The following is a 60176-nucleotide window of genomic DNA, read 5'->3' on the forward strand; positions in this document are numbered from 1 at the left end:
CCATTGAAAATTAGTTGAGTAAACATAGTGAAGGAAAGATGAATATATGTATATATATGCATACCAAATTGATAGCATTAGGGTCCATCTATGAGAGTTTTGACTAAGAATATGAATGGCTTTTCTTGATGTTTTCGAAGTTCCAAAAAGAGACAGGCCGGTGGTATTTATAAATGATCAGTGGGATTGATCCATGAATTAAATTTAGAAATGAATATCGGGTTACTTTAATTATCAAAAATATATTACACATTCCATATTGATAATCCACAAAAAAGGAAGAAGAAATCAAATTTAAGAAAGTGATCTAACATATTTGGGGAGGTTTAAACGGTTATGAGAAAAAATTAGAGCATGGTGATAAGTTATAGTAGACCTCAGGAAATGATAAAAGATCAAAGCCTTATCACCTATTTTGAGGGATTACGGTTCCTTATCATTATTGGCTTGAACACATGGAATCTAAATACATTCCATGATTTTAGGATGAAAAATATAGAAGTTAACTAATTATTCATTTTTGACTCCTAAACTGTCTTAAATGATGAGTAAACTACTCTAATTAATATTGCTTTAAAGGGTATCATGAGAATCCTTAGTACTTAAAACGGTCAAATATAACGTATATCGGTCCATATATACACACAATACACCATTTTTTTTTTTATTCAGTTGGGTAGCAGGGGAGAATAAATATAATGTTTTAAATTGTTTTTACCAATAGCTATAATATTATAATTTATAGAAGTTAATACTCTAATTTAAAAGTTATGTAACTTGGGATAATATTAATTTTAAATTTCTATAATGGTCCACTTTTCTTTCCTTCGAAATTTTCTTCCTTCCTTCCTATTTTCTTTCCGTACGTCTTTCTTCCTTCCTACCAAAGAAAGCACTAGTCCAATATGAATTTGGTGATTTCTGTAACTCTGTTTAGGCAACCAATAGATGCTGATTTCTGCAGGTTCATGTCTTCGTTGAGAAGGTCCATGCCTCCATGCAGTTGCATACTGATACTGTCACTGATGATAATAGTTAGCCCACACTGTAGTGAAACAGAGACAACTCAGAATGTTTTTCACTTTCCATAGTAATTGCACTATAGTTCAGTGCTTACATACACACAATATTTATCCAAATGCAATCAAGACTAACCCATCTGCTTCATCTGTATGTGAATTTCAACCTAATAATCTAAGGTTTCATTCAAAGCCTTTGGGCAGTAGTAGCACAGACCTGGACAAATCAAATTCTGCCTTTCATTCGTTGACAGCAGTGTTAACGATACCGAATTCTATGTTTGTTTGATTAATTGGTCTAGCCCTAGGTTACACCGAGCACGTCAAAGTCTAGATTTTTTTATTTAGAAGTGGGAATATATTAAGTTTAAATAAAATTATATTAACTCATGACATATATATTTTATATTTTTTTATTTATTTAAATCCATATACAAATATATTCATTATTATTTATTCCATTAATGATATATGTAATAAATAAGCTAACTTTTCTCAATAATAGATGCATGATTCATTTGTAATATTCTCCAATTAGAAAGTTTTTTAGTGGTATATTTTCAAACATGTATAATTAATATATGTGTGTGTGTGTGTTGGTGGGGAATTAGGAAAACAAACTCACAAATTGCAAAAATTGAATTTGCAAATTTTGTACGGATTCGCTCTCAAATCGCAAATTCGCGTGCGGAGCTTGAACGAATTGTGTGACTAAGGTCTAGCCATTAAAATCAATGTATCGAAATGACGCAAATATTCTTTTCTAAAACATGGTCTCTCTACCAAAAGTCCATCGAAACAGAGAAACTCAAGTTTTTCCATTACCCAGAAAAACTAGATGAAATATTCCATAATAAAAAGCTATTCCGAGGATACGAGTACATGGTAGAAATTTTGTCATTGGAATACCAAAAGTAGGCTATTTCAAAACAGGAAAACTACTACATCCAAATGTATCCAGTCATAATATTAAAAAAAAATATTACAGTGAATTATGAGTAGGGAATTTTAGCCACCCCGAGCTTCTCTTCTTGTGGCGTCATGAAGTAGTTCAATGTCAACTCCCTCTGGCGGCAATTGAACGTATCTCACCACAGATCCTCTGATGAAGCAGTTCCTCACTGAAAGCTGCCATATAGCAAAAATAACTATCAATACTCTGAGTATCTTACTAATATTACAGAAAACAAGTATATGGCAGAAACAAAACAAAACAAAAAATGAGAGAAAAAAATCTAACACCAACAAACACCAGGCTCAAAAGATCATAATCAATGCTAGTTGAGTCAACAAGCAACCAAGACTATGTATGTAAACCAACTTAATTGGTCAGGCATTTTGATAGTGTAAACAATATGCGTAGTTCAATTCTCACGAGAAGCTTGAATGACAGCCTTTTAGTCCCCATAGATCATATCCACTTGCCACAAAATATAAAAACAAAAATAAAATAGAAAAGGTGCAAATAATCAACATCTCGATCAGTGAACCACAACAGAAGGCCTGCACAACTGCTAGCAGCTCACCCAATGATAACCAAGAGACCACATTTATAAGCTAGCAGAGCCAAAGCCAAAGAATCACACAACCATGCTTGTGCATACTACGTGTGTATTTTGGAGTGGGAGAGGAGGTTTCGTTTTTATGTTGTTTTCAGAGCTATTAAGCTTGCAGGGTTGCAAGGTTATTGGAAACAGAAGTTCAAGAACATTTTTTTTGTCAAAGTTGTTTCATTTGATCTCTTATGCACATGTTTAAAAATCAACATGGAATCACGGATAAGAATAGGTACACCAATCAAATGACAATACAAATCCTTAACCCATCAGCCCATCCGTACGCACCTATAGTAAGTAGCAAGCACTAGATTCAAAAATATTAAGTATCAGCAAAACAAAAAAATTCATATTCACATTTTTTTATTAGCCTTGGTTTCCAAGGCTTCGTTAATAAAAAGGCAGCTAATTTTTTTGGTTTAAACTTCACCAACATCTAAGAATTTACATGGAAGTTCTTTAGACATTGATTGAATGCAGTAAATCCTGTTTGATGGAGAGACAGTCAAGCACTGGTTAAATAGCCAATATGGCTGAACCTTGACATTGAGCTTGTGAGGAAAAGAGAGGAGTAGGAGGAGGGGTTGAAGGAGGTGAGAACAACATTATTATGCGTAAAAGTTAGAGGTATATCAGATTATACTACAATTAATCAAAATCATAATCCTTATTCAATACGAATTCAATCAGAACAAAAGAAAGACTACCAGAACATACTTCAAGATATCTATGCTTGCATGCACGTGCAGACACAAAAACTTAAAAGGCCTTTACAAATCCCAATAAAAAAATTCTCAAACTCCAATCCCAATTAACCATGTCTTCAGACTCTTCATCAAAACCACGAATTAGAAAAACTAAATCAAACCCATCAATATTTATCCTAACATTGGACAAATTTCAAAGCCAAAATTTTGATTTTTTTACTTCAATCCTTTAACCCCTAAACCCTACACTTCAACATCAAATAATTAAATACCCATATAACTCTATAATGTCTCTAATTAACCGGTAAGCCCTAGGTTTTCACACTACATCTGTACTCCAGATGTTAGAATTTAACATTGCAATGTCACAAACAAATACAATAGTATCAGAACCTACTACCAATTAACCAAAACCATAAACTACTAATTCCTTATTCAATATGAAAATCACCCAGAACAAAAGAAATACCACAATATACAAAAAAATTCTCAATAAGTTAAAAGGCCTTTGCAGATCCCAATAAAAAATTCTCAAACTACTGTCCCAATTAAGCTTGTCTTCCCATCTGTGTGTCTATCACAAAACCATGGAATAAAAAACAAAAACAAAAATCAAATTTCCATATATATGTATATTAAAATTGGCATGGAGACAAAAATTCAAAGCTAGAATTTTTTTTTCTTGAACTCCTTAACCCCCCTAAACCCTACACTTCCACATCAAATAATTAAAAACCCATTTAACCCTATAATGTCCTCCAAAAGTTAGAATTCAGCATTGCAATATCGCATTCAATAATATCCGATTACAAATTCATGCCAGTAATAGAAAACAATGAAACAAACCATAAACCCATCAATTTCAAGGACCAATTGTTCAAACTAAACAAACATTGAAAATAATTTAATAGAACAAAAAGGAAACCCTAAAAATTGTATAAAAGAGAGAGAGAGAGAGTACCATGTGAGGATACTTGTCTTGATCGACAACCCTAGTGTTCTCGAGCTTGATGTTGAGGTACTGATCGACCGAGTGAAGAGTGCCTCGAATAGCCAGATCGTTCTTCAGCTCCACAGTCACTTCTCTGCCTACCAAGTCCTTGAAGTATGAGAAGAACAACTGCATTCAAATAAATCAAGAAGAATGAGAAACAAAAAAGATGGATTTTGGAAAACCCATGAAAAATTGGAATCAATCAAAGAGATTTTAAACAAAAACAAAAGGAATTTCAATAAAATTTGTTAAAAGATACCAAAAAAATTAGGGAAAAGAGGGTAAGATGGAAAACCCAAGAAGTCTTACGAGATAAATATCAATAAAAATTTAGCGGGAGGACGAAACGAGAAAAGGAAGAAGAAAGGGAAAGAAAATTACCATTCTTTTTCTGGGAAAATCTCTCCTTTTCCACTATGTTCTAAGCTTCGAAGTCGAAGATCGAGCTAAACTGATGCCGAAGACTTTATGTAGTAGAATGGGGACCGTTTAATAGCAATTGGTGTGAATGTCTGATATTACTGAAGTGACCCTAGGAGGTTTTTTTTCTTTTTTTGTCCTCTAGGAGGGTTTGTTTTTGGTTACATATGAAAGATCACGGTTGTTTGTTTGTCCTTAAATTATATGGAAAATGTTTTTTAGCCCCAGAATTTTAACCCAAATGCTGGGCTGAATAGGTCTCACAGTTCCCATTTTAAATGAATGCTTTTTAGCCCTAAATTAACTTTTTTTCATTCTTTTTTATTAGTATAATTCGTAATAAAAATAAATTTTGCTTGGTCTGAAATAAGGCTTTAGTTGGCAAAAGAGTGAAGTCCAGCGCAATGGTCCTTTCGTCTGAGGATGCCCTCTCTCGGAATTCTCTTCTCAGTGTTTAAATGCACCTTCTTTCCCATACACTTTCACAATCCTATTCTAGTAATTTTGAACAGGGAAATCTAATGCTATGTTTGGCGAATCGAATTGGAGCCTTGAATTTGAGATTAGAACAAATTTAGTGCAAATTCAACTTCAAATCAGCCGCCCAATTGGAGCCTTGAATTTGAGATTAAAACAAATTTAGTGCAAATTCAACCTCAAATCCAAAACCACCACCGATTCGGTGCTCCCAAAGAACTATTAGTGCTAAATGTTTGTGTTCGTGTGTGTGTGTGAGAGAGAGAGAGAGAGAGACGCTAACTTTCCTCACTGAGTACAAGATAATAAAGTAGTGAGCATCGTCATCAGAAAGAGAGAGAGAGATGCAAGGACTGTTGACATTAGTTGCAGATAAAAAATGCATCTTATGCCTCAAATTAGAGCAGCCATACACACAAATCAGTTTACAAAGAAGAGAACAACAAAAAGGAAAAAGAATGGAGTGCGCGTACTAGAAGAGGGTTTCACATTACAACACAACGAAGGAGACAGAAAACCACTAAATTTACATCTCTGACAAATTAGAAAATTCCTAGACAGGCTTTCTACTGCTACATTTTTCTTTTTTTTGAGTGTTACAAAGAGAATACAAAGAAAGCAGTTTCACAACAGCCTTTGCTTCACCCGCCTTCCATTAACATCACTGCCATCAAGAAGAGCTTCATTCCCATGCCTGCTGATGATGACAGAGTGCTCGCTGATCCTAGCCACGTACTCCAAGAGTTCAGTCAAGACAGAAGGGCAACTTACCTTCAAGTACTCGAAACCATCCGTCTGCATCACAGCTGAAAAACAAAAACACAACACGTTCGTTCAGCTCATCATAACAAAACTTCGGGCAATGGCATCAGTTTAATATTACCCATTGAGTAAGCATTGAATAGTGTAAAACAAATTTCCACAAACCCACATTCGCTTATTATAAGCCCATTGTAATTACAACTAGACAACTACTACATATTTATTCATGCGACAATATTGACATAAATTTATGTAGGAAACCATTTAAACCATGAGGTACTTTCCTTTCAGTAAGTATAAAAGGTAGGGTTTCAGAGACACCAGTTAATAATTTGAAAAGCTGAGTCCCGCTATGACATGCAATGTCAAAAGGCAGTTTGTGGGCTTTCATCAAGTGACTAACTATACCAAGTAGTCTTTTAGTCTACTCATTTTCAATGCCTTCTTAGGACATTTTCAACAGCTGGTGTCCACCATTAAATCACCCACCAAAGGAAGTTGCAAAAATATTTATACAAAACCTCTAAATCAGTCATCAGCTAAAAAATGGTTTTCTTTTAACGTTGCGCATTTTTAAATGTGACACAATCTTCAACAGATTGTTTACCAGCCATTACTGATGTACTAACTTCACTGGAAATTTTAATGTAGATAAGCAATTTATTGCTTCTCAAACTCCAGTCGTTACATAATAACTTATTAAAGATAAGGTCAAAAAGAATATGAAGAGATGAAATTATTCTTCTTTTTTGGTATTTGATAAGCCGAAATTCACCTCTGAGATTTTCAGGCATTGCAACAAATTTAAGACACACAGATTTCAACTGGAGACAGTGGTGCTGCTCTGCAAGGGCTAATGTAGTTGCCACAGTGTTTATGGCAACATCGTCACAGAGAATAGCCTCACAGAGCAGCCTGAGCCTCTCTAAACCATACCGATCTGCAGCTGCCAGCAGATGCTGAGACATCCATGTAGAAGCCCATTTCGAGTTCAAACCAGTAAGCTCTTCCATGTCAGGCAGCGTATCCCAATATATAACATGAAGTAAAGCCTGCAAAAATCAAAAACAGGGTAAAGAAGCAACACAACACACAAGTCGCCTTCAAACAAAAATTCCATGCGAACTTGTTCTTTACAAATTAACATGAACTTTGCCACATAAACAATAAATGAACTTGAAAGAGAGGTCATTTATGTTCTGAATAAGCACTTGAATAGAGTCAAACAAAAGCAAAAACAAAAACAAAAACAAAAACAAAACAAAACAAAAAAAAATGTAAAATCCTAATGCTATCCCTCTGTACAATCATCGTGTAACACCAACAAACATGACCACAGACAATAAAATCATAGCATAATTACACTTAGATTCATATGTATTCTCTGACAGGTTATACCTTTTATCCTTGCTTCATATATTCTATAAGTAGTACACAATTTAATAGCTTTGAAAATATAATTTGGGCATGCATTCATACCAATTAGAATCTGCAAATTGGATTGGTATGTCAACTGATAAGTGGACTAAATTGACATGACATGATGAAACATAAGCATAATTGGAACGCCAAACCTGCAAGTCCTAACAATTCGCCTTGACGAAAAAAAAAAAAGGGTTTACATTCAGTTAGCTGCTCGGGTAAAAAAGAAAAAAAGTGTGCCCCTTCAACAATAGTCAAAGTGTACAATAGGCATCGTTTTCTAATTGCTCCATTTGATGGCTTTCAATTACATTTTTTTTTTTCCCTAAATGATGACCATCAATGCTCTTATATACTGTAATGATTGTTTATTGTGAGAGTGCTTTTGCAGTAAATGTTCTCTTACTTCCCTAGTTAATCAAGATTATCTTCTTAACAGAGATTTAACTCAATATCCTCATTATTGGAACCTTTGAATGATTGTTTAAATCAGAATACGCAATGCAATAAATTAATATTAGAGAATTTTACAATAGCTGCACACCAATGGGTATTTAATATAGTCAACTGTCAAGAAGAAGGGGACCTGAGTAACAAAACTGATATATGTATTTTTTTAATTTGGAAGTGATTTGTCCATTGATCAAGTTGGTAAGACTGCTTAATTTAAATCGACAATATTAGCAATACCAATCCAAGTAAACTCTGAATACTAAATATGACCTCAAAATAAATAACAGGGGTCAAGGTCAGCCAACAGCCAATCTTTTATTGCCGAGAGGGAAACAGCCCTGATAGTAAGGCCCCTAAATGACCGCTCGGTGATACCTTAATATAGATTTGTTCAGAAATTAAAGATGTTCTGATCTTCACACAATTGCAATCTTGCATACCAATAACTGCGTCAAATTTTCTTATAAAAGCCTGCAAACTCCATGCTAGACACTGTAGGCACTAGTTGCGAATATTGACTATACTGTTCCATAATAAATTTGTTCGTGCTCCATTTTCTTAAATCACATTTGACACATATTTATTTAAAAATGTTACTCATTTATGCGCACAACGAATCAGGGAATTTTGTTCCAAAACAAACGGAAACCTTAGAGCCCAAGTATATTTGAATCCTTCCCTCCCTCCCTTCCCCTCCCCTCCCCAGTGTCAAGAATAGCATGATGGGACATGAAAAGGTAATAATGTGGGAGATCTGGGAAGAACATCCCATCCACATGAAACAAATAACAAAACAGTACGCTTTAAAAAATAAAAAGAGGGTTGTGGCATAATTAAATCACCACAATTCCACATTAATCACTGGTAAAAAAAGCAGGACCCGGATCTCTTTCTTTCTTATCCAGGATTACAACTCACATCCTCTACTCTTCTAGTTCCCTCAAAAACTTACAGAACAGTCATTAGCAATATTTGCAGGGGCCTGTACATCTCTATCGAATAACAACTCCAGAACCCAGTCTAGCAGTTACTAGAATCTAGATTGTTACACTTGAGGTGCCAGGTAAATGGCTCCCCAACCACCACAAAAGGTTTGCCACATTGACCTACAAACGAGTGAATTCAGACTGCATCAGCAGTGATTCTTATCTGTTTGCTAAAAGATCAGAAGTACAACTTACCGTTCAAAGATATAAGTTAAAAGAAGCACACCAAATAATATACACAAAAGAACTGATTGATATGTAAATGGGGTCTATATAATCCAATCATGATAGGGTTATGGAAGAAATCTACAGAAAATAATGATAGCATCTATACATGACATAGAGTAACACACAACTTGGATAATAGATAAAATTGTATAAACAAGAATAATTGAAAAAGTAGTTAACCTTAAAAACTGGTGCCTCCATGTCTTCAATTTTTATACACTGGGTGTTCTGATCCTTCATTGGACCAAAAAGTTGAGCCTTGAACACAGGTGAACGAGCTGCAAGCACTAACTTGTGAGCAGCAAAGGTTTCTCCATTCACTTCAAATTTTACATCAATGCCCTTTCCATTTTCCAGTAGCTGCCCAAAATGTTGACCAATGTCAGATGGTGGTACTGGTATATGGTATACCTTAGGACCCTCTGTGCGTGACCTAACAACACCGACACTGCAATGAACTGAAAGGCAGTCATCTTTCAGGTAGTCTGAGGTCTCTAAAGAAGTTCTTCTGAAAAACCGCTTATAACCCCTGCAGCATCCAATAATCAAACTCATTATGCTGTACCAAACTGAAGGTCATGGTTAAATACACCCCCAAAGGGTATAAAGAAATAATATCTAGCAGAAATTGCTAACAGGCCTGGGATTCCCATGAATTCAATCAATGCTGTCTAAATCATGTTTCTACCAACTTACACAATCACATTATTTATTTTCAATAGTGCAGAGGAACCACAGATTAAACATATACACATTAAGCACAAGGGTCTTTTGCCTCACGAGAATCATGTCTAGCCATTAGAACAAATAAAAACTAAAACAAGTAAACATACATGCATATCATGCTGCAAGAGACATTGATCAATGAACGTAGAAAAACAATATCTTCCACTTCAACCGCCTACACCATAACCATTTCGCTAAACAAAGAAAAATCAAACTAATCACATAAACAAGCAAATCACATTCTAGAAAATCTTGGGTCCACATTTAATGAAGTTCCTTTTTTTTTTCCGAAAGGTCAGTTTTGCATGAAGTTAGAAGTACCATATATGTATAAATTTTGTGTCAGTTTCATGCATAAGTGTATGACAGTTATTGGGAGGTGAGAAGTATTTTCTAGTATACTATAGATCATAACTACATAGATAAGCTCCTAACTAACACAAGAATGTGCCTGTGTGCGCACACTCATACAGAGGAAAAGTTTCTGATAAAAAAATTCATGCTTCAATTTCTTTAAAAAAATTCATACATAGTATATTTGTGAACACAGTGGTATATAATGTTAAAATGACACATCAAAAAAAAAAAGTACATAGTCTTGAAAGAAAAAAGGTGATGATGAAATGAGATCAAATGCATAAAGACAAACATAACCGAGAAGAACAAGTATGATAACTCGATGCATGTCCCTCTTGCCAGGTGTATAAAAACAATTTACTGGTAAATAACTGAGACTGCTTGGTTCAATTTTCTTAAAACAGTTTTCAATTTTCATAGAACTGAAAAATGAAAATCTTAAAAATCTGTTTGACTGACAGTTTCAGAAAACTGTTTACCGTTTTCTGAAATCTTAGTTAACAAAATGAATATTTTACTGTCTTTTTATAGTTTTTTGAAAACCGTTTTTAGAAAACTGAACCAAGCAGACCTAAGTACAATACTCCGAAAACAGTTTTTTGTTTTCCAAGTTCTGCAAAACTGTTTTTAGAAAACTGAAACAACCAGCTCATAGTACAATTCTCTGAAAACAGTTTTCTGAGTTCTGAACTGTTTTCAGAAAACTAAACCAAACCCGAATGGACCAAATAATTCTTTCCACACTTGAGAACAAACATATTTAAATAAAGTACCATATTTGATCTGAACATTTCGGAATAGCTTTAGAGTTACTGTTGAAAATTCAATCTATAATCAATTGTGCTTGACCAAATGGTCCATATATTAAATTATTCGTCAATTTTCATATTTTTTATTTAATAAAATCCTTGATGTAAATGAGCCATGAATTTATTGCTGTAAGCCACACTAAAAATGATATCTTGGAAAGCAAAATTAATACATCAAACGAACAGAGACCAACCAATATGCAATAACCAACCAAGCAGGAAAAGCAAAATACAACACAACCTCCCCTAATTTGAAAACCCCCAAAGCTCTGAAACTTACCACATGCTTCCACGGTATTTGAGAGTGTACGGGCCACTCTCCAACGCCCTTCCGAAATGGCTGTGCACCTTATGCCTCTCCTTCCCGCTCTGGTCCAAAAGCGTCAATTCAAAAAGCGCCCTCACATCCGTACCCTCACTTGCGAGGGCGATGAAGAGGGACACGTACGTCGAATTGTCCTCCAAGCTCTTCCCGTCCGGGTAGAAGTAAATAGCCCAACCGTAGCCACCGACGATGAACGTATCAGACGCTATGTACTTCCCAATCCCCATCCCCTTCGAAAGCGAGTACCCATTGATCTTGAAATCATGCGAACCATTCACAGTTTCGATGACTGACGTCGAAGTCGTCACCTGTGGTGCCGGAGGCGATGAAGACGACGAGGGCTTGGAGGTTTCTCTGTAAACCCTTCCCATGCCCATACACAATTAACGAATCTAACGCTCTAAATTTTCCAGAATTGTCCACACCAATTCGGTATTCGAATTGGATGGGGCTTGGAATTGAATGAATCGAATGAAAAAAATGTCAATTCCGATCAGATCTAGGATTCATAAGCGAAATTGAAACGAATTGGACTGGTTTGGACTTCGAATTAGGGCTTTGAGCGATGCTTTATCTGAGAAACGAAACGGTTGAAAATCAAGGGTTACTGTTAACGAAGCTTCTGCAGATTCTGGAAGATGAATTTCTAGGGTTTCGGTGTAGACAGAGAGAGACGACGACGAAGGGAGACAAAGAATTAAAAATATAAATAGAATGACTTTTTAGAGAGAGAGAGAGAGAGAGACGAGACATAAAATGATCGTTAGTGGGGGGTATAAATAACCGCTGTTCCGACAGTGAATTATTGGAGAGAGGTGTGAACCTGTGCATACTGACGCAATGTAAACACACGGACCTTGCGTAACTATGTGACAGCTGTCAAACAGAGGGGTCTTTAAGTAATTCCATTGATTTCCATGGTGTATGAGATGGACACTGTGAGTTTTGCGACACAAAATAAAAAATAAAAAGAAAGAAAAACATACAGTATATATATATATACCGCCAAGTTCTTCTTGTCTGACAAATAGGTGTTTTTTTAAAAAATAAAAAATAATAATTAAAATTAATAAGTGGTACTTCTGAGATTTTTTCTATTTAATTCTTAAATCACTAAATTCTTCTTTTATAGTCTTACTAAATTAAATATATTATGTTTAAATTAGTTATAAAATTTAGACCAAAACTTTCATGCTAACAAAATTAGAAATAAAATTTGAATAAAAATACAAAAAGTACGTTTTTTTTTCCATTATAGAATAATCAATTTTTTTTGGTACTAAAATGGTGTTTATATACAAAATGTTCTTAGTTGAATTTAAATTAGATTAATTATTATTTAAACTAATAATGCAATATTATTAAGTATCTAAAACTTAAATATATACATATATATATATATATATAATAGACTATATAACTATATATCAATTCTTGAACAAACTTATAACTACAAAATTTTAAAAGGATATAAATGAAAGATTTAGTGATTTAGGACTTAAAATAAAATAAAATTTAGGAGCTTAATTTATTTAAGACTTATTATTTGTCTTTCAATGAAAAAATTAAGACTTGGTAATAACTTTTTCTATAAAAAAAATAAAAATCTTGTGACATTTTATTGAAAATTCATAATAAAAATAGGGAGATAACAATAAAAATTATAAACCTATCTCGATAGGACCATACCCATAAAGGCATAAACCAAAGAATCTCTATGTCAAGCTCATATTTTTGTTTTTGTTGTTCAAGAAATTTTCGATCTGTCAGTTTTGAAGTTGTATTTTTATTGTTAATTAATGGGATAAGTTTTATTTTAATGATTAGATTAATAACACATAATAACATGTGTTATCTTCACTCGCTAGAAACAAATACAGTCCATTAAAACGGTCAAATTCTAAAATACTTGATTGTTGGATTTCAAATTCATTCACTTTTTCAATGTATTGTAAGTAATTTTTCATAAATGGGTTGATTGCATAGAATCACTCTAAATTATAAGATTAAAAATTGCATATATTTCTATATAAATATATCATTTTTTTGTGACATATTTATATATTAAAAATCAAGGGCATTGTAATATTTCTTCAACCTCCCAAGGTGGGATGGTGATGGTTCGAGTCTTCAGGAGAACAAAGTGGATGTGTGAGTTTTTTGCCAATGACAAAAAATAATAATAAATAAAAGTATATTAAAAATTTACCAAATAATCACCCTACCAAAAACTATAGGGATAAATTAATGAATTTGAAATAAAAAGAACTTTAGTCCAAATAAAATATGGTTCATTGAAGTTAAGTTTTTAGGTAAAGTACAATAACCTTTAAGGTTTGTCATATTGACAGTCATATATAAATTGGTTATTTTTTTTACAATGACGACCTCTTGAAATTTGAAAAAGCTAACGAAGACATCTCTTGTAGCCACTTGCCACATATAACATATAAAGAATCGACCAATTTGCTGTTTGACTGTTTAGTGGACTTTTTTAACTTTCCAACTTAATGAATTGGGGTAATTTACCCCTCTTAACATTTGATGCAAAATAGTTAAAGTGCTGAGTTAGAGGGAAAATATGTACAGTAGTGAATAACAAATTCATAGAAAATTGGTTTGAAATCGAAACGGAACAAACAAAAATGTTTTGGATAATATACTTAAGGAAGTATAAAACCAAAAAATATGGTGATGATCCAATGTCTAGAAGGCTATCAAATAAATAAATAAATAACCTGATTTTAAAAAAGTGAAAAATTACATAAAGCAACTATTGTCGAATTTTTATAAAAATATTTGTTTGGTAAAAAATTCCGAAATTTTTCAAAAAGTAACTAGGCATGCAGAGGAGCCTTTGGTACAAATTTCATAGCAATCGAAATATTAAAATACCTTAGAGAAATTAATGAATTTTAGCAAAATAAATTGGCGCCATTTTGGGACTTATATTAACTCAAGAGTAATTTTGATTTTTTAACATGTATGATATTTTATAATAAAATTAATTTTAATATTAAGGAGGCAGTTTGACCTTTTTAAACTATTTAAGGCCTTGTTTAGATGACAATTATGAAAGATATGTTAGCCACATATATATACATACATGACAATTCTGTAAGGATGAAAACAACTTGAAAGGTGGAAGATCCTAATATATATATATATATATATATATATATAATCCAAGATCCTAATAATAACATTTGACAAACATTGCACTGATAATAAAAAAACAAAAAACTGTGATATCACAGCATTACTTAAACCGTTAACAACAAACGTCTAAGCTCTCAATGATTGACTCAGAGAGTTACACATAGTTCTAGTACTTGGACGGTCAAGATTGTCCGACAAAAGCAGACGCAAAGTATTACGATAGAAGAAAACACACTGGAAATTTACTCAATTCCCAAAAGATGCAACAGGAACGAGTCACCCGATGGTTCTGATTCAGAATCCCAACTGGGATTCTCCTTTTTGCCACTGCAAACCCTAAAATATGTATAAATTTTGAGTTATGAGGTTGGATGAGTTCAAGGTATTGTGAATTTGTGACCCATATACAAATGAGAGATTTAACTGGTTTTCTCTGAGATATGGTGGAGCTCAGTCTGATGGCTTCACATGGGTACGCTTCTGTCCTTGTTTTTCACCAGAATCAAGGCATGTGCAAGGTCTCAAAGGTAAATTACCGATGCTTTTACACGTTTATTATTGATTTAATTTGGTATTTTTGAACTGGGTTGCTGAGATTTGTTATAGTTTTAATTGGGTTTTATTCGGTGAATGCGTTAGTTGTGATTTGGCATGTTCTTTTTGTGTTATAGTTCTGCTGGGCTTATTGAGCTTATGTTTGGTACATTTTTGTGATTTTCATGTCAATTTCTCCAATTTATTTAATTTGGTGTCGGGTGTTCAAATCCTGTTTATTTTAGTTATGCATTTTTTTTTCTTTATGTTGGTTCATTTCTTAGTGATTACAATGTTCTATCATGTTGCAGTTCTGCTGGATTTATTTTTCTGGTTTTGGTCATTCTGTGATTGATCCTGATTTTATTTATTGGTAATTGAAGTTCTCATTTAGTGGTAATTTAACTTCTCAGAAATGTAAGCTAAAGTATATGTTGGTCTGCATGTTTATTCTATACTGTTACAACTCTTTCTTTTTGGGTTTCGTTTGTTAGTATTATTTAATTTTTTTTTATATTTCTCCGCTTTGTTAAATGATGTTTGAAGAAATAGTGCTGTTAAAGGTCAAACATTTTGTACTTGTGCCAAATCTAATAAGTGTTAAACTGTCGATGCCTATAGGTTTTTGTACCAATTGATGGAAGTCTAAGCATTAGTTTTTGATGATAAATGTTTCTGCTTAAAATTGTAACTATGTCTGTCAATCAGTGTTACAAGGGTTACAGTTTTGAATCATTATTTTTCTTTTTATATCAATTATGTTGTCTTTCTTAATTTTGTAGCCATTTATTTTAAATTTTTTTTATACTTTCAGTTGTGTTATTAACTTTATATACTTCTAACTCAGTCACTGGATCATATAATGGTACAGATTATTAGTATTTGTATTAATTTATTTTTTTTCTTGGTTATAGTTAACAAGGTCAGGCTCCCTTAATGCAAGGCTGCACCAGAGTGAGGACCTAAGGAAACACTTAAGTTGTTTGTCAGACACTAACCATTTTTTTCAGAATTGACTCAAGTATGAGAAGACACAGTAGTCAATTTGCAAGGTTCACAGCTCACTAGATTCTGTTTTTATTTATTGAATTTTTTTTTTTTCCCGCACTTACTTCTTAAAGATCAGTAATTGTTTGAAAATATGTTGTTGTAAATAAAAGCTCCATTTGAAGACTTACACATAACAAAATTATGAAATTTGGTCAATCTAATTTTACTTGGTTGGTATTATTGATCCCATTTTACAACAAGCGCGATATCATTTTATGAAATTGAACTAATGTTCCATTGAGATTTTCATTTCCGTTTATGCATATGTTTTATTGAGATTTCCATTGCCGTTTAAGCACACTGTCTTAATCTTCATACACTCTCTTTAGTTGCACAAGCTCAAGTACTCTTATATACTTGCTAAACTAATGTTTCATTGAGATTTCCATTGCCGTTTATGCATACATTTCATTGAGATTTCCATTGCTGTTTATGCATACTGTCTTATTCTTCATACACTCTCTTTAGTTGCACTAGCTCAAGTAATCTTATAAACTTACTTATTTCGGCCACAGGTACTCACCTGAGCTCTATACTCTTCAGCGTCAGGATTGCTGAACATATAAGACATGAAAAGATCCTGCAGTTCTTTATGTCCAGATTAAGTGAAGCAGAATGAGGTGGACTAGATTTATTCACTCTCTAACTTGATGTTGCTACCAGCACTGAGAATTGATGTGCATCAACAGCCATGTACTCCTGTTTATAGCTTTTCGTTTCATGATGTCGTGGCCTATATTACTTGGACTCTTCAAAAGTGGATGAAATACCGATGTCAAACACACATGGGTTGGACATGCACCTAAAAAGCATACCCAATGATTCAATTTTATTATATTATTCATTCAAAATGAGTGAAATGCCTATGTTAACACTATGAAACATAAAGACATTATTTTACTCTATAAAATAAAATACAAATAATAGATAACATGAACTTTTAGTAGTGTCCGAGTGTCCTGTTTGGGAATTTGACATGTCTGGCGCTTGTATTGTTACATTGTCATTCCCTGTATCTTTCTTTAATTTAAATTCCATATATTATGTTTTGATTATACTAATTTTCACAGTTTTTGACTTTAATGATTTTCTCTATATTTCAATTTCTATTTCTAGACTTCCTTATAAGTATCTAAGAAATCCATGTCATCAGCAAACAATAGACACCTTGAGATGTCTCCATAGATATATTTTTTTATTTTATCAAAAACCGTTGTGGACATATATGAGCTTAAGAACTTATTGTTGTGCAAACCTAATTTTTACTGGAAAAGTATTAGTTTATTCACACAATAGTGAAAATATAGTCCTTGCATCCCTATAAATATCCAAGATAATTTCAGTTTTTTATAGGGCCCACCAAATTATCTCTCGAAATCCCGTCGTATGCCTTCTCTAAGCTATAAAAATCATGTGTAAATTTTATTTTTTACTTTTGTAGTCTACATAAATTGACTAAGTATATGGCCTTCATAGTGGATCTCCTAGCATAAATCCAAATTGGTTATCATAAGCTATTGATTTTTTCCCTGACCGTTGCTCTATTATACTTTCCGATAGTTTCATAGCGTAACTTGCTAATTTGATTCCTCTATACTTGTCACAATTTTAGATGTTTCCCTTATTTGATAAACCGGTGTTATATAATTATAATGCTTTTCCTACATTTATTTGGCATTGTGTTCTCTTTCAAATTTTTTATCAATAAGTTTATTTACCATCCAATTCTTACATATTTCAAAGTTTTCCTATATAGATATTTTATCATGTTGTACAAATATATTATTTCCCGTCTTTTCAAGTGTTCTATTTACCTTTTAGTTGTTGACTTGACTTATCATTTTTAAATTATGCTGATTACTCTCAATTTATTCTTTAAATATTCCCACTTTCTCTACCCCTGCTGAATTTTCTTTTTGACTACATATTTACATCTCATTCCAAAAACAAAATAGATAGAAGCTATATGGGATATTGAAGTGAAATTCCTTATCTATGAATAATTTGGTTTTTGTTTTATTTTTTCTAAATAAAAATAAAATTTAAGGTACAATTAATTTGGTGTGTATTATTCATTCTGTAACATTAGAATTCCTCAATGTAATCTCTTTCATGTTTCATTAATATTGACTGTGACAGCTGTCTTTTCTTGTTTTAATTAGATTTTAGATTTTTACTTTTTAAACTCATTATGCATAATATTTTTCTTAAAGCAACTTACCCTGCAATAATTTTAATGAACAGGCTGGATAGCAGTGAACCAAGAGCTAATATGGACACGACTTCTTTGAATCTTGAAACTGTGAGAATTGCTCCTCTAACAAGGTACCTACAGTCTTCTAGAAAAAAAAAAAATCAATCATTTTTAACTTCCCATTGTTGTGAGTCTGCTGTCATTGGCCAATACATCAATTAGGAACCATGGTAGATGATAAATTAGACATGGATGGTTGGTAAGCTTTGATAATTTTCTTAATTTTGACATGATGAAGATAATATGGTTGTCTGACTAACTCGGTTGGGTAGTGACGAGCTTAACATAAGTGATCTCAACTTGTATATCTTTTGTCTTTATAATTTAGGGTTAGATGTTAGTTATTTGCCTTATCTTACTCAGTGTTGAAAGCAAAATTTGCCAACAGCAGTAGTATATCACAAAAAGAATGTCTCCAAGAAAGTGGAAAAGCGGGAAAGATCTTTGGATATTATTTCAGAAAGCGTTAAATGTCTTGTAAATGTCATGTATGGTAAACAAGACGAGAATTGGAAAAAAGCATCCCTCCTTTATCATTCTAGGAGAGTAGCTTAATTTTCAGGCTCAGCACTGGTGATGTCTAAGCACGCGTGCCTAAAACTATTCATTTTTCATCCCATGCATGAGTTGTCTGGATTAGACATCAATAGGGGACTGAGGATGTGGGCTGTGTGACCTCTTATGGTTTGCCATTCAGAAATTTAAGTATTAAAGATTAGATCAACACTTGAGAATTAAGAGTGCACCAAGAAAAATGTGCCCAAAAATGACTATTCATGACATCTAATCCAAAATCTAATCTTAAGATAGTTTTTTAACTGAATTGAATATATAAGGCATGGCTACAAAATTTTATTTTATGGGGATAGAATTGGGGTTCTAAAGTGTTTTGTGTAATTGAAGTACTGTTTACCGGTAAAGAGATTTCAAAAACCACTCCGAGTTATTTCCTTGGAATAGGTTTCTAGCTTCCTCTAAATATCCCATTTAAAATTGACCCACCAAGCAGCTCCGGTTTCTGAAAAGGCATTTGTGTTGCAATTCCCATTTTGATCTTCCTAAACCTCCCCCTTATTATACCTTTTACGTAGGCCGTAGTTTGAGAAGTGATTACAAGAAAAACTTAAAAACAAATAAATGTCATTTAGGTGCTGCATAAATAATTGAAAATGTACCATATATTATTGAAAATGATACCGGATACTCTATTAGGCTAAGATTCAAAAGGTGAAGGTTGATAAGATACAAAGAGATGAGACAAATTTATTGCAACCACGGAGAATGATTATGCTTGCCTTTGTAATTTTCCAGTCATTCATCAGATATTTCAGGCAATGAACTAAAGAAGTTGTGATTCTCTTACCACCTCTGATTTTCTTCTTTTCCTTTTTTTGGCTACGCCTGTATACTGATTTTTTTGAGTGGCCATTGATTAAGTTCCCTCTTAAGTGCCACATTTCAGGCAAATTTATATGCTTCATGTATCTTACAATTAAAATAAATTTCTGTATTAAAAGGTTTCTTTGGTCTGTGCACTCATGGTTAGGCAATACCTTGTGCAGGGCACAAGGTATTAGTCTGATTATGCTTTTAGCCTGATGTGAGCACCTTTTTTGCAGTCCTGAGAAAATCAAACTCAAGCCATCATCACAAAAGAAGACCAATGAGAAAACAGGTACAAAGATCTCATTGCGATAGGCCCTTCTTGGACACATTTGAAAATCTTCTGACCATAATGATAGAAAGGAGGCGCAATGCGAAAAAAGCTGTCCTTTTGCTCAAGAAATCTGGTTCCGAACTTCCTCAGCTCCTGAATAAGTTGTCAGTCAGAATTGCCTGGACTGGTATCGGTGTTCTCTTGTCTGTCATTGTTAAATTAGCATGTGGGAGGGGTGTTGCTTTCTGGGCTTCCAAAACCGGCTTTGGGTTCGGATTGGTTTGGTTATCTTGGGCAGTAAGTGGGCTTAGAGACACAGTTATTTATATCCGCAAGAATTTTAGAAAAATAGGTTTGGAAGAAGAGGAAATGATGAGCAAACTGGATAGAAGTGTGAATGAAGTTTTTGTCATAGCTGCGCTTTTAATGACAGTGGCATTCATAGAGCTATGTAAAGCATTGCTTTCTGGATTTCCAAACTCCGCCTTGGGTTTGGATTGGGTTGGCTATCTAGGCATTAAGTGAGCTTAGAGAAACAGTTATTTATATTTGCAAGAATTCGAGCAAATTAAGATTCGGAAGAAGAGGAAATGATGAGCAATCCGGGAACCATCCCTCAAGGTCATGAGTTCAGACTCTACCTGATTACCAGTCAACTAAATTTTGTGTAGGTTAATCTTTTTTCCAATTGAAGTGTTATATTGAGAGGTGGATTTCTTAGCTGACTTCTGAAACAAAAAACTTGCAGCACATAATACATTTTCTTGCATGGAAATAAAACTTCCTTTTATTTCATTTTTCTTATGTTAGATATATTGGGTCTTATTTTTTATTGATATATATATATATATATATATATATATATATATATTCCCCCTTACGGTGGTGTATTTATGTAACGCAGAACATTTCAATCCCGAAGTATCCAAATATTTTTTAGGTAAAAAGATGTGTGACCTAGGGAGAGTTTGTACCTATTCTTCGAACTTGTGCTTAGCCATGAGTTATGTCAGACTAAGACTTCCATTCTAGAAGCCTAATGTGGATCTTTATGCGAACATATTGCAGTGTACATTAGTGTTGTAAGTTGCCGAGTACTTATAAGACTCGAAACTTCAATGAGACTCGATATTTCGCAGTCCTAGTCATGGACAATATCAACGCGGGACTAGGCCTTAACCCCAACCAACCATAATGAAAACATTTTAATTGTTGTGCAATTTTGCAGCATAAATTTAGTTCATATTTATAATTGTAACACTCCATGGTAAGGCTTCCTGTACTCGACCCTCTATAGTAAGGTAAGGTCGCGTACATTTGACTATCTTCATGCATAATTACAATTTGAAATAATAATAATAATAATGCATGCATGAGCCAGAAAACAACGGACAAAGAAACCAAAAAAATTAATCATTAAATTAAACAAAAATTATTAGCTTGGTGTTCAGAACCCTCCACTAGCAGTCTAGCAGCATCAGGTTTGGTACTGCTCAGCAAAAAAAATATTTATTTATGAATTACAAAGGAACACCGAAGGTGAGTTTTCTTTAAATTATGTTCAATTTCGGTGCCAGTAGTCTATTTAATAATGCCAAGAACAGATCTCGCACCAAATATCACCCGTGATTGCAATTACCAACGAAATGAATTTCCAACATACGGATCCAGAATTTTTTAAACGCTCTTCTTCCGAACCACCGGGCAGAAAAAGCCCAAGAGATCCGCTAGTGGTAGGTATATCTCAGCTAATCACTTTAGAAACTACCCCTGCACCAACTGTTCTACCTCCTTCCCTCAAGGCAAATCTTTGTCCTGCCAGATAACAAGCAACAAATTTAGATCCTGCTGTTTTCTGATTCTTACCCAACAAAATCTATTCTTGAAGAATAAATTACCAAATATGCTATAAATAAGACAGCTTCACAGCAAAATCCAAGAAACGAGACAAAGAAACACTAGAAAAAAACCTATTGAAGAACAAGAGCTGCATGATATTTTCTTTTCTTTTCTTGCTATTTTTCTTCTTTTTTCCTTTGGGGTGGGGTGGTGGGACGAGGTTATAAATTTCTCGAGTCGCCATGTTACATATATATTTCAATGCATGGCATATAAATATGGGGATACCAAAATCTATAAAAGATTAGCCCAAAAACTTCACCAGTACATAACAAAAGCAGTAACTTCCAAGGAAAATCAGACAACGTTAATATTTCTGTAAGCATGAAGATACCTATACTTGTTCTCGAGGAAGTAGTTTCCTAGTTATATTCATTCAAACAACAAAAGAAAATGTCACGATGATTTTTAAAAAAAAAAAACTTAAAACACTTCTAGAGTTAAGTATTTATTAACCAAAAACTCTTGGAAATTTGGAATGACTGAAAGATTATAAATACATGTAAAAGGTTCATGCAATTGCACTTCTCCGGGGAGGGGGGGAATGCTCATGCAATTGTAATATCTCTTAACACAGCTTAAAGATGGTCTCAATAAGTTAAACACACCTGCTTCAAGAGGAACTTGTGAAATCAGCTCAAAAACAGCAGTCACGTTGTCCCCAGGCATAACCATCTTAACATTTTCTGGCAACTCTACCTTACCAGTGATATCTGCAGTCCTCATGTAAAACTGAGGCATGTAGTTCGAGAAAAAAGCAGTATGACGTCCACCTTCTTCCTTTGTGAGGACATATATCTCCGCCTCAAACCTCTTGTATGTTTTCACGGTACCAGGTTTAGCAATTACCTACATGATACAAGAAAAGTAGTGAGGTATATTCTCGTATGATTCATCCTCACATTTGCTGCCAAAATTGGACCTCAGTTTCATCACATATTTCTAATAGAACTTTCCAACACCGAGAAGCTGACCATTTCATGGCTTTAATGCATCAGACATCACCAATCAAAAATATATAAAGAAATGGTTGGTTGTGTGTGTTTTATTTACGCAGATCAAAAGAAACTTGTCCATATTATTAACACTAAAAGATTGATCCCAAATATTGTAACTAAAAAATGAATGTTGGATGAATTGAAATGGTTTTTCTTCGGAAACACATAATAAGCCACTCAATTTCTTTCAAGTTATAGATAAAGTCTCTATATTGAGCTACAGGTTCCAGTAAATAACTTTGTGATCTGATGGACCACATACCTGTCCCCGCTGTATATCATCTCGTTTTAAACCACGTAAAAGAAGACCCACATTGTCACCAGCCTAGTAAAACACAAAAGCTTGCAATAGTTCAATACCAGCTGAGTGTGATACAACAGCCTTAGTAACTTATATTTTTACGGTATTTTGTTTAAATCAGTTACTCACTTGTCCACAATCCAAGATTTTCTTGAACATCTCAACACCAGTCACCGTAGATTTTAAAGGAGCCTGCAATGGAAAAATCAATGTTAGGTTCAACTATTTCATAACATAAAGTTTAACTATAAACACCATAGGAGGACCTTTAGGCAAACATTGTTATGAGATAAAATAAAAACAGCTCTTAGTGCTGATGACATTCTCATTACACGGGTTGCTAAACAAAATCATCAGGCTCAGAATTTATGATAGACGAGACTTATCAAAATAAGAATTTATGAGAAACAATAAAATATCCAAATTTTGGTTTATAGATTCACCTGCATCAGACCTAAAACCTCAACTTCATCACCGATTTTAATTATCCCTTGTTCAACACGACCAGTGGCAACAGTTCCACGTCCCTTTAAAAAACAAATAGAAAATTAATTGAAGCTGTATTGGACAGTAAGCTTTGAGGAAAAACTCTCTCTTGCAAATAAAAAGAATCTTACAAGAATGTCAAAAAGAACTGAAGACGACATCATGAAGTGCAGATCATTCCAACAAACTTGAACAAAATAACAAAATTTTCATGGTAAAACAAAATAACAGGCATAACATCTAGGAAGCACAGACACTCCAAAATGGGCAAAGAATCCGTGTCCGACACGTGTCGGACACAGACATGCGTCGGACACGCCCCGACACGTGTCGGACACGCCAAAAAACGTGTCTGGAATTTTTTTATTTTTTTTAATTTTCGGACACGGCTCGGACACAGCTTGGACATAGCACAGACACGGCTCGGACACACTTTTCTGGATTTTTTTTTTTTTTTTTTAAAATTTTTAATGCTGATATGTTAATTTTTTTTTTTTTTTTTTTTTTTTTTTAATTTTTAATGCTGATATGTTCTATTTTTTGTTTGTACTACCCTAAAGATGCTGATATATATATATATACTAACCTAAAGATGCCACAATTCGCCGTGTCCGTGTCCTAAAGATGCTGATATATATATATACTAACATATCAGTGATATATATATATATTCCAACCTAAACATATCAGTGTTTTTTTTTTTTAAATTATTAATGCTGATATATATATATATATATATATATATATATATATATATATATATATATATACACATACTATTCGCCGTGTCCGTGTCCTAGTCCTAATTTTTTTGGATTTGCCGTGTCGCCGTGTCCGTGTCGTGTCGTATCCGTGTCCCGTATCCGTGTCCGTGCTTCTTAGCATAACATACACTTTCTTACCCAAATTTTCATGGTAAAACTCAAAACAATTGATTTCATCAAATAATAAAAATAACATAACAGAAGCAACAGAATTATTGAAGCAAATAACTTATTCATCATATTGAGAAAACACTTAACAAATGCATTGAAAGAAAGTATTCCACGCCATTTAAGAATATTTCTTCCAAGGAATTTGGAAAGACCCAAACCAATGAAGGCAAAACTAAGTATTGATGAAAGATTTTTTTTATAAAATATATATATATATATATATATATATATGTTGGTCCCAGCCTTTAATTAATGGTTTGCCTTTATAATGTCAAAAGTGTGCTCACACGTCCATTTTTGCTGTATATTTACAAGTTCTGGTATGCATTGATCATTTCTGGTATCTTCAGGGGCAGTCTGGTATTTTCTAGTATGTGTGAGTCCATTTAAAATTCATTGAGGAGGGTACATTGTATCATTGATCTTTCTTACAGGCTGGATAGGTCACAATTCTGGTTTAAAATGACATCTGTCCTTTCAAGGGCATTTTTGTAATTTTGTGTTAGTGCACATGCTTGACACGTGTAATGTGGTCCTTCAGAGAGAATTCTATAACAGTTGCACAATTCTTTGGCAACAAGTCACATTTTGTATCACAGACCTATACATATACTATGCATTATGTTTATACACTGCACTACGGGACAAAATAGGTTAGGTTGGCAAGGGCAAAGTGGTCCTTTCACACTGGGAATGTTCGAAATATTCTCCTCTCAAATGATTGGAGGAATGCAGCACAATTCTATCCATTTCTAGGGCTGCATCATCACACATGTACCATTATATATATACTGTTGGGGCAGCGGAAGCGCACAACTAAGTAAGATCCAATGAAAGCCAACAAAGCAATCGCACATAACCACAAGATATACATGGTTCAGCCAAAACCAGCCTGCGTCCATAGATGAGAAGAGAATCCACTATGATTCGTAGAGATATTACAACAATCGAGTACCAAAACCCCCACTCCACGAGCCTATTTACTCGCTGCCAGCGTCACTGGTGTTTTTCGTACTCTACCAACCCGCATACTACCTCTACCCATCAACTCCCTTATGAGACTACATCTCTCTCAATCTCATACTCAACCCAGAGCCCATGTATATATTTATAGAGTTCCAAACCCAATTCCTTGTTGGACAAGGATTACCAAACATAATACAAATCTAAAATATAAACATAATTAGAGTAGTAATTTGAGACACAAATCCCAACAATCTCCACCTTGGCTCAAATTTCATCCAACCAATTATTGCTTCCCATGGCATTGATCATGACAATTCTTTTGCAGCTTCCACCTTGACGATACTCCTGCAAAACTCTGATTGTCCACATTATACATTGCTCGATCAATCAAACCTCCAAGGTTCCACCTTGACTACTCGAGCTCCATGCCATGTAACTAAGCCGATTGACTCCTGTAGCACATGTTGAGACTTCTTGTGTTTTTTTGGATCTCCTTCACCTTTGACTCTGATACCAATTTGTTAGGGCAGCGGAAGCGCGCGAATAACTAAGATCTAACGAAAGCCAACAAAGCAATCACATAAACACATGATATACATGGTTCAGCCAAAACCGGTATACGTCCATAGATGAGAAAAGATTCCACTATGATTCGTAGAGATATTACAATAATAGAGTACCAACACCACCACTCCACGAGCCTATTTCCTCGCTACCAGTGTCACCGATGTTTTTCCTACTATACCAACCCACATACTACCTTCACCCATCAACTCCCTCATGAGACTACATCTCTCTCATTCTCATAAGTCTCAACCCAAAGCCTATGTATCTATTTATAGAGTTCCAAACCCAATTCCTTGTTGGACAAGGATTACCGAACAGAATACAACTCTAAAATAGAAACATAATTAGAGTAAGAATTTGAGACACAAATCCCAACATATAACATTATAGCAGCCTTGTGTGTGTGCGCCTCTTGTAAGCTTTGAGAGTTGTTTTGGAGCTGCACTATGTGAGACACTCGAGAAACAAATGAAGATGAGCATTTCTGAGTTTTAGATCCATTGTGTGAGTTTTAATTCATCTCAGAAATCTTTACACTAAGTGTGTTCATATGGAAATCAAACATAAGGCCTTTTGAAGTTGTTTTCTGGCGCAGAATGATGGTTCAGGGGTCACAACTGTTTTGAGGCATCTCCAGGGCTCCAAGAAGGTTGAGGCAAGTTTGTTTTGACATTTGACATCTGCAGAAACCATTTTATTGTTCTTCATTTCACTGCAATTTCATTTGAGTCCTCGTACCTCAGTTTTTTACCATTTTATTTTCTTCATTTCACTGCAATTTCATCTGAGTCCTCATACCTCGTTTTTTTACCATTTTCTGGTGCATAGCTTCTGATTTGAGTACAAGATGTTGATATCTTGCTGTGACTACTATGTTTATCATTTGAGCAAGTTTACTTTATCATTTTGAAGCTGTCTAAGTTGAGATTTGAGCTATGCTATGGTCATTTCTGGATTTGAACCTTCAAACCTAGCCAGTTTATATTTTCTGCAGAAAACAAGCCTTTCATTATGTTGATACTGTCATACCTTGCTATACTCTATGGTTTATGATATGAGCAAGTGTATTTTGGTGAGATAAGGTTGTGGGAATCAAGTTTGGGTCTGTATTGAAGCTGCATTTTATTTTAAGTACTCATACCTTAATTCTGCAGAAACTGTTCAAGTACTTTAGTACCGTATTCATCTTCTAACTGTGTTTTCATTCTGATTTCTTGTAACAGCTATTGTAAGATGTATGTTCATGTTTTATGATTTTATCATGTACTTGAAGAGCCGTGAAAGCTGTATTGGTCCAAGCAGGGGTGCTTAGGACAGTGGGAGTGTTGTGTGCACAAAGGTGAGCTAGGGTGTGTGCAGAGTGTGAGAGTGTAACTTGCATACAACTAGTGGATGATTTTGGGTGAAGCCCACAAGGTTTTTTTTTTTTTTATCCCTATTGAGGGGGATTTTCCTTGTAAAAACTTGGTGTCTTTGTGGCTGTGGAATTTCAACAAACATTTGTGACAGATTAGGGTTCATGTGTTTGGTTTGTTATGTGAAGTGTGAATGACTTAAGCTTGCTGTGGTGTTCTATTTGGTTGTGAAAAGAGTCCAAGTGTTTAGGGTTTCATGTGTTTGGTTTGTTATGTGTAGTGTGAATGCCTTAAGCTCGCTGTGGTGTTCTATTTGGTTGTGAAAAGTGTCTAAGTTTTTAAAGAAAGAAGAAGAACCAATTCACCCCCTCCCCCTCTTGATTCATCAATATATATACACACACACACACATTAATAAAATAAAATCCTCTTTGCAGCAACATGGTTTCTTGCTTGAAACAAAAATACCAAATACATGCCCAATTACCTGAATTGAGAAAACATCTTCAATTGGCATTAGAAAAGGCTTGTCAAGTTGGCGTACAGGGTCGGGGATGTACTCATCTACAGCATCCATTAATTTTAAAATTGCCTTTTTTCCTATTTCTTCACTTGTACCCTGTAAAGCGGACAAAGCTGAACCTCGGATGATAGGGATTTCATCCCCAGGAAACTTGTAGAAGTTAAGAAGCTCTGCCACAATTATAAGCTCAAGTGAGACATTCTTAAGTGCAGTTATGATATCATTAAATCAAATAACAGATACGCATTAACAAAGTTAACTCAAAAGCCACCTTACCACGGAGCTCCATTTCCACAAGTTCCAGTAACTCTGGGTCATCAACAGCATCAACTTTATTTAGGAAACACACAAGTTGAGGCACACCAACCTGTACAATGCAACAGAATGGATTGTATAAGCATAAATGTACCATCACAGTGTCTAAGACTAAACATACAAGTTAAAAATGTATTACATGTTGCTAAATATAGACACACACCTGCCGTGCAAGTAAAATATGTTCCTTCGTCTGTGGCATGGGTCCATCAGGGGCAGATACAACAAGAATACCGCCATCCATTTGGGCAGCTCCAGTGATCATGTTCTGCAAATCAAAAGAAATCATCAGGTGACTGCACAAATACATAGCCTGTACAAAGAAGAGCTTTTCTTCCTTTTGCTTTTTTTTTTTCTCCTCTTTTTTTTTTTTTTTTTTTGGGGGGGGGGGGGATAAGTACAACTAAAAGAGAATTTAAAGAATCAATTAAAATTTTAAAATATTAAGGAATCAACACTTAAGCTTGCTAGAGACCTTCAAATCAAATTATTTGAACAAAATGTTGAGATGTATGCATAATGAGCACATTCGATACCGAAAAGTTAATAGGGCTGCAAGATGGTTGGGTTCAATCAAGACCAACCTGAGTGCAGGCTTGGAAAACTTATTTGACGCTTGGGGTTAGACTTTCGCTGAAACCTAATCTTGACATTCAGGACTCATGTTAGGCTGTGCTGAGAGATTGAACAACCTGACCCTATATAAACCATATGCTTATGTAGCATTGGCAGTAATAATATGATATGTTAAATTTTGACTGCAACCTAATATGATAGAACATCTATATCAAAAGATCTCTCCCTAAATATGTCAATTTTCCAACCCTATACTATCACGAACCCAACCAAAGAACAAACCCAGCTGCAAGCCGCCGCCCCCCTCCCCTTACCCCCCCCCCCCCCCCCCCCCCCGGGCTCTTTTCTTGTCTCTCTAACTTTTTTACTAATAAATTTCAAGCTTTCATAATGCTAGACAAAGTTACTTATCAAAAAAATAAATAAAAATAATAATGCTAGACATAGTTCCACCATGGATTTAATTCTCCCCTCTCTAAATTTTTCTTTGTTATTCAAAAAAAATTGTTTGGATTTAAGAAATCAAGCCACCCTCATATGATAAAGAGGAGTTAAATCTGGATTTTCTCTTAAGCGCCTTAGGCACAGCTCCAATTAACAAAAGCGGACACTGATTTACCAGGCTTATAAAACCACAAAGTAAAGAATCATACTTGTACACATTCAATCTGTAGATACTTAACTGAAAACTGATAAAGAAACAAATATATAGCAGCTGGTGACCCAAAAAAAGAGAGAGAGATAAGGTAGAGCTTTACAAAAGTTCAACTAATAAAAGGACATTCCTACTACAATCCCACTTGTGCAATCATAAATTTGTGATGCCAGACTAATGCACGATATAAAGAATTGTGTGACACCAAAATGAAATGTTAATTGAGTTTCGGGTACTCTAACAACAAGCCTCTTTTCTACCAAACAGTGGAGGCAAAAATCATTTCACGGAAGGAAAATGAAATGCTGAGGTCTCTAATAAAATATCTAGTGTAATAATCTGCAACTCAAGAGTGTCCGAAGCATATTTTTTTGCCCTTGTCTTCATAATACACATATTCCTTCCCTCTCCAAAAAAAAAGCGGCCCATTTGGGTACCTTGCATTATGATGTAGTGACAACAAAAAGTCAACAATGCCATCGTATTTACTTCACACAACATAATATCAATTTTACAGCTTACTTTAACATAATCTGCATGTCCTGGACAATCAACATGTGCATAATGCCTTTTACCAGTCTCATACTCCACGTGGGCCTGCAATACCAAATTATTGTTGGAGTCAAGAGCTCAATATGGAAACATAGTTTGTGAATATGAGTTTGTCTGACATTTTGAATAGCAAGACAGAGTCTGCTCCTAAATTATGTCCAGCATAATGGCATGCAAGAATTTAAAAATAAAAGATATTCCAACCGTGGCAATGGTGATTCCTCTCTTTTTTTCTTCAGGGGCCTTGTCTATTTCATCAAAGGCAATAGCCTTGGCTTTCCCTTCTTCTGATAGCACCTAAAGAATGCACATTACCATCTTAGAGGCTAGTTAAGATAAAGATATACACACTATACTATACATATAATTCATTAAATAATTCAGTTCTTAGTTGTCCAATGAAAATAGTGAAATGTAAACTTATCCTAAATAAATGAATAAAATCATGAAAGGAAACAACAAACAGACTGACATAGTCAGCTATAGCCTAACCTTTGTGATTGCGGCAGTCAATGTAGTCTTCCCATGATCAACATGCCCAATTGTTCCCACATTAACATGAGGTTTTCTGTTGGCAACAGAAAACATAAAATAGATATGATAAGATCCAGTTAACAACTTTACCTAAAATGCAAAAGAAAAAAAAAAAAAAAAAAAAAAGTAGCTCTTCTTCTAGCTTTTAAATTCTTTTCTAAACAGAAAGATTCATTTGGAGCTCGACAGAGGTTCAATAAATTATTTATTACAAACAATTTTCACACACGGACAAAACTAAGTACTTGTAAAAGAAATTTTAGTAAAACCACTAATAAACACCATATGGTTCAAGCAAAACCTATCAGGGAGGACAACAGCCCAGGCTTTCAAAGAGTGCACTGGGTATTTGTCCTGTATGTAAAAATCTGACATGCCCAATTCTGTCGTACTAAAAATGTCCTAATTATCTGCAACTTCAGTAATGTGATAGCTTTCAGTTTTTCAGTACCGTTGCTCGAGTTAAATCTTAGGAGGTACAATTGGTCTTGTATTTTATTAGAATTATGATGGCCTCCAAATCCAAACCATCCAATCCAGCAAGAACTGAGATCATTTATATATATATATAACAAAGATAGAGATCACTCGAAAAGGCTAAGCTAAAAAGTCAATATACACCATCTAATCCATTAACCAAATACAGCGAATTTGAAGAAACATTAACTTAAGTATATGCAAATAGACGTATATAAAAGGAATCGGATTTGAAGCTTACGTGCGAGTGAAGGTGGCCATGGATCTCCACCATGGAATGGGGATTGAAGCTCTCCCATTTCCAGATTCTGAAATTGAGAACTGAGAGGAGATCGAACTTCGACATGAGTTGTGGATTTGAGTAGATAGTGGTACGAGTCGCTTAGCGTTAGGGTTTCTGAATGCGACTGAAGCCATGGTACAGCAGACGCAGGTGTGAGAGAGTCTGAGAGAAATGAAATGAGAAATGTGTTGCGGGGTTTTATTAGGGGTTTTAGGTGTTTGTGTGTGTCGCGAATAGGGTTGTAGAGAGAGAAATGTTGAAATTAAGGTAGGTGGGTCCGGGCCTGACTGACCCAAATTAAGTTTTGGGCGGATTAGCCTTTCTAATTTTCTACATTGCAAATCCAACAGAAGGGCTGTTTGTTTTGATGGAAATTAGTGGAAGACAAAATGAATTATTTGGAAGAAACTGTTTGTTTTTATTAGTTGTTTTCTGCCTACTTTATAACAAATAAAAATTAGTGATTAGTTTTGCTTGCTCTCGTGTGGCGAAGTTGGATAGCAAGAAAGTTTTAGTACGAAATATGTTGTGTTGATACAAGTGGGTGTCATCCAACCAGAAGACTTCTAATATATATATATATATATATATATATATATACACTATATGTAATTTTATCTTATCACTTTGCGTTAAAATTATTTATCTTTCTTAATCAACTAAACATGCTAAGATGTTAAATTATTATTATAAAATCGGCATGTTAAATTATTATTATATATTACAGGGACTTTTTTTATAATTTGTCATAATTATAGGATAAGTTTGTTATTTCATTTGACAGGAGGGAGGTCATAATTATAGGATAAGTTTGTTATTCCACTTGACGGTCTTTTACTAAAGAGGGAGGTCATAATTATAGGATAATTTTATTATTGCTCCTTTGCTAGGGAGGGATGGAGGTCTATGTACAAGGTTTTATTTTTAGGAAAAGATTCCGAATTGGTATAATTTCTCTAACCATAATAAATGTCCCAATAATTATGGTAAAATATAGGAGAAATCCATATAATTCATACTTATTATTTATCTTCATATGTTAGGTTAAGATTTACAATTTTCTTTTCACTCCTATTGCTCCCTCCAAACACGACCTGATTTACTATTTTCTTTTCCCTCCTATTGCTCCAAACACGACCTAATAGAAACTAGAGGAGGTCAATATCAATAAATAAAAGAAAAGCTGGGCACTTTTAGTTTTTCAATCAAATCAGTAGTTAGTTTGAATTCTGGAAGCATACTAGCATCCGTAGTATTTCGTGTTAGTGTTTCTTTAACCCCAAATGTATTAAATGACTACTATTTTAATTCTACTTTTATTAGTTCAATATATGAACAAAATGACATTTTAAAATTTTGTTTTTAAGAATATTTTAAAATTTTAAGTAAATTAACACCAAAAATTGTAGAGAAATACAATAACCAGAGAGAGAGGTACGCATTTTTTTAAATATGACAAGACTTGCCTACTCATAATGATTAGGTCATTCATCTTGACCGTTGATGTGATCCAATCATAAATGTATTAATAAATCGTAATTACAAAATCAGAAAATCCATAAATAAAGACAATAACTTTTAAAAGAATAAATTCAGTCATCCTCTCTGATATTTTTATTTATCTCTTTTCAAATTTTGTAATTAATTATTTATGCATTTGTGATTAGATTATATCAGTATGAATAACTTGATCTACTAACCGATAAGTAGTCAAATCTTGCCCCTTTAAAAATATGTTGTGTCGTGTGATGTGTCTGATTAGTTCTCAATAATATAGAGATACCTCAATGACTTCTCTAATTATTGCAATTGATGGCACAGTGTATAAGCTATAAAATTAGACTAACTTCCAATTGGCACTAAAAGTTTTCATTTTAGGTTTTGTTTTAATCAGAATTTCATTTAGTGATCAATAAAAAACCATAATTTTTGTTCATTCACTTTGAAATTAGTCTGAGATTATTTTACATATTTCTTCTATTGAGTGAATTAGGAAATATATATTTTCCATCGCTTTGGCAGCGGCTAAAGCTCCATTTGGTAGGAAGGAAAAAAATTTGTTGGAAGAGAAAGAAGAAGAATATCTAAGCACAAACAATATTTATTTATTTAATTTTTTGTTATTAAAGCACTAGCATTTTAAATTTCTAATGATTGCTATATTTTAAGCAATAGTAAGTTTCTTTTACTTTTGACTGTACTTCAGTCCCGAACGCTGTTTTCTTCTTTCTATGAATGTTAGTTTTTTTTTATATCAAGCTTCACACTCATATACATGGCACGAACTCAGTTTTTTTTTATATCAAGCTTCACACTCATATATATGGCACGAACTCTCTCTCTATATATAACTCTAATATATATATATATTTATTAGAGTTATGTAAAGCAACTTGAATTTTTGGAATGCAGTTGAAAGGCTAATTTTTTTAAGTTAATTTTTGTTGTGAATAAATGCAGAAGAAATGGATTGCCACAAAAAATCAATTGTAAATGCAGAAGAACTTTTTTACAACTGATTTATTTTTTATTTTTATAAAAATTTCTAATTACATAAAACACTGAAATTCTTGGAAAATACTGCCATTAGGTTCTGTAAAAGACAACCCAGACTGAACAAATGACTTCAGAGCCATGTCATTGGCATTACTTTTAGAGATAGAGATAGAGATAGAGATAGAGATAGAGAAAGGCATGGGATGTCAACTGAACGGGTTCGGGCGGGGGCACTCATTTTTGAAACCCATCACACCAAATTTATTTTCCCCCAAACTTGGTTTAGGATGCCCCGCATCGGAAGTCGGGTGGATACGGGACACCCCAAATACATATCTTTTTAGGAAAAACAAATTGAAGATAAATTTTGTAAAATTTTTTATTATTGTTAAATATTTAACAATCATGTTTATAAAAATTGTTGCTAAAATTTAAGATTATCATAAGAAAGGACAATGCTTAGTTACTCATTGGTGAGTAATTTCACCCTACACACCTCTTATGTATTACAATAACAAGATAACACATAAAAGAAAATAAAAAAATGGAGCTAATAAAATAATACTTATTTATATATTAATTATTAATTGCCCAGCTAACAAAGCAGTGGAAGAGAAATATTCCCTAATTCATTTAATTTTAGACATATGTAAAATAAACCCAGCCTACTTTCAAACTGAATGAACAAAAATTATGCTTCTTATTGGTCCCTAAATGAAATTCGGATGTTTACGCACAAAATTATAAAGAAATGTCAGAACATACTTCAAAATGCCCATGTACTATATGTGGTATTAATTTGACAACATGAGGGGTGTGATGTGCAACGTAAGCATATTATATGGATGTTTTTTACATTTAATAAACTACTGTTATTTTGAATCTTTCGATTTTAACTGTTAGATTTAATTGAGAACGTAGTTTTATCACAATTTGAATAGTATAATTAGTGTAGGTGATTGAACACCTATTTGTTTTTTTTTTTAGTTTTTTTTCCCAATAATGTATGAATACACATTTGTTGTTATGTAAAGAATTTTATATATAGATATATACACACACACATATTTGTGAAAATTTATTGCAAATTCTAAAGTTTAAAAAATTAAATGTATATTGTTTATATAATTAATAAGTATCTTTAATTTAATTTTTTTAAGAATATATTTAATGAAAACTGACAACCATATTAAAATTTAATTAGGAATATTTTTTTTCTTTTTTATAATTATAAAAGGAATTGAAGTTTGCATTCCATATTATATATTGTACATTAATATAACAATTGTGACGACAATTTTTTTTTTTAAAGAGAAATAATACACTTTTAACGGAAATATAGAGATAATTTTTTTCTTCGAAAATGTGAGAAAATCCTTTAAAGTGGGTTAAATATAGTTAATGTGCACATAACACTCCTGTACTATGAGATTATTAGCATACACAACTCCCTTGGGCATTTTCGGAAGAGTAAAAATGCAAAATGGGTATTACAGCATTACTTTATGTCAGATTCTTATTGAGGGGTATTTTCGCACAATTTTAAAAGTATGGGGGTGTTTTTAGCACACTTTTTTTAAATAAGGGTGAAAATGTTACGCAAAGTATACATAAGGGGTGTTTTCTGCACTTGACGTAATGACCCACTCAACCACATGGTATGATATTGTCTACTTTAGGCCCGAGCCTCCACGGTTTTGCTTTTGAGTTTTATCCCAATTATAGGCTTCATTCCAATTAAAGTGACACATCTACATATATAACATTTCTCTTTTCCACACCCAGGTGATATGTGATTGTACACCTGTAACTCGCCCAGTGTTGTATCCCGCTAGTGCCTCTTAAACCTGCCCACAAGGTGTAATACCCCTAGTTTTCAAAAGGATAAAATGGGAATATTTTGGTTTGTTTTTCATTTTTATTTAAATTATTGGATTTATTTGTTATTTGGTTAAATTAGTTGATTTATTATTATTTGTGTGTATTTAATTTAATTGTTATATAGTGAATTGGTTTGTTTAATTGATTAAGTGTGAATTATTTGTTTTAGATTAATTGATTTATTTTAATTGTTTATTGGTTTTAAATTAATTGTTTAATTGAATTGGTGTTTTAAATTAATTATTTATTTATTTTAATTTAATTGGTTTTAACTGACGTGTCTTATTTATGGCTTATATGGTTTATATTTTAGGGTTATTTTAATTTAAGTTAGGGTTTCATTTATTCATGGTGTAGCCGACTTGTAAATTTAATTGAATTAAACATAGGTTAAATAATAGCCTATATATATATAACTGTTTAAGTTAGGGTTTCATTTATTCATGGTGTAGCCGACTTGTAAATTTAATTGAATTAAACATAGGTTAAATAATAGCCTATATATATAAAACTGTATGGTTTGCTAGGGTTGGAAAAACAAAAACAAAACCCTATTCACGAAATAGTATTTTGAGAGGAAAACAGAAAGGGTTCTTGAGAGAATCTGTGAGGCTAATGGAGGAAGTATAGAGGACGAGCAGAGGAGTTGCTCGTGGGTAAGTCAAGAAGCAACAGAGGAATAAAAGGTTTATCAAAGGAGGAAAACAATCTGGGGAATTCTGAAACGTAGAGACGGCGTAGAGGTTTTAATTCAAAATCTCATAGGCAAGTTTCAGACTATCTCTTTCCCCATAAACTTGTGTTCTGTGCATCTTATATAGACTCCAGGAACTTAATTAAACTATTATAAACGGATTTTATGCATTGCTAGATGATTTTTGAAATCTGTTCTGTGTTTTTAAAGTTTAAACCCGTTGTTGTTTAAACTATTCTGTTGTGAGTTTAATTTCTGTCATTTGATTTACACTGGAGTATGAGAGGTTCTAGGACTATAAAAACTTAAATAGAATCCAAAGAATGCTACAAAAGTTTGGGATATGACATTGGACTTCACCGGAAGCGAAGAAGAACTGAATTGGTTGTTTGCATAAACTGTTTTTGTCTTCAAATTAGATTTTTGCCAAACTATTCTTAGGGAAATCAAAGGAGTTTCTAGGAGTATTAGGGCTTAAATTGAACTCTTAAAATCCTTAAGAAACTTAGGACAGACAGTTGGAACTTCTGCCGGAAGCAAAGACGAAGCAGTGAAGCAGAGAGGGGCTCTCAGGGGTGAGAGCCGGCTCCTAAATGGTGGGAGCCGGCTCCCATGAAGATAAAGCCGGCTCTCCATGAGGGAGAGCCGGCTCTAGAAGCCTAGGAGCCGGCTCCAATAAAAGGGAGCCGGCTCCCATGGGAAAAAAAAAACCCCTACGGGTGTTTTCTGCAATTTTTCTGAAGTTCAGGGGCTTAAAGGTAATTAATGGAAAGTGATGGGGGGTTTTAAATGATTAAAATTAACTTGTTAAAGCCTTCAAATAGTTGGTTTATGCTAAGGTGCTAAACCTAAATGCATGTCATAAAACATAAGCTTATAATAGGCCTACTGTCAAGGAAGGAGGAATGCTTGTTTTGCTAAGTTGTTTTGACAACTTAATTTGGACTAACATTGTAATTATTGTTAGAATTTATATCAATGATATATTTAGCATAGTTCAATTCCTGGAATGTTGGTTATGACGTCATGTACTCGTATCTAATAAGTTGTATATTGTCGGGAGTAGTACAAGGTTAGTTGTTAGTTTCGTGTTAGCAAATTAAATGAAACTGGTATAAAATACTTTTGAAGTTTCATATGATGTACTTAAACTTTGGAGTGTCATTATATCCGACACAGAATTTATAATGGGGAATTACATAGATGCCATGAGATTTAATTATAAATTTGAATGCCGTAAAGGATATGGGAGGATGTAAATGCTAGTCATCATTTTAACATTTAAAACGAACTAGTATGGATGTGTTGATTTGGAATTCTAGTATAATGTGCAGTTTAAAATTCTGATATTCATTATATTATGTTATGGAGGATAATTGCTGAACTGTTTTAATTTTGGTTCTGTCAATTACATGGAAATGGATGTTTTAAATTGTTTATTCTTATTTTAACAATTTAAAAGGAGGATCTATGATTATAAACATATACTGGATGCATGATAGGATCTTATCAATATCTGCTTTCTATTATGCTGATTTCTGGATATACTTGATGTTCTAATGGATGTGCATCATTTGTGAATCATTTGCATTATATGTACTGGTATGGGACGGTGACATATCAGGGATAGATTAGATCAAAAAGCTAAGTCCTACCCTTTCATATATATGGAATGGATTAACTCAAACAGTTAACTCCTACATGGATGCATATCCTGTCAACTAAAACAGTTGAACGACATAATGGATGGTTGCTTTACTTTTCTGTATTAGGAAGAGATTTAAATATATACTTAAGTGCCGTGATACGAGCTTGAGTCTCCTGATCATGGTTAGGGTGCGTATATCGCCTATGATTGATAACCAGGCCTGATGATGTTTCCTTGGTTGTTCTACTCGGGTTGAGACGGATTATGTGGGCTGGTGAACGTCCTGTAGTGTGTACTTATATCTATATGGACTATCTTAGCTATTGCCGAGTTATCTAGGATGTATATGCGTATCGGGTTTATGTACGGATTGTAGTAGGATGGAACTTGCATGTGGGTCTGACCCACCTTTATTTTTCAGGTATTCGTGAGTACCAGGCTTAGGGTTTGATCGTGGTGATGCAGATACAGTCACTCACTCTTCTGACTAAATAGGATTTTTTTCTTTCTGGTTTTAGTTTTGGATTTTATTCTGTAAAGTTTTATCAGTTGGGATTATTAGGGGTCTACTAGTTGGATTCCCGAGTTGTACAGATTTGAAGGATTTAAATGTTATTAATTTATTATTTTAAGTTGGGGATTTTTATTTTAGAATTCTTTCAGCGTTTTGTTATTTTATTCTTAATTCAAATTTTATTCCTGTTTGTTTATATATTGATTGTCTGGTATCCTTCGGATCTGTGCCCGGACTTGATCACCCGTGGTTCTAGAATCGAGGGGTATCACACAAGGTCTCCACAATCACCCCCCTTGGGCCCAACGTCCTCGTTGGCCACACTTCCGGCTGGGTAAGACTCTGATACCATTTATAACGATTCACTCTTCCCATTTGATCCATTAATCTATACATTGTTAGTTCAGCTTTAGGGGTTTTTAAACAGAGAATATAAACTTGTTTGCATGTTTAAATTCAGACTTAAACTGTATATAATATATAAATATGATATACTTTGCTCAATCTTGTAATTAAGAGATTAAATATATATTTTGGCTTACGTAAATCATGTACCCATGATCTATAATGATTATTGGGATTATATGGGACTTAGATTACAAGCATTAGACCCTTAACAGAGGAGAACAGAGCGAATTACAATGGTCAGAGGCGAAGAAGATGACACCTGGGAGAACCCAGATCTCAGCCGACTGGATTATAGCAAAACTCAACCGACTGAGTTCTGGACTCAGTCGACTGAGTTAGGAAACCAGCTGACTGGTTTGGGAACCAGTTGAGTTGTTTAAGCTGTGTTGTGGTTTTTTTAATTTTTGTTTCCATATTTTGTTTTAATCCTTTTTAATTGAATTATTTGATATCAATGGACTTGGTAATTACCTATAAATACAATATTATGCTAGAACATGGGATGGTAATGGCTCAAATCAACTAAAGTAAATTAAATCTTAACTTTCGGAGCAAGGCATTTTCAGTAAAGCAATTTAATAGTATTTTTTGGTTTCTGGGGTGCTGTCCCAGACCTTGCCAGGGGGCGCTCAATAAACGTCGTGCCACCCTTTAGACCCCTAGGCTCGACCAACGAGTAGTTTGTGTCGAGGGGTCATGTACTTAAATGGAACTTGGTAATGATTAAAGTATGAGATGATAATGGGTTTAATAAACTTATAAGTTGTTTATACGATTTACTATTGCTATAATTGTTATAAGAATTGCATAAATGGTATTATGATTATAATCATGCTCATTACTGTATTTTATGATCTTATACGTGATCTATGGTGTGGTTAATATTGAAGCACAAAATTGATGGTGTAGTGTGACCAAGTTTAAATTTGTAGATTGCAACTACCACTACTAACTATTAATATAGTTAGAGTGAATAGGGATCGTCCCAAAGAAAAATGGAGTATATTTAAGCTTGGAAATCAACGTTGAATTAGTAGGTCGAATGATAAAAGATGGTTTGGTGGTTAATTAAAGTACAATGTAAGTTAAATAAATGCAAGATAAAGCAATGAAGGTAAAGTGAGGTGTAGATAGTATAAGAGATGGGTCTTGGGACTTAGAGTTCACCACTAGGCACTACTTTCCTAGACATTCAATGTTTAATGGATTAGGGGAATTATATGTTGCAATAAAAGTGTGTGTTATTAATTGAATCAACAAGTATAGATGGCCAATTAAGCATATATTGTCTAACCAAACTAGTGAATAGCACAACATATCAAATCAAACCATTAACCTTCCTTTAAGTCCATAATCAATGCACATCATCAAATTAGAGAAATATACTACTTGCATTCATAAGCATAGTATATTAAACAACAAGTATGGATTGTCCACCTATCTAAAAAAGTAAGACAATTACACTATAACTAAGCTAATTATATGAAATTAAACTAATTAAACTAAGGGTGTGGCACAATCCATCAAGAAATTAGTATATACCATCAAATAAACTGTAATACCCCTAATTTTAAAAAGATAGTCTCAGTATTTTAATTAACTGTTTTATTGCATTTTTATTTGATTATTTGTTTATTTGTTTAATGGTTTAATTATTTAAATGAATTATGTGCTTATTTGGGTAATTATTTTGTTTAATTATTTAATTACTTTATTTGTTTTCATTTTGTTTAATTATTTAATTGCTTTATTTGTTTTCATTAATGTGTGTTTATGTGAAAATTCAATTAAGTGTTTTGTGGGATTAAATTATTTTGTTTGTTTAATGTAAGGGTTGAATTAAATGTTTTGTTTAGGGTTTTATATATATGATATTGTCGACTGTATTTTATATTTTTATTTCAGTTTTCTGTTCCGTCTCCTCATAAGATTAGAATTAGGGTAAAGTTAATTGGCCTATAAATATAATTGTATAAGTCTGGCTACGGTTAAGAAAACCCTATTCAGTTTCACGAACAGAGAGAGTTTTAAGAGAAGAACTGAGAGAGGAAAGTTAGGGTTTGGCTAAGTTAGGTAATTGAAGCTTACTCATGGGTTGAACCAGGAGTAACAGAGGTCGGTGAAAGCAATTAAGGTTGCCGGAATTACTAGAGAAGACGGTTTAAGGTTTCAAAATTGAAACCGAAGGCAAGTTCATATTCTAACTCCTTCCCTTAGACCTGTGTTCTGTGCATGCCTAGGTAGTCTCCAGGGTTTAAATTGACGTTAAAATTGTTCTTTTAAGTATGCTTGAATTGAATTTAACTGCGTTAAATTAAACTGTTTTATGGTTGATAGATGTTCTTGATTAAAACTTGTTTTCATTGATTATAAACTTGTTTTAATTCATGTCGGTGATGCATGATAACTGCTTATAATTAATTTGGGACATAGATTGAACCCTAGGAATCTTAATAAAATAGTGCAGAGGGTTCTGCACATCGCCGGAGGGAAAGAAGATGAACAGAATTGATTTACGGCTCTCAGAAGGAGAGAGCAGGCTCCCCAAATGAGGGAGCCAGCTCTAGGGATGAGAGAGCCGGCTCCACAAGGGGTAGAGCCGGCTCCCTTGTTTAGGGAGGCGGCTCCTTCTCAAGTTTTCTTTGTTTTCCGTTGTTTGGGTTCTGTTTGGCCGTTTGGAGTATTCTAAAGTTGTTTAAATTGCGACTAATGGTCTGAATAATTGTTCCAGACATATAAAAATACTTTGAAGCATTATTGCATTAATATGTTAAGGAATGAAACAACATGAAGTTAAAGAGAAAACCTGCATGTTGAGTATCGAATAGTTGATTTAATTGCTTACTGAAATTTAGCAGTTCTTCTTTACATAATTTAATAGTGTTAGTCATGTTGCAGCAGTGTTATCAGCGTAGTTGACTATTTGGAAATAATTATGCTTAAATTGGATTAATTGATATTTTAATTTTATATATATTGCATCAATTATTAGACTGTTTAGTGGATTGTATGCACCGGTATGGGAGGGTGGCATAATAGGGATGGATTAGTTCAAAACACTAAGTCATACCTATTCTGGATTGAGGTATGGATTAACTATAAAGGTTAAGTCCTGCTCATATTTGTGTCAGGTCAATAAACAATTGAATGACATACTTTAGTTTTTGGGATGGATTTTTATACATATGTCAGGCCACTATATCAGATGGATGATATTTTTGCATTAGCCTTATACGGACTTTATATACATATGATTATGGTACAGTGATATGAGTTTGAGTCTCATGATCATGGTTAGGGTGCGTATATCGCCTATGATGGATAACTGGACATAGACACATGGTCCTGGTAGGTCTAGGTATACATGCCCACGCTATGTGCGATTTGGATGTTATATTTACTCAGGCTGAGACAGACCTATGGGATAATGAGCGTCCTATAGTGTGTATTTATATACATATAGGGACTATTTTAGTTATTGCTGAGATATCTAGGATGTATCTGCGTATCGGGACTCTGTATGGATTGTAGTAAAGTAGAACTTGCTCGTGGGTCTGACTGTAATATCCCTAATTTTTAGAAGGATAGTTTTGGAATTTATTTAATTGCATTTTTAAGTTTAATTGATTTACTTTATTTAATTAGGGATTTACTTTAAGTTAATTGTTCTATTTTCTCTAATGGTTTTAATTTACTTCTTTGCTTATGATAATTTGACTTAATTTACTTCTTTGTTTATGTTACTTTGAATTTATGAATTTAATATAAATGAGGAATTAATGTGGTGTAATTAAATTGTTTTAAGTTAAATTAAATTTAAATTGGTTTTCGCGTGAATATAGTTTCACGGGGTTTATAGTTTGCATTGACAGCCGACAGTGTATAACCTAGGTTTGCTTATGGGTTGTATTATACATGGATTAGGGTTTAAAGTTTAAGTTTATAAATAGGCTCATTACGGTGGTTTAGGGTTTAGAGAAACAATTAAACAAAAACGTAAGGAGGCATAGAGGGAACAGAGAAAGAAAAAGTAAACAGAGAGGTTACCGGAGAACTTGTGAAGAACCGTCGGTATAAGGCAAGTTCTATAACTAACTCTATCTCTTTGACCTGTGTTCTTTGCATCCCTAATACAGTCTCAGGATGAAATAAAGATTAAATTAAATTGCTTTACACGTAAATTGCTTCATAACAGTATGTTTTCCTGTATGTGTGTTTTGTTCGTTTTTAAACTGTTTGTGTTTAATTCTTATTTCAAATTGAATTTAATTAATGAATAATGAATTGAAATTACTCAGGAGCATCTTGGGTTTTAGTTTTAAACTGGAAAGAAAGTGGGTTTGAAAGATTAAACAAATTTGAACAGTATGTGTTCTTGTAGGGGTTTTAATCCACTTAGAAACGGTTTTGCGAAATTCTTGTTTCATATGGTTTTGAATAATAAGTAATGAACTTAAACAACTTTAGAGCCCTTTGGGACTTAGTTTTAATCCATAGGAAACGTGGGTTGGAGGAACAAAGTGGCCGGAGTTGGAGCAGAAGTTGAACAGTATGTTTTCTTTTAGGTACATGTTAAGCGTTTTTAAATTATTCTGTTTAATTCTTGTTCCCACTGAATGTGATTATTAATCAAGGAAGTTAATTAACTTTTGAACACCCAAGGACTTAATTTTAATCAGCAAGAAATTTGGTTTGGAGGATCAACACAGCCGGACACCGCCGGGATGGGAAAAACGACGCACAGGGGAAGGAGCCTGCTCTATTTCAAGTAGAGCAGGCTCAATTAAAAAGTGGAGTAGGCTCTACTTAGTAGTGGAGGCGGCTCCACTTTGTGTGGAGCCGGCTCCTTCAACAGGTTTCAGTTCTTCGCCTTTTTAGTGATAGTTTTGGCTACGGGTTTCAGAATTTGGTGTTTTCAGATGCTATTAGGAGCTATGTAGGGATGTTTCAGTAGCATCTAAGTCCTATTAGAAATTCTGAAGGTGTGATGATACATAATAAATTACAAAGAAATCGGTAGATTTAAGCCGTTATAGTTTCAGGTGAACTTGTGGACTGTTCTTGGAGGCAGAGGGTTTTAAGTGCATAACCCTATGAGTTGCAATTTATCTGGGAATGGTAATATTGTTAAATCATCTTTCTGTAATTTAAGTTAAGTTTATTAGATTACAGAATGATTATATATATTCATAAGTGACAGTAAGACACTTTTAAGGAAGTTTACATGGTTGAAATTTTGTAGATGATTCAAGTTGATTAATTTTAAATTAGCAACTAAATTAGGAGTTTGATATGTAAATCATATATCAGTGGTATGGGGATTAAGCCTATTAACTAATATAAATTCTGTTAATACTTAATAAGGAATTAGTTGATGTTTCCAAGAATTTGTTTATGTCAACTTGTGGGATGTTGTGGAGTAATTACAAGTAAGCATGTATATACTATTGTTATCATTATTATGCTTATTGTGAGTTACATGATGATTATATTTCTTCTCTGCACTTAAAAATTTGTCAGAGAACCAGGTACTGGATGTATTGAACAAGCATGCTAATTAAACATTCTTGTTATGCTTATGATTGGATATGTTGATATTAATATGTTATGCTATCATATATATATTATCAATACTGGATGGATGGTTTGTATGCACCGGTATGGGACGGTGTCATACTAAGGGGATTAGCTCAAAAATGCTAAGTCCTACCTACTCTGGATTAAGGGACGGATTAACTACAAAAGTTAAGTCCTACCTATATTTTGTGTCAGATCAATAAATAATTGAGTGGCACTTTGGTTTGGAATGGAATTTAAATATATTTTTATGATGCCACGATATGAGCCTGAGTCTCAGAGTCGTTGGTTAGGGAGCGTATATGCATTGGGATGCATAGCTGGCTATGATGGTTGGATGTGTACCCTGCTAGGACTAGGTAGTCATGCCCACCTTTGGGTGCGTTTTCGCATGGTGCCTACTAGTCAGGTTGAGACGGGCCTGTAGTCCAGTGAGAGTCCTGTAGTGTGATTATATATATATTTATCTACGGACTATTAGCTATTATTGGATTGGTTAGGATGTACATGCGTATCGGGTCTCTGCTTGGGTAGTAATAGTATAGAACTTGCATGTAGGCCTGACCCACTCATCATTTTTCAGGTATCGGACATTTCCAGTCTAGAGCTTGTTCGTGCTGAGCAGAGACGGTCTTCCATTCTACCGACGACGTAGGACTTCTTTCCAGATATTAAATTTGGATTTTATCTTTAGATATTACTTTCATTCAGTTTGGGATTTTTATTAGGGGTCCACTAGAGATGGATTCCCGAGTTGTTAAACTGATGGAGTTTTGGATTATCAGATTCTAAGCATTTAGTTATAAAGGGTTTTACTTTTAGTTTCTTCCAGCTTAAACTTTATTTATTAAATTCATTTTGTCATCTGTGTTCGATTAAATATTAATTGTTTGATATCTTTCGGATCTGTGCTCGGACTTGATCCCCGTGGCTCTAGAATCGAGGGGTATCACACTGACCCACTCTTATTTTTCAGGTGTTCGTCAGTTTTAGGCTTAGAGCTTGATCGTGTTGAGCAGAGACAGTCACTCACTCCTCCAACTACGTAGGATTTCTTTCCATGTTTTAGCTTTGGATTTTATTTCAGTTCTTTACTTTCTATTGGGATTTTTATTAATGGTCCACTAGATGGATTCCCGAGTTGTACGAATTGGAGGTTTTGGAAAGTTTGGATTATATTAATTTATATCTTTTGAGGATTTTATATTTAGAATTCTTTTAAGCCTTTATTATTTATTTCTTAATTCTTTTTGTAATCTTACTTGTTTACATATTAATTGTCTGGTATCCCTTGGATCTATGCTTGGACTTGATCACCCGTAGCTCTAGAATCAAGGGGTATCACATAAACCACAAGAGTAATCTATTTAAGCACCATGCCTTAATCATCACCAGATTCATAATATCAACACACATAGACATGCATCAATGTCACAAAATCTAAAAATAGACACATGAACATTCATCATAGCATACATAGACATATGGATAGAATTAAATGATCAATTGAAAGTATTCAACCACACGAATCATTGTAAATAAAGATTCATATATAAAAGATGTCAAGGCAACAATTACAACACAAATCCCCTTTAATTACAAAATATGATACCCCTCGGATCCGAGACGCGGGTTGATCAGGTCCGGCCCAAACCCGAGGGAAGTATCAAACAATTAAAGTATTTTAAATCGAACACATAATAGAAATTTAAGAATTTAAATAAAGAAATCCAAGAGAAAAATAAAATCCTTCAACGATAAATAATATTAATTTAATCCTCCAAAACCTTCAAGGTTACAACTTGGGAATCCAAACAGTGGACCCCTAAAGAAAATCTCAACTGAACTGAAACTGAAAACATCAAGCTAGAAGTATCGAGAGAAATCCTACGTAAGCAGATGAACGTGAGACTGTCCCCAACAAGCACGATCAAGCTCTAAGGCTGGAACCGACCTGCACCTGAAAAAAAAAAAAATAGAAGAGTGGGTCAAGCCCACGAACAAGTTCTAATCTAACTGCGATCCAAACGGTGACCCGATACGCAGATACACCCTAGATATCTCAACAATATCTAATTAGTCCATACATATATATATCCACACTAAAGGACATTCACTAGACTATAATAGGAGTCTCAACCTGAATAGAAGGTAACATGCGAAAACGCACCCAATGGTGGGCATGAGTACCTAGACTTAACAGGGTACACCTCAACCTACTATAGTCAGCTACGCATCCATTGCATATACGCACCCTAACCAACGAGTATGAATCTCAAGCTCATCTCGTGGTACCATACACATATATCTAAATTCCGTCCCAAAACCAGGTATGCCATTCAATTACTTATTGAACGGACACACTTTATACAAACTTGTTAGTCACTCAACTTATTTGCAGTTGATATGACCCACCATAATCCACTAATCCAGGAAGTCACCCAACTTAGTTGCAGTTGATTTGACTTAGTCACAAATAGGATTCAATATCTTTCAATCCATTCCTTTAGTCCATTAGGTTAGGTTTATGCGTTTTGAGCTAAACCATCCCTAGTATGTCACCGTCCCATACCGGTACATACAATCCTCCACATCCGTGTAAATTACAACATATATACCAGTTTAGTAATTTACAGTCCAAGACTATTTCCCAAAGAATTGCAGAAAAATAATTAATATTTCAACAACTAAAACCAGCATTAATCCATTTAAAGTTTAATATTCCAACAACCACCTCCAAAACCATAAATCCAATTCCAAACCAAAAATCCAGTTAATTGCTTAACGGTGTGTAATATTACAGCAATTAAATCATGTACCATTCCGTTCAAAACCATGCAACTACAGATTTATAACAGAGTAGTTTAGCAACCAAAATCTGAAACATGCCTAGGATCAAGTCTGTTCACTAGAAGACCCTAATGTCCATTTAAACCAGTTTTAAATTTATGCTACACTCATTAAATCACTAATTTAGAAATAAGTAATTTAAATCTTTTCCATTCATTATTCACATTCAAAAAGGTTTAAATTCGTATTATGCATTCGACTTGTCTACCTGTATAAACCATGCACTGAGAACCCTTAAGAACACCCAAGTGACATGTTAAACTCCCCCATTTACTTCCAACTCAGTCCCAAACTCACAACCCTCCAACAGTAGCAAGTAATTCGTAATAAAAAAAAAAAATCAAAAATCAAATTCCAAGAGAGCCTGCTCAATTTTTGGAAAGAGCAGGCTCTTTTAGAGCCTTGAGCTGGCTCCTTTGACCCATGGAGCCGGCTCTTTACCTAGAAAAGAGGAGGGAGCCGGCTCCCTCCATCCATGGAGCCTTCTCCTTTGCCTCTTTTGTATTACCAACGCTAGTTCACTCTCTGCTTGAATTTTACTTCATTATGTCCGTGTATTCTTTCCCCGATTAATTCCTAGCCCTCTGTTGGTTACTTACAGTGATCTTAGAGGTTCAATACTATCCTAATATCATCTCCCAAGCTTGATTACATCAATTTAAATCAATTAAAAGAAGTAAACTTGCTACGGAACTAAACATGTTTCTATGCAAAAACAGAAACCTCATGCATGGATTACAACGAAGCAAAATGCAACAGAGATCTAAAACAGAAATAGCAACCTTCCTATGAGATTTACATAACTCCCGTAGTCTTTCCATACTTAGTTTACAGTAGTTGCAATCAAAAACAGAGACAAAAACTACGACAAAAACCCTCATGCTTAAAGGACATAAAACTGAACCGACTTGCATGCACTGTAATAGATATTGCAGAAATCATCACAGAAATAATTCAAAGCATACATATGATTAATTTGATGTATAACATACATGAATGATTTAGTTGTTAATTTCCTTAAAACCCTAGAGCATATCTAGGTGCACAGAATACTGCTCAAAGGGAAAGAGGAAGATAGAACTTGCCTGAATAGGTTTGCAAACAAACCCTTGTTGCCGTTGGTCTCAGTTTTTTCGACATCCACTGAAACTTGTCTAACCTCCTAGAACCTCTGCTCCTTGGTTAAACCTTGCAACCCCAGTCGAAATTCTCACAAACTGCTCTGTTCTCACCAAAACTCCCTCTGTAACTCTCTCTATTTGGCAGACTTTTCCGTGTAAAAGCTACGACAATATGTAACCCTAGGTTTAACATATACTGAGGTATTTATAATTGCAAGATTAAAACCCTAATCCACAGAGCCTTAACTTCGTCGGCCCACAAAGTAACCCAGTTTAGATACATATCAGATGCTTATGAGACGGCTCCAAAAACCTAACTAAAACGTATCTAAAACCCTAGTTAATGGGAATTACATAATTACTCTGTTCAAAAATTAAATACTTAATAAATAATTAATTTAATAAAACCCATTAATTAAATCAAATAAGCAAGCAACGAATCACTTAAAACACATAAAATAAATAATCAAGCAACGAATCAATTATGACACATAAAACGCAAATAAAGAATAAACTGTAATTAAAGAATAATTTAAATAATAAATCAACTAATGCACATAAAAAAAATAAAATTCAATTTAAACAATAAATTAAATACCAGGACTATCCTTTTGAAATTAGGGGTATTACACAAAACATCAAAGTCTAAGAGGCATGCTTAGGACTATCTCTAGCCCCAAGAGAATGGTTTAGCTACTCATTGATGTAGTCATTCAACCCTCAAGGGTTATCTCTATGGTAGAAATGATCTCATTCCTCTTGATAGAAACCCTAGATGAGTAGAAGAACTCTCCCAAAATGGTGTGTATCTCTCTCTTCAATCTCTAGACTCCTCTCACCTCTATATTGTATATGGTTCCCTTCTAAAAGTATATCTTGTAAAAATGGCCAAAATCCTTATATAGGTAGCTCAAATGTCACACCCAATGGTCAGACCTCATGCACTAGAACCCCCAAATGATTACACCACGAGCACGCCTTTTAATTAGCTGGAACTCTGTTTTTCTCGCACTTGAGGAGGTTCGATCGATCACAAAGGTGGTTCGATCGATCGAACTATGGCGGCGCCTTTTTGGAATAAAGACAAAGCTGAGATATTTTCGAGATATTTTGGAAAAATGACAAAAGTAGTAGGCGAGGATAAGATCAAAGATGTTTAATCGATTGAAAGAATGTTGGATCGATCGAATAGGGAAATTTTTTAAAAATAAGGACAAAAGGCTCGATCCTTCTTGGCATGGTTGGAACAATCACTGTATGATCGATCATGGCTTAGTTCGATCGATCAAAGAATGCTTTTTTTCACCACTTTGCTCATTTTTTCCACTAAACTTGAGATTACATCTTTTATGCTCTAATTCAGCTGAATTGACTTATTTTGGGAATAAGTGCCTGAAAGGGAAATAACATGAAATTAGACTCAAACGGGAAAATAAGATAGAATAAAGTCCTAGAACGTTCAAGCTTAAGGAGTTTAAATGCGCACTTTTCAGTACTTATCAATCTATTATTAGTTGTTCTTTTTGAGCCATTGTTCGGATATGGGTATGATATATTGATGAATATAGGTGGACTGACTAATAAGTTAGATTTATTCTACTTTATGCCATTGACGGGATATGGCTATGTGATATGTGTGGTGTGGGTGAGTTGGTTAATAAGTTTAGACTCACTATGTTTTGTGTCATTGTTGGGATATGGCTATGATATTTTACATGTATGTGTACCATTGTTGGGATATGGCTATGATATATATATGTGTGTGTGTGTGTGTGTGCCCTGATATGAGCTTGAGGCATCGGGATCGGTGGTTCGGACTGAGGCGTATATTGCTAGCAGAGATAAGTAACTGGATATAGGAGATGTGTGGGCCCTAGTATAGAGGGACTCTTGAACACCTTGTGTGCATTTTTTTCTTGAGATACCCACTATCCGGCTGGGACTGTCCTATAGTTCAGTGAGCATCTTAGTGTGTATATATGTATCGATTATGTAGATATTGTATGAGTTGGTTAGGGATGTATTGTTTATCGGTTCTCTGATTGGGTCGTTGTGGAAATGACTTGTTCGTGGGTTTTGATCCACATTTGTTATTTTTTTTCAGGTCTTCGCTAGTACCAGTCTTAGAGGTCATTTGTGCAGATCAGAGACCAATTATCTTCACTTTTCTAAATTGATCAATGTAGGATTTTATTTCATGTCTTTATTGTTTAGACTTACACATTTATTTAATGATTCAGTTATTGGATTTTATTAGATGATTTAAAGATTCCCGAGTTGTACTATGAAGGATTATTATCTACTAGTTATTCAGAGTTTTGCTATCAGATGATTTAATGATTATTATTTATTATTTTAGTTATCCTTTCAGCGATTATTTATTTATTATTTATTTCCTCTTGTATTCTGTATTTGTTTATTATCTGATATTTCCTAGTCTTTGAGTGTGGACCTGATCAATTCGTATCTGAAAATTGGGAGTATCACAGGTCCCAAGGGGAGGTGATTGTGGCGACCTTGTGGGCGGGTGCAAGAGGCACTGACAGGATATCACACCGGGCGAGTTACATGTGCACAATCCCACATTGCCCGGGTGTGGAAAGGGAATGTGCTATATATGTAGGTGTGTCACTCTAATTGACCTGAGACCTTTTTGGAGTAAAACTTAAAAGCAAAATCGTGCAGGCTCAGGCCAAAGATATTAGTTGTTTATATATTAGTTTGATTTACATATCAGTGATTTATATATTAGTTGGAGTGCCATAATTAAAAAAAATTAAAGGAAATAAATTTTTTTATTATTTTTTAAAACTGTTTAGATGGTAGGAAGAAACTTTTGAAGGAAGGTGATTCCATAATTACCTTACTTTTCTTAAATATTAATTACGCTCTCACTTTGTTCCTAGGGGATTTGAACCTCTACTCTCTAATTTTTAAGGTGATAAAATATGCTTAAACTACCCTTGGTGATGAATACATCAAGAATGGGAAGCAATCAAAGAGATTTTGAACAAAAACAAAATAAATTTCAGTTAAATTTGTAAAAAAGAGATCAAAACATTATGAAAAACATTGTAAAATGTAGATTTTCGATAATAAAGATCAATATAACTGTAGCGGGAGACGACACAAGGAAAAAGAAGAAGGGAAACAAAATTACCATTGTTTTTTTTTTTAATAGGAAAATTTCTATTTTTCTGCAATGTGTATGCTTCGAATTCGAAGATGAGGCTGACTGATGGCGACCCAGGTTGCTAGAGTAAAAATATATTACGGCTATAGTACCATTATCTTGATTGTTTAAGAGTGTTTGAATTACTGTATTTACTTCTATAAAACAAAACAAATTCAATATTAACAAATATGTTTTCTTGAACAATTTAATTTTTGACAACTTTTTTTACTAACAGTTAAAAGGTACTAGGTGGAAAAGCCATTTAACATAATGTAATTCTCCATATTTGACAATATATACATATAATTTTGTATTTCACAAGGTTCAAATTACCCCTCACCTATATCACAAATTACCTATTCCTCTCTCCATTTTTAAAAATAATATCAGTCTAAAAACCCTTCATAAACCACCACTACCACACCTCGAACACCATCCAACGGCGAACCCCTACTCTCCAAGGAGACATTCTGATTACCCACCAACGAACACACCTTTATGTAAGTAATTTCCATGATTTTATTTTATTTTGACCAGAAGTAAAACTTTTAGTGCACAAGAGTTGCTAATTTTTTTTGGAGATCTTTGTCTTAATTTCAATACACAATTAGCATCAAGAGTATGTCAAACCGTGTAAATGCATCTCGAAATATATTACTTACGTAATTTTTATTATTTTGTTTTGTTCTTACATGATGTTATGACACTTTTAAAGCGCGAACTTAAAAAATTTACTTTACAACTGTGACATTTTTACTATATCATAAAAATAAATACCACGTAATAAATAAAAAATTAGCGACCTCTGTGTTGATCATGCCAGTAATATCAAAACAATGAGACAAATCATAAACCCATCAACTTTAAGAACGCATTTGTCAAAATAAACAAACAGTGAAAATAGTTTAACATTTATATAAAAAACTGTATAAAAAAAAGGGAGTACCATGTAAGGGTACTTGTCATGATCGACAAACTTTGTGTTGAAAGTGCCTCAAATAGCCACATCGTTCTTCAGCTCCACAGTCACTTCTCTGCCTAGCGAGTCCTTGAAGTATGAGAAGAACAACTGCATTCAAGAAACAAAAAAGATGAATTTTGGAAAACCCACGAAGAACTGGAAGCAATCAAAGAGATTTTGAACAAAAACAAAGTAAATTTCAATTAAATATGTGAAGAAGAGACCAAAAAATTAGGAAAAACAGTGTACTATGTAGAACCCAAGAGGTGTTTCGATAATAAAGATCAACAAAAATTTAGCAGGAGGACGACATGAAAAAAAAATAAAAAAAATTACCATTGTTTTTCTAGGGAAATCTCTCCTTTTCTGCAATGTATATGTCTTGAAGTTGAAGACAACGTTTAAAACTACTGTGAAAATATATTTACCGCTATGGTACCGTTACCTTGATTGTTTAACTGTTTGAATTACTATTTACTCCTATAAAACCAAACAAATATTACTGTAACAAATAGGGAGTATAGTTCGTTAACACTTTTTTGAGCTAACACTTAAAAAATGGGTGGAAAAGGCACTTAACACAGTGAACGGATCCTCTCCAAAGAAAGCTCTTTCCAAATATCTATAGGTATTAATCCTACGACTATTAAGACGTCACATCAATAACTTATTTTACTGCTGAATATGTTTGGATTAAAGCACATCAAGCCTTACGCTTTTCCAACCAACTTTCCTATTAGGGATTAGTTTCCTTCGTACAATTGAATTTTTCTCTCAAAACCAATCAATCCTTCTATCAATCTCATATGGCATGGATCTTTGGAAATTGAAATTATTTGAAGGGTTTATATAGAAATCTTAAATTTGGACAATACTAATTTTTCTAAAATTTGTGAATAGAAATATAAGTTTGATTAATCTTGCAAATCTTTAATTGTAACAATCAAAGATTGTTGACGATAGAGAAAATAGAAAAAGAAAGTTTCAGGTAAGAAAATTATTTAAAGGTTTATGTGGAAATCTCAAATTTGAGCAATACTATTTTTTTTAGAATTTGTGAATAAAAATATATATTTGATTAATCTTGTAAATCTTCCATTGTAAAAATCAAAGATTGTTGATGGTAGAAAAAATCGAAAAAGAAAGTTTAAGAAGAGTAAGAAAGTTATTTTAAGGGTTTATATAGAAATATCAAATTTGGGCAATACTAATTTCCTATAATTTATGAATAGAAAAGAAAGTTTCAGAATGGTAAGAAAGTGTCGTGTTTTAGTGTATTCAATAGTGAAATAAGTTGTTGATGTGGCACATTAATAGTTGTAGGATTAATACATGTAGATACTTGGAGAGAACTTTCTTTGAAGAGGATCCTTTCCCAACACAATGTAATTTTCCACAATTTATACACACAATTTCATATTTTCATAATTACTTCTCACCTATACTGTTAATTACCTCTCTCTCTCTCTCTCTCTATTTCTAAAATCAATGTCATAGTTTAAAAAACCTCTCATGAACCACCAGTCTTTGACCACCACCCATTGGCGAACCCCTCCTCCTCTCCAACGAGATAGACCCACCAACTAATACACTTTTCCGATGACCCCAATATGCATTATTAAAGTAATTTCTATGATTTTCTTTTATTTTTATGAGAAATAAAATTTTCTCTAAACATATAAATGCTTCTCGAAATATAGTACTTGATTTTCACTATTTTCTTTCATTTTTACAAGATGGTATGACACTTGTAACGGAATTTAAAATTTTACTTCACAACTATAACACTTATACTACTACATAATAAAAATAAATAAATAAAATTAGCCACCTTTATCTTGATTTCAATGCTCATTTTAACACCGATAGTATGGCATTTTACATTGATTCCAAAATATAAAATTAAAGTTATTTTATTATTATTTTATTTTTATAAGACGTATTGTCGTACTTTTACAACTACGTACAAGATTAAAAAAAAAAAAAAAAAACATAATTAGGGTGCATCGGGTGCATAATTTGCACCAATGCAGTACACTCTGTTATTTTATTTGTTAGTTTTATATTATTTTTTTTCAACTTTCAGCATCCAAATGCATTGCAAATAGAGTTGCACCAATGCATCAATAACCTTAGATGCCAATTAAAGCCCACAGCGAGCATATGTGCCCTTTAACTTTTAAATTTTTAAAATTGCACCTTAAAATTGTATTAATTACATTATGTCCCTAAACTTTTAAAAATTTGCATTTTTGCATATATATTTTAAAAAATTTCAAAATTGCCCCCTCAATTTTTTATTTATTACATTGTACCCCCTAAATAGAATTTTTGGCTCTGTCCCTTCAAATCGATAAAGTTTCATACTCTTTTCCTATTTCTTTCTTCCCCTCTCTACACTACCAAGTTCAACTCCAAGAAGGACCAAAAATAGTTATTTTCTTCCCCCAAATCTTTGTACCTTACAACCACATTTTCTAATTGATAAATCAATCTTGCTAATTCCAATATGTGTATTATGATTCATATATGGGGAAAAAAAAAAAAAAACAAACAAACAAATTATTCACAAAACATAACATAACATTTGTGTAATGTGATGTGTATAGGGAAAAAAAATAAATAATTGGTGTGTGACTGAGAAATTATGCGAAGTCTAAATAGTGAAGAACGGGTTCTTTATTGGTAATGAATGATAGACCGGGTTGTGACTTCGTAGTTTGCATACAAACACCAAAAAGTGTGAATTGTTTTCAAAAGGAGAAAAAGTGAGGCCAATAGGAGGATCAATTTGGGGCTTCCATATTGGCATCGATTTCACTTGTTGTGATGGTGGAAAAATCAAACTAGAACTCACCGCAATTGGTTACAACACCAAAGCAGCTATTACACCACTGGAATTGACAAAACTTGTTGGATATGTTCCCCATAATCAATTTGCCAATCAACTTCCACCCTTGTCCTAATTATATTGAAAATGGTTGCCATAGTGAGTTATAGTCGTCCGAAGAGAGATGTGTAGGAGTTGGAAAGAGAGACGTGGGAGGGGGAGCTAGATCGGGAAAGAGGGAAATAATTTAGGAAATTTGGTGATTTTGGCTGATGAGGGCTGTCACACCCCAAGACCGTAGTCTGGATTATGAACACAACACACAAATAATCACAGTCTCAAAATCAATAAATGTCTCTGTAACCTGTCTCAACCACACATCCACCTATCTATTTCCCTTTACAAAATCAAGACTGAAAATAAATAGATAAGATGTAAATATTACAATTTTAAAGTCCGAAAGAACATTTATTACATGCCTGGAATATTCTAAGAAATATAATACAAAACATAGTCTATTATACGGAATAAAAACATGACAACACCAGCCCCGACTCTGTCTACAGCTGAGGAAGAACACCCTCCACACCATCCATGCTATGACCTGAAAAGATGTGAATAAAATAGAAATGAGTAACCACAGCTCAGGAATTGCCTAAAGTGCAGTCCTTAATACCTCCATGAATCCAAACAAAGAACAAATAAAAGATAAATGGATCATACAGGCTCGGGAAAGCAAAATATCATATGAGATAATAAAAAGAAGTGTCATGCAATACTAATGCCAATGCTAATGTAACTGACACTTCTCACTTCTCAAAATCCCATTTCCATCACAAAAAGTTAATGTAATCTGCCCAGGGCTGCTGCCCAGTACCACGAGAAGAGAGTTGGTCATCTATCCCTGATACAAGGCCACTCCTTGTGATCATTTGGGGCTCTAGTGACAGAACTACGCGTAGAGCCACTCCCTACGTTTCCTCTAGATTCCCATTAACTACACAGATAAGGCAATTCCTTGTCCGATTTTTAAAATCATTGATATAAACCCACTTTTTAAACTCACGGTTACAAGGCACCTCCCTATTATCCGGTTTTCAAAATCATTTAATGAGATGCTTTCACTTCCTTTTCCATTCAAACCTTAACCCCATGACCATGCAAGATGAATGCACCATTGTGTCATGTCCCAAAGTTTCTAAACAACAAAACAGTTCATACGCAGCTTGTTACCTCCATCTTTGAAAATTCATAACAATTTCAATTCTAAGTCAAATTGAGTGATTCTAAAGCCTAATGAAAGCTTAAACAATGTACTTTGAAAGTATCAATTTATTTTAACAAAATCCCCTCCCAATTGGAATAGTTTTGACCCAAAATTTTGAAATAAAATCTGCCCAGAAACTGATTTATAGCCTGTAGCTTCCATCTTTGAAAAATCATAAAAATTCAATTCTCATCCAAATTGAGTGAATCCAAAGGCCACGGAAAGTTTAAAGACTATATTTTCAAGATAAAATTTTCCTTCACCAAAATACCTTACCATTTAAAGCAGGTTTGATGAGAAAAACTCGGACAAAATCTGCCCCAACCCAGAATTTCTAACAAAAACACTCTAACTTCAAAAATTCATAGTAAATTCATTTCTCAACCAATTTATGTGAAACTAATTCTCAATGAAATCTAATTAACTATATTATCATAATATCAAATCATCTCTAAATGATAAATTACGAATTTACATGAATTTGAGCAAAACAGTAACATGTAATTTCAGCCAAACAGTTTTAACATGCTGCACAGAATTTCAGTTTAATTTTTATACACTTTGCAACTTAAATTGAAAGTGATTAACTCACTAAAGGCAAAGGAATTGAGGGTCAGACAATCCTACCTCTTAAAAGTTTGAAAACCAAGCTACCAACAATTTAAAGCAATCCAAAGTAAGCTACCAAATTTGCAAAAAGTTGAAGAACACCTCTTGAAATTCAACCAACCCTTCCCTTTTCAAATCAGATTTTAACAACCCCGCAAATGGAAAATGCTCACAACTTCGACACCAAAAAGGAAGTCCATAATCTCAAGGTCACTTTTCATTCACAAGGTCACAGCAAATTCTTAACATAAGGGCCTCAAAATGCAACATGAAGAAGATAACTATGGAAGAACAAAGTTTACGAAAATGTGCAGAAATATTTTGTATATATCTTTCAATTACAAGGCCATATAAGCCTTAAGCCACCAATCTACATATGATGCAGCCATATACACCTACACATGTCAAGCCTACGATTAGTCAAAGGCAAGACCAAGCAAAATGACTAAAAAGTCCTTCCATTATTTCTAAATGCCAATTATGCCATTTGCATAATAAAAGTCTACTTTGCCCTTTATAAAATAATCAAATACCACATATACCATTTGTAAAACAAAAAGTCCATAATACCCTTTATGAAATAATCAAATGACATTTAAATAAAATTAAACACATTTGCAAAATAATTATAATCCCAACAATAAAATAAAAATGCATAAATGCCAACATGTCCGGAAAATGATAAAAATGCAAGTCCTCATAGTCTCCCTAACATACAAAGATTTCATTCCCGAAATCAAGTCATACCTGGGGAAGAAAACAAACTCGGATACGCAAAACGAACATCATATTCCAGTTCTCATGTAGCCTCCTCAACACCGTGATGTCGCCACAAAACCTTCAATAGAGTCACCGTTTTACCCCTTAATATTTTATTCCGAAAGTCAAGAATCTGAACGGGTCCTGATGCGACCTGAACGTGTGCACAAACTAATGCATAACACTTTGAGCTTGGAGAATAGTGTCAAGTGGGCATCATACTTAAATTTATAAACCGCTTAACACCTATACTATGTAGTATGAGTGAGAAGGGGTCGTCCCAAGGGATTGGAGTCATACTTGAATGTGAAAATGCAACTAAGGTTAGTAGGTCGAGTGATCAAATAAATGGTTAGTTGGTTAAGTAAACTAGAGAGCAACTAAATTAAACTAAGTAATTGAATGTAACAAAGAGTAAGTAAGAGAGAGAGATCTTGGGGTCTAGAGGTCACCACCAAGCAATGCTTTTCTACACTTCCAACTAGTGACTAATGAGGGTAAAGTGTGTTGCAATATTTGTATGTGTGTGCTTGGTTGATTCAATTAGCAAGGGTGACCAATTTAAGCATACATTGTCTAATCAACATGTGAAAAGCACAATATATCTAGCAATTAAGTATATATTGCCTAAATAACATGTGAAAAGCATAACATATCCAGCAAGTCATTAATCTTTTCATTAAGGTCACAAGCCAAATACACCACAAGGTTAGAGACATATGCTACTTGCATTCAAAAGTATCGAATATCAAACAACTAGCATGGATTGTCCTCTTATCTAACAATTATACTATCACTACACTACAATTAAACTAATGGCATGAAATTAAACTAACTAAGCTAAAGGAGAGGCATAATCCACCAAGAAGTGAGCATGGACCATCTATAAAATAACAAGAGCATTCTTTTAAGCACAATGTTTTGACAATCCATAAATCCATAGCATTAATACACATAGACATGCATCAATTACACAAGAATTAGAAGTAAACACATGAACATCTATTCTAGCATACATAGACATATGGATAGAATGAAATGATTGATTAGAAGCATCAAACCACATAAATCATTGAATAAACAAGATCTATGTGTATAAAAGTGTCAAAACATTAATTACAACACTAATCCCTCAATAATACACAAGATTAAGATATAGAAAGCGTGATTGGGGCTAACTCTAGCCCCAAGAGAATGTCTAGCCACTCATGGTAATGATGCTCCAACCCTCAAGGGCTAATTCCATGGATGAAATTTGCTCCTTGTTGATGAAGAGTCTCCAATAGTGTCTCTAGCCTCCTCTTCCTCTCCAAGAGATGATATGAAAATAATGTTGGCTTCCCCCTTGTAAAAGCAATCCTTATCCTTATATAGGTAGGTCAAAATGACACCCAAAATGAGCTGGGGTCGTGCACACAATATTCCCTAATGATTGGATAAAGGACAACTTTTCAATGAGATGGAATTTTAACTTTTTCGCACTGGAGGAAGTTCGATCGATCGAACCTTGAACTTTAATCGATCGAAAATAAATAAGATCGATCGAACTTAGGCTGGATCGATCCAACTGGCTGAGCTTTTTGGAAAAAGACAAATTTGAGATATTTATGGGAGATATTTATAGGAAAAGGACAAAAGTGGTTAGTGGGTGATACAACTGTGGATAGGATCAATCATTTGAATAAGGACAAAAGTGTTCGATCGATCGAAGGATGGTGTTGGATCGATCGAACTTTTGGAACTTTATGCTTTTGGGTCAAGGCTTGGATCTATCTTGAAGTGCTGAGATTGATCATTGTTCGATCGATCGAACCTTGAATTTGGATCGATCGAACTTTGTTGCTTGTCACCTTTAGCTTCATTTGCTTCCCTCTTTCTCCGCTTTGCTTCTTTCTTTGTTTAATCCCAGAATTGCTTCAATTAAGCTCTTATTTGGCTGAGTTAGCTTATTTTCGGGATAAGTGCCTGAAAAAGGAAACAATACGAAATCAACCTAAAACGGTAAAGTAAGATAGATAAAGGTACTAGAATGCCTAAGCTTAAGGGGTTTAATTACGCACTTTTCAGTG

At 33.8% G+C, this 60176-nt stretch overlaps 3 protein-coding genes and 1 long non-coding RNA gene across 5 annotated transcripts; 1 reads left to right on the forward strand and 3 right to left on the reverse strand.

Annotated features, from left to right (window-relative positions):
* Positions 1–1808: 1808 nt before the first annotated feature.
* On the reverse strand, positions 1809–4810 carry LOC132306939 (sm-like protein LSM2). Its single transcript, XM_059804547.1, has 3 exons — positions 4658–4810; positions 4244–4402; positions 1809–2147 (listed from the first exon to the last, which is right to left on the reverse strand). Exons 1-3 carry the CDS (start codon positions 4658–4660, stop codon positions 2028–2030), a joined length of 282 nt encoding a protein of 93 aa, XP_059660530.1. The 5' UTR covers positions 4661–4810; the 3' UTR covers positions 1809–2027.
* Positions 4811–5539: 729 nt separating this feature from the next.
* On the reverse strand, positions 5540–11998 carry LOC132306938 (BTB/POZ and MATH domain-containing protein 1-like). The gene is made up of 4 exons (XM_059804546.1): positions 11197–11998; positions 9205–9553; positions 6711–6987; positions 5540–5979 (listed from the first exon to the last, which is right to left on the reverse strand). The coding sequence occupies exons 1-4, from the start codon at positions 11616–11618 to the stop codon at positions 5798–5800; spliced, it is 1230 nt and encodes a 409-aa protein (XP_059660529.1). The 5' UTR covers positions 11619–11998; the 3' UTR covers positions 5540–5797.
* A 2657-nt stretch (positions 11999–14655) lies between these two features.
* Positions 14656–20690, forward strand: LOC132306942 (uncharacterized). Its single transcript, XR_009482136.1, has 5 exons — positions 14656–14927; positions 15849–15986; positions 16500–16604; positions 18229–18309; positions 19858–20690. It is a non-coding gene; the product is annotated as an uncharacterized LOC132306942 (long non-coding RNA).
* Positions 20691–21289: 599 nt separating this feature from the next.
* LOC132306940 (elongation factor Tu, mitochondrial-like) lies at positions 21290–31549 on the reverse strand. Of its 2 annotated transcripts, XM_059804548.1 has the most exons (12): positions 31276–31547; positions 30516–30591; positions 30228–30320; positions 29994–30068; positions 28404–28508; positions 28202–28292; positions 27890–28095; positions 23537–23620; positions 23223–23285; positions 23055–23117; positions 22403–22643; positions 21290–21710 (listed from the first exon to the last, which is right to left on the reverse strand). In XM_059804548.1, the coding sequence occupies exons 1-12, from the start codon at positions 31449–31451 to the stop codon at positions 21640–21642; spliced, it is 1344 nt and encodes a 447-aa protein (XP_059660531.1). In that variant the 5' UTR covers positions 31452–31547; the 3' UTR covers positions 21290–21639. The 2 variants fall into 2 exon arrangements, with proteins under 2 accessions (XP_059660531.1, XP_059660532.1); XM_059804549.1 differs by lacking the exon at positions 23537–23620 and having other exon boundaries at positions 31276–31549.
* Between the last annotated feature and the right edge of the window lie 28627 nt (positions 31550–60176).

This window comes from Cornus florida, unplaced genomic scaffold (genome assembly GCF_030987335.1).
Source record: "Cornus florida cultivar Cherokee Brave unplaced genomic scaffold, ASM3098733v1 CherokeeBrave_3.0.0_Hap2_Chr05, whole genome shotgun sequence".
NCBI lineage: Eukaryota > Viridiplantae > Streptophyta > Magnoliopsida > Cornales > Cornaceae > Cornus > Cornus florida.

Bases quoted from the DNA above. Each gene is read 5' to 3' on its own strand.
- LOC132306939 (XM_059804547.1), bottom strand. The intron at 2,148-4,243 runs GTACTCTCTCTC...GCTATATGGCAG, and splicing joins AAGACAAGTATCCTCACATG to CTTTCAGTGAGGAACTGCTT.
- LOC132306940 (XM_059804548.1), bottom strand. From the start codon at position 31,451: ATGGCTTCAGTCGCATTCAGAAACCCTAACGCTAAGCGACTCGTACCA. The intron at 30,069-30,227 runs GTTGGAATATCT...TTGGTATTGCAG, and splicing joins GAGGAATCACCATTGCCACG to GCCCACGTGGAGTATGAGAC. The intron at 28,293-28,403 runs GTGTGTGTCTAT...TGCATTGTACAG, and splicing joins ATATTTTACTTGCACGGCAG to GTTGGTGTGCCTCAACTTGT.
- LOC132306938 (XM_059804546.1), bottom strand. From the start codon at position 11,618: ATGGGCATGGGAAGGGTTTACAGAGAAACCTCCAAGCCCTCGTCGTCT. The intron at 6,988-9,204 runs GTTAACTACTTT...TGATTTTTGCAG, and splicing joins TGGAGGCACCAGTTTTTAAG to GCTTTACTTCATGTTATATA. The intron at 5,980-6,710 runs GTGAATTTCGGC...TTTGTTTTTCAG, and splicing joins AATGCCTGAAAATCTCAGAG to CTGTGATGCAGACGGATGGT.